Source organism: Puntigrus tetrazona, chromosome 7, assembly GCF_018831695.1.
Source record: "Puntigrus tetrazona isolate hp1 chromosome 7, ASM1883169v1, whole genome shotgun sequence".
Lineage (NCBI taxonomy): Eukaryota > Metazoa > Chordata > Actinopteri > Cypriniformes > Cyprinidae > Puntigrus > Puntigrus tetrazona.
Genome location: NC_056705.1, coordinates 19,349,570 through 19,420,018, shown reverse-complemented (window position 1 = coordinate 19,420,018; position 70,449 = coordinate 19,349,570). Strand labels below are relative to the sequence as shown.

Genomic DNA, 70,449 nt, shown 5'->3' with positions numbered 1-70,449 from the left:
GCGGACTGCTTACTGTGTTTGTTAATGTACTTCAACGAGCTGCATCACCCAGCCAGAGAGCATCAGCACCCCCTTCATAAATATTTACTACGCCTGGCCTCTTCTTCCTTTCGCCTTCCTCTTCTCTGTATTTCTTTGCTTATTGGTGTCACACTGTTCTTGAGATCTCGCCACCATGAGGAGGCCAAAGTGACACTGGCTGACAACACGGCAATCTGAGAGGATGTCATGATGGCAGAATGGAAAAGAATGTTTATTTTTAGTAATGGACGGGTATTTCTTGTAAGTAGTTCAGAGGTATACTGATTCTTTGCAAAGCGTGTACTCTTATTAACACCCCACATGCTAATTTGTCGATACAAATGAATAAGCATAGACATTTGTGCGCTAACACACACAGACAGTTATTTGCAAAAATCGTAAATGAGCAGCGAGCAGGTATAACAGCTGCGAGTCACTGCATGAGACATGATTGCTGAACTTAAACAAAACTGACAACAGCGACGACAGACCAAACTCTTATGCCAGTGTTCTCTTTGCCATCAAACCCATCATCACCCGGTGCTAATAAAACACTTTATCCAGTGTATTCTGAGAGACGTTCAAACCTGTGCACGATATTGTTATAATTTGTCAACTTAATATTCTAAATGAACATATACTCCATTTACAGTTTTATTATCTATAGTGTAAACCCAGACCATTTTAAAGTCATCTTTCTGTAACTAAAGTATTTTTGTTTCTTACTCATTTTGTTTCTGGTTATTTAGCTCATACCTTGTCTTTGTGTGTATGATTATGCTTATAACTTGTAAAATATACAGGTAAAGCTGAATCCCATAAAATGCGATTGTCACTGTATTTTTATGGTGAATTCTTAGCAACCACAGCTGTCAGATTGTTTTACAGCCTGCATTTAACGGGACTGTTTTTTACTGTAAATATAAACATTTTATCAATACAAACCCTTGCTATAAAACAGAAAAGCATCCGAGACTTTGTAGATCTTTTTCTGTTTCTCACCCTATAGAGTCTCTTTCTGAATGTCAGTGCGGTTGTTTATATCTGCTGCATGTTAAGCAGATGTGCATTCCTCTCCTGGGTGACACACAGAAAGACTAAGAGAGAAAAGAGAAAAAGAGAGGTTTGTGAAGACGGTGGCAACGGGACACAACTGCTCATCAAATTTCCATCTTCCTCTCATCCCTCCCCCTACATGCACATACTCATTAAATCCTCTCCTCGGTGTCTATACGTCTGACAGCTCGGCTGTCTATCTATTCTGCTTTCTTACTCTCATCATGAGCTCCCCTCCCAAGCCTTTTCACAAAATCCATCTATTATATCGCTCAGTCTGCCACCAGCTCTCTGTTACTTTCTTCTTTCTGTGTCTTCTAGAGCAGGGTACGATGAGTGACAAATTCTCTGCTTATATATATACAACATGCAAATGCACTCTAGTTTGTCTCTAAAGTGTCACAGAACCTCTAAGGTGGGTGGAACAAACAGCTGTGTATATCTATCTCCAGCCTAAAGAGAAGTGTTCATTACAGACAGGACAAAAGTATTGATTTAAAATATTATATGTGGAATATTGACAGAATGTTAATAACCCAATAATTTGCCCAGTTTCTCTTTTCAAGCTTTGAAATAAAATGCACGGCCATAAGAGGCAGAAGAGCTAATATTTCACACACACATGCACAATATACATAAAGGCTTCCTTCACAATCTGTCACTGTCACACTTGATCACATTTGTGGCTCATTATTTCTTTGTAAACAAGCAAAAGTGAGGTTCGGGCTCATAGCATTATAATAAACAGATTGCTGATACGCCACGCTGAAAACGATGTAAAGAGAATATCAAGTTGTCATGTTCTAATTAACTTTCTTATAGAACAGCACAACGCTTGCTATCAAAAAATACCAGGAATTGGCCAAAGAAAGAGAAGAAAAGCTTATTAATGAAGTTGTTTTACTACATATGGTGAAAAATGTATTCACTTTAAACACAAATGCAATTCCTTTTACTGTAAATTGTTGCGTAAATGAACATTCATATAAAAAAACATGCATTTATACACTTTAATATAGCAAAAAGAAATGTATACTGTATATAGGCAATATGTATGTTTTATTGTAAAATATTGTTGACATTATGGTTTTATTACGACTGTGAATGAAACGAAACATTTTAACCAATTAGTTGCATAGGTTTCTGTGATGCAGAAAAAATTTGTAACTGTAAATATATTTGCAAATTGGACCTCCAAATTAATGTGGAAATACTGAGCCTATATTGCTACTTCCAACATCATTGTTAAACTGAACCAAAAACAAATAGCATCAGCATATAATCAGACATTTACATATTATATGAAGATGTACCAATCTTTACAGCTCGACCACCGGAAAATGCACGAAATGCATTATAGCTTCAGGAAGTGAATATTTTAAAACGCACTGAACTAAACGCAGAAAGCATTTGTTTCTTTATTTTTTAAGCTATGTAAGAGTTTCTAATAATTAATAGAGAAATGGAAGTCATCGGCATTATCATTATCATAATTTTCTGCTTTATATTCTATATATATTTTAATATATATTTTATATTTCCGCTTATTGGAGTGTTGTATTACAATATTTTTACACTGTCCCCAAAATACTATCCCCACGCGGTAAAGATCTGGTAACTGCTTGTAAACTTGACACTATATAGACTACACATATTGTTCTAGACAAATATCTAAAAGTCAGTATACAGCGGTGACCATTTATGCTGGTGTTCTCAGCAGGACAGCGCTCAAGGACACAATGACTGTCGTTGTAAGTAAATCAGTTTGCCTTATCATGAATCTTAAATCACACTTTCATGATAGCGAAGCCGGCCTATAGAGGACAAGGGAGCAGTTGGAGAGAAGCCAGGTTGTAAACCTGGGAGAAAAAAGAGTTTGAGCTCTCTGCGGGGAGAAACTTCAGTACACTTTTAGAGGACAGTGCTGATTTATTACAGTATGGGATGGTTTGTGCTCTTAGTGGTTGAAATAACATTTTGCTTTGTTTTCTAAGATTGTGTTCAGCCTTGGGTTATCATCTTTATAAGCTTTGCTGGCCTCTGTTTAAAAATGAATTGTTAGATTTGAAAAAAAAGGTCCTCCAACAATAAAAATCAGTCCATCAACTTTATCACCTGATAACTGAATAGCAAGAGCCGCATTTACAATATCTCATACTGTCTGGCAGATTTCCATTTATAGAACCCAAAGTTACTGTCTGTCTGGTTCATGTCCTTCTGGCACCAGTGTGGCGTATTGCAGACAGTAAATATACAATTATGAATCCACTGCTGCACTACAATGTGATTATCTACAAGCTGGAGGATGGAGTCATACACATAATACGGATAAAGCGAGAGATATAAGGAAAGAGAAAAGAGTGAGAGAGAGAAAAATCATTACAATACAGAGACAGCTGACTGGGCACTATAAAAACTGAAAGATCGTTAAAAAAAATTAGACAGATAAAGCTTCATCTAATTTTGTGTCCCTGGAAAATAGTAATCTCTGAAATTGCATTATTTAAATTTTTTGTTTTATTTTGAATTAAAATTGAGTTAAATGACTGGGTAAGATATACCCTGGAATTGGCGCAGAAGGCCCAGAATGCCATGTTGGTACTGATGCCTTTGTAAATTTCATCCATCTTTGATTTGCATTAAAACTTGCTGGTTAATTGAGTGAAATAATTCAGTTTGCACTCAAAGTGTTGCTATTATGAGACATATTCGAGCAATTGAATATGTCTGAATGATAGTGTTATATAAGTCTTATATAGTCCTCATAACAAAATAAATACAAAGAATACATTTAAAATATGAAGAATCTGTCTACCTCTCAGGGAATGACTTTTGCTGGGATTCTGTCTGCTGGTTATTCAATTAATCAATAAAATGTCAAAAAACAATTGGAATTAAAATAGTCAATTTAGCATTTTAATAACATGAACCCTGTATGTGGATTTTATTTATTATATATCTGTTAAGTACACACAGGCAAAAAGTAGGTCTGATGCACCACAGCAGTGTTAGAAGACACAGGACACTGGGGGAATCCTGCAAAATGATGTGCAAGCAATCTGAGTGAAAGAGCAGTTGTGTAGATCAGTCTTATATGGTTATTAGACACAGAGAGCCGTCACAGCTCTGTCCTCCGGCTTCTCTCCAGCAGATGAATGACAACGCTCACTAATAGATCACTAGCGGCTTGGTCAAGTGACTCTGAGCGATTGGAAAGCGGATACAGTTCAAGTCTTGAGATCTAAACAAGGAGCACAAAACATTTTAATGCCTTAGAATATGGAATATACAATGCAAACTCATTGCATGCGGTGCGTATTTTATGCATTGTTTAGGAACATCAAAAAATAATAACCAAAAAAAAGCAAGAAGGCAACGGAGCAGTGTGAGATGGTTTCTTTTGCTCATCATTTGGCTACTGCTCATCCTTATTAATTTCTTTTTCTTTCCTATCAATACATTTACCTTACCTTCATTGCTCAACTTTTTTGTCTCATGTTATTTATTTTTTATTTTGGATTAACAAGTACATTTTGTCTTTTGCTAGTTTCCACAACTTACATTGTTTTTGCTAAATTCTTGTTGTTGCTTTCTATGCCACTCCGTAAGGTGCAAAAACTTTGGCAATGCAAATGTGCGATTATGTCAGGCCAATAAAACACATTAAAACTGAACTCAACATTTAAAGAGAGAAAGCAAGAGGTAGCATTTCAAATTTTGTGGGCGAGGAAGACAGAAGAGTTGAAGACAAACAACATTTCCTGATCCTGTTGGACAGTATCTTCATGAATGTTTGAGAAGAGCTCTGCACTGAGCTGCACTGTTAATGACATAAAATATAACCCCGCGGGGCATGCTTTCTTTTTGCATATATCTTGCAGTTTCCTCTCATTCTAGCAATTTATTTTGGCCATCTGTTCTTTTTTTAAATTGTGCACCACATAATCACACAAAAATACATTAAAGAAAATTAACATGGTAAAAAAAAACATATAGGCAAATTTGTTTTATCAATGCTCCAAAAAAGAAAGAAAAAAAAAAAAAGAGGTGTGGGCATGTTCGTGTAGCCCATGTGAATGACTCACGGAAAGTTTCTGAATCATTGCTCTGCATCTTTGTGAAAATGCTGTTGTGTTTGTTCTCTGAAACATGTGGTGTTAAATTCTGTCATTATTTACTCATCCTCAAGTCATTGTAAAGCTGTACAGAAACACCCCCCACCCCTCGTAAAAAGAATATAGAGCAGTTTTGAGTAATGTAGGTTTCAATGCTTGGATTGCATTGAGGTTGTGCATCCGTAAGAGTATCGAATCCAGGCCATTTCGAAGCCATGAAACTATCTCAGCCAATTGTTATGTTACTATGAGATGGCATAATTTGATTCAGCTACATGGTCTAGCATGCTTTTGTGGAGCAGGATATCCATACCCTCTAAGTGGCTATCAAATTACAATCTCTGTCTTAGATCTGATCCTAGAGTCAATTAACATTAATAATGAATGCAGGGGTTTATTTCAGTTTGTTTCATCTGACAAACACCCCGCCTTCCAAAACCAACTCCTCTTGGCCATTACTCCATCTTGATGCTGACGTCAGAGTGTTTGTTCGATGCAGTACACAATCAGTAGACGATTAGCAGTATGCACCCCTATCTAGAAAATGTATATGTATTCTTATCTAATTTAATACACTCTCAGAAAAAAAGGCACAAAAGCAGTCAAAGGGGCAGAACATTTGCAAAAGGTACACCTTTCCACCACTGTCACTCACATTTGTATCTTAAAGTTACATATTACTCAAAAAAAAAAACACGTCAGTACCTAAATGGTACATATTAGTACCCTTTAAGAAGGTTCCGCCACCTCAGTGACAGCTTTTGTGTACATATAGATTTAGGTTAATATTAAAAATGAATAATAATAAAAGTGTTTCGCGTCCTAATGGATAAAATTACTATAATGAATCTCATTTTCTATCGGTAGATTCCTGCGGGACTGTTTAGCGAGAGACAGGCCTCGCCAGCAATATTTTTAACTGTTAACTTGTTTTCTTAGACTGCCATCGTGTGGTCAAAATACATTAATACAACTATGACTCAAAGTACACAGTCGCTTTTAGCCGTAGATGTAACGGCAAATCACGTTTACAGTCATCATGTCGGTGACTAGCTTACATTTGTGTGCTAAAAAAAATAGACATATGGGTCTGTGTTATAAAAAAGGGTATATGAAAACTACACTTAACAGTTTTCAATACGACTAGGGCCACAAAAAGAGTGAAAACAGTGCCGGGCTGTTGTAATTAACTAACGAACCACAAGATGGCAGCAGTGTGCCACCGGTGTGCTTACCAAGACGCGGTAGAGTACGTTTTTTTGTTTATTTGTTATTATTAATAATTTTATGAAAAAATTAAGACAACCTTAAAGCGTATTAATGGCTACAATCTATTGGTCACTGAAAGGAGGTGCTCCATTTGCTCAGACCCAGATACATAATCCTTTTCAGATTAATCCTCATAATAGGCCTAATAATAGTACTGAACAAGTTTCTTTAAGAACGCGGCATCTATACATTTGGTATAAATTAACGAAAATAAGTTATAGAAAAATGAATTCCAAAAAAACCCCCAAAGTTTTCAGCCTTTAAAAGGCTGTCATCTAGTGGTGTTTTAGTAGAACGCAACCTTTACACATGTTGACAAAGATAGTTACACAACCTAAGACATGGGTCAGCATTTAGGTCACTGTCTTTCACCCATATTTATTTGAATAACTGTGTTTAGTGGACCTTCAATTGTGAAAGTGAGCCCTCAACAGCCCAACTCAAAAAACAAATAAGTCAGATAAAATGGGCGGCCTTGTGCGGTAACATTCGTATCTAAAGAACAGCTGTTAAATTGATTTATGCAAATGCATATCTCATCACATTCTAGTAACTTGCGATTGATACATGGAAATATTGTTGGGACAATCAAGTTTCTAAAGGCCAGTGTCGTAACTCCATCGTGAGACCACCTTCACAGAGAGTAAAACAGGATGTTCTCCATGCAAATGTTCCACAAACAGTCCTACTTCAATTTTGCATGCATTTTCACAGCACTGGCTGCAAGCTGCCCTCGATCATGACACAAAAGGGAGATGCTTCAAATCATACAGCAACTTCAGTTGGTACAAAAGGAAGCTTCTCCTGATGTATGCTTAAACAGCACCTTAATTCATACATTTGCACTGTACTGATAAATCTCTCCATTTACACAGATGTTCTTATCCAATGATTTCTTGGCAAAGAGCAAAACATCACAAATTCGCATGCAGCTTAAGGAAGACTTATCAGGTAGCTAAGGCCTCAAGAGCTTGATATCACTAATGAAGTTATACAGGACACAGTCAAGATAACTTAAGAAACATTTTCAGTTAGGATGTCGTTTAGAAAACTAGTCATCTCTTAACTGAAGTTTCTTTATTACAGTCCCGAGTCAGTTGAGAAACACCCTAAAACATTAGTCAAATCAACAAGCATGCTACATAATCAAATATAGTGCAGTTTAGTGAGAAATGCACGGTCATATTGATAAACTGCATTAATTGCGTTAATCAAACTAGGTGTATTTTAGATAGGTCTGTATAATTTTATAAGAATCAACTGCATGATTAGGGGCCTGGTGATTCTTTCTTGCAAAAAAACAAAAAACAAAAAAACGGTAGCATTCAGTGTGGCATAGTTAGAGAAGTCTAGCTATGACTAATTTCTGGACAAAGAGTAGATCATTTTATTGATCTTGCTTTTTATGTCACGCACTATGCATTACTCAAAGTGGCAAGAACTACACACTTGTGACATTACGATTCAAAAACAGAGGTTCTGTTGTATTGATTGCACTTTTGTTTCGCGTGTACAGTGCCGCGGTGACAAATAAAAGTCGACACACGCTACTTCGGTTTTGTAAAAGGCAGCGGACGTCTCTGACGCCGCCTCGCAAAACGACTGATCTCGTGTAACGAATATGGTAACAAAACAAGAAGAGCATTGTTTTAAAGTAACACTGACACGAATTGTCAAGGTTGATGATTAAACGCGTCACGGGCTGATCCCCGCATCGCTCTTTTAGCATAATAGCAGATGGTGCAAATGTTCATCAATCCATCTGTCATTTTAAAATAACCCCGCGTTTTTTTTTTCCTCTCCCCCCCAAATGCCTTTTATTCAAACATCTATCCCTTCTCGTTGGCGGGTCACATGATGCACGCGGTCTTCATTGTCACCGTGAAAACGACAAAGGCTTCCGCGCAAGAAATAGTTTCCTGAATGTGATTTCTGACTGGCATGAGCAAACATGTCGGTGCACGTTCGCTCATTTTCTACGTTTTGTCCTGATGACGTTCCTCGCCTTTCACGCACAAAAGTTAGCCGTCGGTGGTGTGAAAAGGAGCGACTGTGTGCGTGTGTGTGCCACAAAGCGTGCGAATACGATTTGGCTCTGCGCACATCGTGCACGCACTCTGCAATGCAATCCACACACACAGTTGATGCAGTACTGCTAGCAAGGGCGTTCAGACAACGAGTGAGACACACCCAGAGGAAAAATGGTCTCAACTAATGCGCAAGTACAATCAAAAGGGCTTGAGAATAGCCCGCTTGCGCGGGTTGGAGTCAGTGGCCAGATCGAGAGAAGAAGATTTTTTTTCCTGTTTTCTTCAAGGGCAAAATGTCCTGGTATGAAGTGATTTCGAAATAACGTTGTAAAACGACAGAGTCGCCAGTGAAATGCGCTCTCTCAACAAACAACCCAGCCGGTGCACTTGTGAAAACAATCATGCGCCAAGCAGTTGCTCTACAGTTTTTTCTAAGGGGTAGCGGAGCGACACACAGACATGACATCAAATATAGGTAAAGTCTACTGCTTTTTGTTCGTTTTAAGAGTCAATAAATGGTATTATAATTATTTGAATGTGTTGTATTTCGCGAGTCAAGATGGCGCCGGGCACAGTCAGGTGACCTTGTTTTTTTCCCCTCAATACCAACAATAGTCAAAGCGAGAAGCGGAAGTAAATGCTCCCCCTGAAATACGATTGGCTGATTTGAACTGTAGGAAAAAGCGTGGGCCCGTGGTTGGAGTGTGCGATGTGGCAGTCAAGTGCATGTGACAAACTTGTTTTTAATAAGACCAGTGGCTACTGGTAACTTATGGGCTCTGCCGTAGCGGGGCTCGTTTGTGATAATTAAACTACGTCGATGTGTGTCGTATCGCCGCTCTTTCGATTCGTAGACGGCGTGCGTTCGTGTGTTTCTATCTAGTGCGTTTTGTTATGCAACCGTTCCTCGGTTCGCGTTGAAATATTACGCTTCATCTGTTTAAACCATTATGTGCTACTATTTACATATCGGCGTTTATATAAGGGGGGCTGACTTGACTCCCTTTAAAATCAACACTGAAACACCTTTTGTGACGGGCAGTGCGAAAATCCCCAGCGTTCGCTGCGTAAACTAGGAAAGTAATAAAGATATTAGCGCAGATAGTCTCGGTGGTCGCCGCCGTGCATTCCCTCCAAAAGGGGAAGGGGTCGTGTTTTCCTGACGGTCTACCATCCATCAGTCCGAAGTGACTGTACTTACCTGCCAGGAAACTATGTGATTCGAGGCAGAAAACAGTAGTCTGACCAAATATATAATATGTGCACAGCCCTCACTTCTTGTGAGCGTTGCATTGTATTGTAACCAGCACGCGTCAGTCTATTTGTAAACGTCTTTATATTCCCGTAACTCCCATATCCTGCCCTAAGTGTGGACGAACGCACTCAAAACTAAAGAAACAAGCATACCCCTGTTTAGTCTCTGCGCCTTCGACAGTTCGGTTGATTTTATCGCATAGATGTCACCCTAAAACAGATTCGCTGGATCAACCTAACAGTTCCTGTAACCCCACCCAGTTTGTGATCTACCGCTGATTGGCCGTCAGTGTAGTTGTGAGTATTTTCACATTCCATTCGGCGCTTCTAATTGGTCGCCGGTGACGACAATCCCACACCCAACTCCCACCCACTGAGGCATCATGTTTGTGAGACTCGCAATAGCTAGTTTGTTAAGAGGCTATAGCTGAATGTGCAGCAAAGACTCCAAGTCTAACTGCGCTCTTTGGTTTAAATCACTCATTTAGAGTTCAGTAAGATGGATATGAAAAAGAGAATTCACCTGGAGTTGCGGAACCGGACGCCGTCGGACGTAAGCATCTTTATTAATTGCTGAGTGATATGATTTTAATAAAACTGTTGGTTAGAGTAGTTCTGCGTGGATGGACAACGCTAGATGTGCACGCGTCAAGTTGATGTCTTGAATGAAAAGTTTGCGGCGACTTTGTTACAAGCCTAGAGCCTTGGATATTGTTATCGCAGTCTACCTCTACACAGCCCATAAGTTCAGCAGTTTTACTGATTATTTTCCCCCAACTTTCGTGAGACCTTTTGGTGATGCTGTGCTCGGAAACTGCAAGAGCTCCATGCATTCAGTGTATAAACAAGGGAAGCGGCGTGAGAAGCCATATTTGTAACTTTGTAGCCCCTGAACGCGCCCTTTTCCTTTGCATCCTCAGTGCTGCAAAAGTCGCCTGCCGTCAGTTCATGCCTCTCTCACACTTTCGCACATCCATTTTCAATTGAACATTCATACTTGCCAGTCACAGTGGTCGTTGGCCAGTTCGCTAACTTGTTGTGGGACGCATTTTTGCGAATTGCTGTGCAGGCGATTTGACAGATAGCTTGCGATAACCCGATCGGTCAAATATATTTCGTGGCATCTCTCCAGCAAAAGGCTTTTATTGAGGTATTTGAGTCCGATTCCAGCGCATTTGCGTTTCTCAATCAAAGAAAAGTTGTGTAAATACTTAGGCGGGATCTTTTCGATGGCTTCTAGCGCGTTACTAATAGTCGCCTATTTGGTTTGGATGGGAAAACGAGCGCATTTGTTGTTCAATCGCGGTATAGAAAGGAATCGTGTCACGGCGTATCTAGTTGCGTAAAGGTGCCCAAACCTATTTAAAACTGCATTATATGTCGACGACATTGCCGGAATACAAAGACCAAATCGGCACTCTCTCTTTCTTAAATGTCCTCCGTGTTTTTCTTACTATATATCGATTCCCACAAGTGTAACTACCGTCTCTGATCAATTCAGTGCAACGTTATCAAGGTCCCTGTTATTGCCCCTTTACGCATACATAAATACGTCGTAATAGAACTCGTAATTAAAATGTCATAACCGTATTCTGAGCGCTTCTGTGCGTCTCCATCGGCGGGATAAAGAGGTTTTCAGCCGTGTGGCTCTGCTTGTTATTGACACAGACTGGGCGCTTATGTGAGCGCTACGCAACTTGAAGCTGCGCTGCTCTAGTTGCAAGATCTAGGACAAGCCGCCATTTTAACCAGCAACAAAGACGCACGATATTTAATCGAGCAGAGAATCGTAGCCGCCGTCCCTATGCTTCGAACCGACCAGAACCGTTGATTATAGCGAGTCGAGCGTGTACGACGCCGGAAATTTCATTTTTATTCCGTGAAAGTCAATACCTTTCGCTTAAAGAGCGACTCCGTTGCATTATCATGCGCCTCTCCGCCCCTCCTACTCCTGAATTCTTGGGTCCGTCCTCGTGTCTTTGCTCTTCCAAGACAATGTAATGCATTTGTGTAACACCCAGGCTATCGTTTACGCGTCTTTGCTTTGCTGCCCGAGCACGCACCATAGTAAAACATGCTTTACCCACAGAAAAACAATGTACGCCGCTTGTTGCGGAGTCAGCCATTTTGTTGGATAGGGAGTCAAATGTGAGATTTTGTCAAAGCACCGAAACATGCACCCCTATCTGGTACTGTAGACCGCATGCTGAAGTAAACTTTACAACTGAATGGCGCCCGATTCGGTCGTGGCGACGTGTTTATTTGTTATCTTTCCCCCTCATTTTAAACTGATTACCATATTCAAATTTTAAAAATAAAAGCTGGTTTGTTTGTTTTTTTCATTTTTTACAAATATTTGCTGAAAACGTGCGGTCTTTAAATATTTTCCCAAATCGTGAGCTTTATGCTGTTCTGGCGGGTCAACGCGATAAAAGTAAATACAATGTGCTTTTGGCACGCTGCAAAAGTTAAAAAGGCTCTTATGTGACTGAATTGAAGCCTCTCAGGTGGAGGCTCCCACAAATGCTGTATTCATTAATCATAACATTTCGTCTCGTGTGCCCTTTAACAGGTGAAAGAGCTGGTGCTCGACAACTGTCGGTCAAATGAGGGCAAAATTGAGGGCCTCACTGATGAGTTTGAAGAACTGGAATTTTTAAGCACAATCAACGTAGGCTTAACATCAGTCGCCAATTTGCCGAAGCTAAACAAACTCAAAAAGGTAACGGGTGCTTTCTTCACCACCGCTACTACAGGATCAAAAATATTGTCTTTGAATAAAGTCTTTGTCTGTTTTATTAATCTGGCTCTGAATCGTGTTTTCCACAGCTCGAGCTTAGCGATAACAGAATCTCAGGGGGTCTGGAGGTACTGGCAGAGAAGTGTCCCAACCTCACCCATCTCAACCTCAGCGGCAACAAAATTAAAGACCTCAGCACCATCGAACCCCTGGTAAGATGCGGTTATAGTATCATAGGGGTTATAAACAAGTGAACTTTACAAACTTACTGATTTTAATTTTTAATTCATTATATATATATATATATATATATATATATATATATATATATATATATATATATATACACACACACACAGACCAATTACAATTATATCTAAATTATTCTGCTGTTGCTTGGTACAGAAAAGTTGTTTAATTTCGAATGGCTTGAAATAAAACGGCACCAATTTATTATTAATTTGTCCTCCTGTCCTTTTCCCAACAGAAAAAATTGGAAAGCCTCAAAAGTTTAGACTTGTTCAACTGTGAGGTGACAAACCTGAATGACTACAGAGAAAATGTTTTCAAGCTGCTTCCTCAGTTGACATATCTCGACGGCTATGACAAAGAGGATAAAGAAGCACCAGACTCTGACGCCGAAGCTTACGTCGAAGGCCTAGACGACGACGAGGACGATGAAGATGGTATGTTTTGAAGAGACGCCGTGCTTTTAAGATTTATCAGTTTTTAAATCGAGATTAAGGAATTCATTTGTCATCGACCTATATTTTTTTTCTGCAGAGGGAGAAGAGGAGTACGATGAAGACGCGGCTCCAGGAGATGAAGACGAAGAAGAGGGAGAGGAGGATGATGAGGAAGAGGGTGAAGAGGAGGAAGAAGAGGACATCAGCGGAGAGGTTAATGCGGGAAAATGAAGATGATTATTGCTTCATTTACGCATGCACATACAAGTCGTCAATTTCTGCGTTTTTTTCCTTCACGCTTTTAGGAAGAGGAGGAGGAAGAGTTAAATGACGGCGAGGTAGACGATGAGGAAGACTATGGTAAGTGTTTGAGGTTTTAATTGAATGCCGGTATACAGGATGAGAGCGAGAGTAAAATGAAAGTTCTGGTTGTTTACAGAGGAGGACCGGGGTCAGAAGAGGAAAAGAGAGCTGGATGAGGAAGGGGAGGAAGATGATGACTGAACATGCACTCCCCCCATTGTGATCTGACCGTTTAACCCCTGTATATCTGTCCTATTGTCACTCTGCGATGGTTTGGGGAGGTATTCAAATGGTAGGGGGTGGGTTAGTATAAACGAGGACACAGTTTAAATATTTGTTTTTAGCTTTTTTTGTTGTTGTTGATGTTGTTGTTGTTCTTTTGGTTTGGTTTGTACTTTCAGTTTGATTCCCTTCATTTTCTCCAAAAGCTCTTCAAATGGCTGACAACACAGTGTGGAAATTTATTATTGTTGGAAAAAAAAAAAAGACCAGTATGCTCTTGTAATTTTTCCCTGTCTTTACTGTTGATGCCTAAATGCTGGTGATGACTTATGTATTAAAAAAGAAAAAAACAACCAAAAACCTTTTAGAAGTGCATGGCTGACTCTATTTTAAAGTTGACTACTGGATTTCAAGGAAGAACATTTTCTAACCCACTTTTTTATTGCATCTTTTTTTGTGTGTGTGTATTTGTTTCTTTGGTGTTTTCATCATCGTCACCACCAACACCACCATGTGACGTGCTGTTTAGGCATGAAGAGTACATCATAATGTCTGCTTGGACATGCACAGTTCAACCTCTCAATGTGATTTTTATTTTTATTTTTTAATGTTCAGAGCCGAATGTCTGCCCTTGTCAAATGAGCCCTAAACCCCTTCTCCCTTTTGTGTGGATAGTTCAGAGGTTTCGTGTTCTTTGTAAATAATGACCAAATATATTTTTTTTTCTGATTCCCTTTGATAATGGCAGACATTTTCACAAATAATCTCAGTTGTAACCATTAACTGTAATAAAATGAATAAAAACGCAAGAGGCTCTATGGTAATTTGAAGTTCTCTGTTCTGGCAGCCACAGAAAATCCACTTATTGTAATTAGATGTGATTACATACTTGATCAATAGATTATGTATTCGAAGTCTTGTGCAGAGATGATGAGTGTATATCATCTCGTTACTCATATTGCGGGTTAACTGAATATATGACATGAAATTGCATTGTGAAGCTCAGGGAAAATAGCTTGTATATTTTTGATGATACGTGACTGAATATTGTGTAAATATTCAGAAGCAGCATGCCAATTTAAATAGAAAGCATACGCAATTTTAACTGAGCTGTATCCAGTTGTCAGATCATACTGATTGAACTTTTTATTAAAAGAAGACTTAAGATTTCAATGAATAGAAGTCAGCATTTTTGTTCAAATGAATATTTACTGTATAAGCATGTGCTTTTGTTAACATGAGCATGAAAGCATTGCATACAAAGTAACTGAGGTGTCTCTCATGATCTGTGGGAACAGATTGCCTTTGTGTGTGTGTGTGTGTGTGTGTGAGATCGCAGGTCAATTAAGCTAGTCTCAGTCTAGACAGTTAAGATTTGATGTAGCATTTAAGTAAATTCAGCTCAGCACGTTACAGGAAAAGGTTTTTACCTTGCATGGAAGTACCTTTCGTGCAACATGCATTAGCCAGTTAATCATAATGAATGGTGAAATACTGAGTAGTGATTACCAATTAATGTTCTTCATTTTAATCAAAGACAAAGGTTAGCCAAATGTCTTGCCTCATAATTCTTCAGGCATTGTCAGCGCTAAATATTTCTACATTAATTGTGCTTGTGTAGGCAGTGAGCTTCTCGCCTGACGCCGAATGAAAGGGGCCTGAGTTCGGTATAAATATTCTGCCACCTCACGCTGTTAACTAATTTATAACCGTTTCACTAAATCTTATCTAAAATGATGCATACTTTTAAGGCACAAGATTTGAAATGCTCTTCACTGTTTGGCCCATTTAGCTAGTCCAGTGTTATTATCCGGAGTTTTCTATCCTAATGTTTTCTGTGTGTGTGTCTGAACTGCTTTTCGACATGTTAAGAGGATGCTGTGAAGTCTGTTTTATGGCAAGTGAAGGTCTGTTTTGAGATGAACAAGACTGTGGCTTTACCGCCCCCTAATGTCACAATACCTAACATGCGCCTTCTCCTCAAAACGCGTTATTACTATGCAATAACGAAGCAAGAGCTGCTGGAGATTGTGTTACTGTTTTATGAAGCAAAATATTTACAAAGCTTGAGGCTCATATTATTTTCATTAAATAGTGCCAAACACTTACTTGCTAAAGTCACACTTTCCTTTTCGTGCCGGTCGAGCGAGGTTATTTATAACCACTAGTTCATTTAGAGACCTAAATATATACTTTAAAAGGGATAACGTTCGAACACACCAGCACATAGGTCGAGAAAATGCGTCATTGTACTTTTAAAAAAATAGTTGGTCTAGTTTGTCCCTCCAAAATAAGTGTTTTAATCATAATTAACAGGGTAACCTTTAGAGAGCAGCTAGCGCGCACTGAAGAGCGTGACCGCACCTGGATTGTTTCGCGGGGGTGGCGCATATTTTTTGCCCACAAGGAATTTTGTCCACTTTGCAACAAAACACTTGAAAGCTTTTACAACGAAAGTTCAACGCTAAATACAACTCGCTTTATAAGAGTTTACATCCAATCTAAGAAGCAATTCGTTCAAAAGGGGCAATAATTAGAATGTTACAGGACAGAAAGGACACAGTAAATCCGTGGTTACGAGCTACAAACCTAAAAACTCGAAAAATGTCATTTGAAGGTATGAATTTAAAACGGAAACCAATAAATAGGTTTGATTTAAAAGTTAATCAATATGAAAAAGGTAACAATACTTCATTATGCTTTAAAAATCAGTCAGGCTTTAAAATAAAGTACAGCATTAGCATTCATTCAACTTCAGTCAACAATGTAACAATTTCTCTCATTCTTCTCCTGTCTACTTTAAACTTTACTTTCCTATGGAGCTACAGTGTAGGTCTTTAAAACTACATCTATTACTAATACATTTCATAATTGGATTTAACCATTTGTGGCCTTTTTGAATGTTTTCATCTGGTGCAAAGTGTCATTTTTCTTCTATGTATACTTACGTCTAACTTGAAAACCCATTTGATGTTGCCTCTATGAACTGCTTTAAACAAATTTCACATTACACAGCGTGAGAAGCATCTAAATTAGGCTATGTGAAGCTACACATTCCCCAACTTATATGAATACAAACCCAATACTTCTAGATTGAGGAGCATGCCAGATGGATAAGTATCATCTGTCGTGTAAGATTACTGCACTGTGGTGTTTGAGTTTCTACTTTAAAACAGCACTGTGGGTCATATCAAAATGATTCAATAGAACTAGTGTTTATATGAGATAACAGCTTGATGGGTGAAGCAAGTCTTTTTGACCTTATTAAAACACGTTTATTCTCTACATGGAGTTTATTAAGCTGTTTAGAACGAGGCTAAATAGCACAGAGAGAAAAAAAAAACCCAGAAATAAATAATTCTATGAATTAAATTTCGACTACAATTATGAGATGATAATGCGATGAATAGCTTGTACCGGAACCAATCCACAGAGAGAATCAATCCACTGCAGGTGGACGGACAGTGTGACTCAAGGTCACGTGATGGGATAGTTTTCACAGGGTTAGTGAATCATCGCTCCAATAAAGTCGACTTAGCACACAGCAGCTGTGGGGTCAACACTGGGGTCAGAGCGAAACGCTGCTTTATAAAGACAAGCGCTTGCTCTCCTGCGGTCTTAGACGAGGGAGTTTTAGGCAAAAGGAAGCCTGTGTGTTTCAGCAGCGCTCAGGGCTTATAGTGTGTCACTTTAGGAAATCAATAGACACAGCACAATGTCAAATGCTGCTACCGTTGCTGCTGCCGTTGTTATTGTTGTTGATATTTGGGCTGTTCCTTGTGTTATTGAGCTCCAGCTCAAGCTGTCGAATCTTAATGTCCTTCTGCGTAAGTTCGTCCTTCAGTCGCCGCAACTCTTCCTGCTGCTTGAAGAACATCCGCAGGAGCTGCAGAGCAAAACGTACAGGGTTACACACACACACACACACACACACACAGACTATACTGGCTAAATCGGCCTTTCAACAGCCATAATAAATCTAAACAGAATTACAGTAACACCTCATTCTCCGTACGGGGAGGCACGTTTTCTAGCAGGTCAATCCCATTGACCACACCACCCTTCTTCTCCTTCACAGGAGCCTTGAACACCAGCTTGTTTGGTCTGTTGTAGCCCTCTTTTAAGGACATGAGCACCGGACCTAGATGTGCACATATAGACAAGAATTTGATAAATGTTTTGTCTTCCTTTTCAAATATATTTATTCTGAAAATAACTGCAGCTCTTTACCTCGGTTGATTCCACTAAGCCACTCATCAGCAGACAGAGCAGGTTCTGTCCCAGGAGTCATGGGATATATGTCCTCCTGATATGTCTCTGACTGCAGAGAAAGAGGGTTTTCAATTTACTATTATTCGTACAGTAAGATTTTTCATTAGATTTAGTTGATGAGTGGCTCTGGGCAGGTAAATGTTCGGTCTAAACTAATATATGTGGAATCCAAAGGCTCACAGAAAGAGCACGATTATCACTGTGTTCATTGTGCAGAGCACTTAGGGAAGCTTAAGGATATGTAATTAATGTACTGTGAGAAACTTCGGATGAAAAGGTAACTCAGTGTTCATTTGCAAAAAACGATGAACGCAACTTTCAAAAGAATGAGATGATTGCCGCGCACTGTTCTCCACATAAAGCGCCATCTGAACCTATAAACATCTCTTTTAAAAAAAAAAAAAAAAAAAAAGCCTGTATTGTCCATTTCAAGGCGTCGCAAATTGATGTTTTACTGAACAGAAGCCTATAATAGACATGCTAGCTGAGAGACCTGTGATATCTTCTTCAGGGTGTAAAAGGAAAATAAAAACAAACGTTTTCACAGAACCTTGCAAAAGTGGCATGTTCATTTTGTACAATGAATAAGTAAAACTTTCAACTTTTAATTTTGTAAGTTACCTGTATTTGTTAAAGTTATTATCACTTAATCAAAACAACCCAACTGCAATATGATTGACATAACTTGAAATGCGCAGATTTCTGAATAAACAAATGAATAAAACTAAGTTATCCGTTTTTTTGCGAACGAACTGTTAATCGCAGGTATTCAGGCATTTATTCTTACAGGTTTGTGTGGGTTTGCTAATGTTTTGGCTATGAGTAAAACTAGAGGTTTTCAAAATGTTGAATGCTTGTAACCTCCGACTATGATGATCTCCTTCCTAAAATACAAAGGCAGTTAAAAGTACAACTTATATGTATGGATTATAAATGAACAAAATAAAACAAAAAACTTATTATTAAAACTATTAAATATTAATTAGCATTACAAACATGAAACACTCACAATCCTACCAAATATTAGCTTTACAGTTCCTTAAGAATGGCAATTTAAAGGCAGTGAAAAAAACTATTCTTGAATAATATTAATACACATTACAATATTCGTACTGTTTTTCCTCCAAAATTATTATAACACCCTCTTGTTGCATGGGTAAAAGGTTGGCTGATTCTCCCTCTATCATGAATGATAGATATGGATTGATGGGTATAAAGTCATGTTTGTACTGAAACATGTTGTTGGGTGCGTTTTTATAATCGTGTCTGTCCCTCCCACTACTTTGAAAGCCCTCCATTAATGGCCATCCTGCCGCTGTCCATTCTGTACAGAGCACATAACAGACACGCTGCGTCTCACATGGAGGTTATTACATGGCTCGCTACTCTCATCTCACTGAGGCGGCGGTTAAATCAGCAACAGAGAGGTGATGGATTCCTCCATCCTGTCAGACGGTTTGCTTAAAAAAAGAGACGTTTTGGCAGAATACTCAACTATAGACCTCACACAAGGGATATGCCTACCAGAGATTTTTTTTCTTTCTTCAGTGTAAGTCTTAATGATTCATTTAACCGGGTAGTGTGGATTTCATGGTGCTTATGCTCACCCTTCTAGGTACAATCATAGAGATTGGCTCAATCAGGCCCTTTAGAGTCACCAATTTATAAAACCTGAAGACTTCACACGCTCCTACATCCAGCCCATGCTTTGGCATCACTCCTATCAGAATATACACATGAGAGAGTATGAGAAGTTGGCATTGGTAATTGGCATGCTTATTCTTGGTTTTGTCTCGACATTGAAGAGACCATAACATTTTAAGAGAGATAACCTACTGAGAAAATAAAAGCACTAAGGTTATACATACAAAAATCCAGCTTTAACCCTAGACTGCATAAAGAAAGTCAGATTTGTTCATTTAAAAAGGGATTCTGTGATTCCTTATATTCCTCATGAGACTTGTCATTACTGATTCACAAGAAACACTTTGAGCATTCAAAGTGACAGCATTTTTTGACAGCATTGTCAAAGTGAACAAGTGAACATTATCAAAACATTTATTTAATTGCACTGAACATAAAGAAAACAAGGATGCCTTCTATAAAGAGAACCACTGAATCCAATATCAATTTGTGTGAACTGTTTTGTTTCCACTCTGGGTTTTTTGCATTCTAGGGTTAGTCTGAAAAGTTTCCTACACCATTTTAAAGACGTTGCTGGTGTAGTGTGTTCATCACAGGCTGTGGATTCAGCTTTACCGAGCCCTTTCTGTGGTGCAGGGGACCTGAACTCCATGAGATACTGCAGGTAGGGTTTCTCCAGGGTAATCTCATAGTACCGGATGTTCCCATCACCCTGCAATTACACCATCTTAGTCAGTTCAAAGACAATACAGTTTTTTTTGGTGATCATTTGTGATGCCAGTTTAAGTAACTGTTATATCAATGTTTGATGCCCTACTGGTGCATCAAAATGTCTTTTTAGTATATAATTGAAACCAAATATCGATATATCTAATATATTTCTAAATACAAAATACAGCAATTTGGGATTTAGATTTCTCTTATGCTTAAAATACAAACAAAAATTAATACCATCATGATAAACACTACTATATATATATATATATATATATATATATATATATATATATATATATATATATATATATATATATAATTTTTTTTTTCTGTGATGGCAAAGCTGCATTTTCAGCAGCCATTAGTCCAGTATTTTTATAAATAAGGTTTTCATTGATATTGTTAGTTAAAACTTTGTGGACCAGGGTCACAGTACAAGATTTATGAGCATGTAAGAATGCTTAACGGTATCGAGGGCATGTACCTTGCCTGCTAGGTAGAGCATATGTGTATCTGCATCATAGAAAGGGAAAAGCAGCCCTGATAAGCCGTCAATCTCCTCCTCAATGATTGGCATGGAAAGGTCCTCCTGTCATGAAAGACAGTGTGGTGTGAGAGCAGATAACTTTAAACCCAGATTTGCAGAGAGCCATTTTCCCATTTTCCAAAACATTTTTGCGATACAAGGCTTTCTCGGAACCCTGACAAAGTAATAAGAGCAACGCAACCAGCTTCTTTACCCGCATTCTCTCATTACTGCAGTTGAGTGTAGCTGTTTAGCTACACTTACAAAGAACAATGAATGTGATTATCACACAATAATTATAGGGAAGATGCTGAGAAGAAAACATAATGACTTTCAGCACGGTAATCTTTAGGGTAATGCAGACATCAGGGACTATGTGTATTTCTGGATGAGTTTTGGGAATTAATCACACAAAAACACACATGGATTTGTTTAGCTGTCACGGTGAAGTCTTTCCATTGACTTAATTTGTCTTTATACTGAACTAATGATATTGTAACCCCTAAAATGACATAAAATCCTGACCCTCACAGATTTTAGCATTTACATTTTAATTAAGACAATATTTTGTGTTTATTTATTTGTTTTCCTTGCAGGGACCATTGACTGGTCTGAAAAAGTAGGAGATTTCAGGTTGAACTACCCTTGTGGGGATATTTGATCAGGTCAAACCCTGACCCACTCACATACACAGGCTCTTCTCACCTGGTCCCAGAGAGCAATCTGGCGTGTGTTCCAGCGAGACACACCTGTCGTTAGGAGTCGTTTTATGTTTCCTAGGAACACAACACGGTTCACTTTGTGGTTTTTAACATTTGCCTCCTGTTTGACAATATAAAACAAAAAAACAAAAGTGAAAAAAGAAGTGAAAATTTACTCAATAGTTAACATTTTCATGCAAGTGTTTTATTTTCAGTGTATAGTTTAATTTGTTAATGAAATATTTTTCATATTTAAAAAACGAATGTAATACCATTGAAATATTTTTTGTGTGTGTATATATATATATATATATATATATATATATATATATATATATATAAATATTTTTTTTCTCTTATACTCACCAAGGTTGCATTTATATATTTAAACATTTTAATTATAGTAAAGTAGAAAATTGTTTTTGTATAGTACTGTTTTACTTGTACTGTTTTTATTATTATTCTGATGGTAATGCTGATTTTTCAGTAGTAATTACTCCAGAAATCATTCTAATGCGCTGATTTGGTTCTCAAAAAACAGGTTGTATTATTATTAATGTTTTTATTAAGTTTCATTGATGAAGAAAATGTTTAATGCAACACTTATTTAACACTGAAAATTTTGTAACAATATAAATGTATTTTATATATATTTTTATATATTAACTTTTGATCAATTATTTGTATTCCCGCTGAGTATTAGTATTAAGTTAGAAAAATCAGACTCAAGCCAAACAGAAGTGCAGAAATAAGTTTTTTAAATCAACTGTCAATTCAAGATTTAAGAAGGAACATGATTGTGAGTCTTATGAGTGTTTCAGCATCAGTGATTGTATGAATGAATGCACACAATCCACACCTGTAGCACTTTGCCAGAGCGGGGCTCGATGACGCGGAGCTTCTTGTCCTTGCAGCTGGTGGCCAGCAGACTGCCCTCTGTGTTAAATGACATGCAGAGGACCACATCTGTGTGACAGTCAATCATTTTCACTGGCTCTCCAATCTCAAGATTCCAAATAAGGATCTACAAAAAGAGCAAAACACATTAGTCAAACTTCGAGTCCAGTCTTTTGACATTATTATTATTTCTTGTGATCATGTTATTGTATCAAAATAGTGCGCACTGCTATTTTAAGTGATCAAATATCGGATAGACGTTTTAATTGTATAACTTAAAATTGCCAGATTGTGTTACAAAAGGTTTCGTTACCTTGTAGTCATAGCCAGCACTAAAGAGAATCCCACTAGTGGTTGGGTGCCACTCTATGAGCCCCACACGCCTGCTGTGACCATACAGTTCTAACACAGACTCGGTCAAATTCCTCCTCAGTCCACCATCAGGAATCTCCCATATTCGTACCTGACACATACACATGCAGAACACACACAGATATCACCTTTGAATCAATAGAATCACTAAAATGTGGAGTCAGTGTTAAACGTCAGGTTAGTTATTATTCTAAAATGGCATAAATTTCTTAAATGACCAGTACAACATATGTGACCCTGGACTACAAAACCAGTCATAAGTAGCATGTTTGTAACAATAGCCAACAATAGTGTATAGGTAAAAATTATACATTTTTATACAGATTAAGTCTAGATTATGCTCCATGAATATATTTTGTAAATTACCTACTGTAAATATATCAAAACTTATTTTTTGAACATTAATATATTTGCTAAAGACTTCAATTTGACTGTTATGACGGATGTTGTTGTCCAGGGTCACATACTGACACATTACAGTGATAAAGCAGTCCAGAGAGCCATCTAATCATCATGTTATCATCTGCTCTATCCTTAGGCATTTTGAGTGTGTGTGTGTGTGTGTGTGTGTGTTTAAAATGATTTTCATATTTGCTTAGTTATTTAATATGATTCATGTAGAACAGAATTACACACATGAAAATGACATTTAAATATTTATGCTTTTCCTTATACATGTATATCACTGTGATGCACTGGTTTCAGTTTAATAAATAATTCTATTTAAGTGATATTTGTGAAATGCTGGAAATGTAAAAGTAAATGCCGGTTTTCCACTTCTAAATCAAAAACAATTGAAACAAGTTGTCATTGCACAGTAAGAGGTTTCCACTGTTTATTTAAACGATGCTGACTAATTTGATTATTGTGCCGATTTTGAACATTTCGTTTACTCACAGAAGAGTCCTCTGAACAAGAAGCGATTATGTTGTCATGGAAAGGATTCCATTTGATGTCCAGGACATTGCCTTGGTGACCACAGACCTTTGGATAGTGAGGGTCGATACGGCCAAACTGCAGGAGGGAAGTACAGGTTACTGATCTGATGTTGATATATATTTATATATATATATATATGGACAGTTGAAAACATTGCCATTTTTTACGAGCTGTCTTATACACGTCCATACAATTTACCAATATCACACAGGACAAATACAGTGCCATTGTAATAAACATAAACATCCACTGTGTGGCGCTACATAACTACCGTCACACAGAGTAGTAGACAAAACATTAGTCATGATGTCATGAATTTTTGATGTCACTTTAGTCCATTGACCTCCTTCTGAGGTCCTGTGGGATTTGTAGTTCAGGTCACGCATGAGTGCACCCTGAGTGGGCTGCTTATGAAAGACTCTTCATCTATAAGTCAGGCCTTCAGCACAATGCAGAGAGATAGTACTGTTGACTCCAATATCGGAGAAGTCGTTGTTGAAGAAATTATGAATGCTTAAATCTTAGTCAAGAGAGGTGAAAAACCAAAAGCAGCTTGATATTGAGCAGTATTGCTTTTTGGTAGCATAGATTACAGCAATGAACTCCTGACTGCTCCCATGTCTGCTCTCTGTGCTATTCTCCTAGATTAGCATGATTGAAATCATGTCTGTGGTTTGCTCTCTGTTAGATTATTGCATTAAATTAGCACTGAAATTGCTTCAGGGGTGTTCATTTAATAGAATTTGTCCTTGATTTCCCACAGGAGATCAAAACTGAAAATAACACAATTATACTGTATTTTTACTATGGTTGCACAAGTTACACTTGTTCAAATATTTCAGACATACATGTGAGGACTTCTGATTTGTCAAGGTGTTCAAAAATAAAAAGCTAACCAAAACAACTTGTACAAACAGGGCATTATTAAAGGCACAGCAGCCACAAAAAAATATAAATAAAATTATATATTTTATTTTATTACATTATATATAAATAAATAAATAAAAACTACTAATAGTAGTTGACATCAGGGGAATAATAAATAAACTGAAAAATAAATAAATAAAGGTATTCAATGATCTTTTAATTGCATTTGGCAATATTTGGTAAAACATCACGACAACTAACGTACAACTGTGATTATGATTTTCTCTGAGGGACATTTTTATAAGCTAGAGCAAAATGCTGATAGGAGGTGCTTTTTGCTTTTTACCCCAGCTTTCTCTTTGTTTCTCAGCTTCCTCTCTAATCACTTCATTTTGTATTCTTGTTTATTGTTATTCTTTGTGCAAAATACTTATGCATTTGTGTGTAAGAGTGTGTTGGCAGCGTACGGTCGTTGACACAGATGTGTTGGCTGCAGATCAGGCTGTGTAGTCGCTGTCTGAGATCTTACAGTCAGAGACAAAAGAGATAATATATTTAGCCCCACCCTCTATTGTAAGCAGCACAATGATGCGTGAGGAACAGTCATGTGATTACACTAATTATGATGTCAGTGGTCGTGTGTAGTCTAGACTGCCATAACTCTGATAGGACATTCTTGTAAAAAAAACAGTGTATTCATATAGAGGACAAAGTTCTATGGCTTAACCACAGCTGTGCCACACTTGAATATCTACATCTGTATATTAAATCAATATAACACTATTACTGGACAGTCCTTAGAGTATGCTATATCATTGCATATTGTATACAGGTTTATAAAAGTTCAGGTTTGATTCTGATGCTATTATGTTTGTGAGTCCTCACACTAAACACGTTTGTGAATGCACATTTTGGGGATAGAGGTTATCATTTTACTATCAAATAACTGCCAAACACAATGTGAATGAGTAATGACTCACTGGACCTGTACTAGAGCTTAAGAGGCAAGAACAATTTTTTTTCTAAATGTTAAATGCTGCAAATTTTGAATATACATAAAACATTTACTTTCTTCCTTTTTTATCCCAGAGAAACATAAGATAGTTTACGTGCACATTCTGTAGACCCTTTTTCTGTTTGTATTGTTTTTCTGTGGGAGGCAGAAGGATCCTGACTGCTTCACAAATGCAGCTTCGAAGTTTGTGAGCTCGTTTTTTAACAATTACTGGAGAAAGTCTGATATTGCCTGCACAATGTCAGTTTCAGTTTCAGAAAGCAACTATTTTTTACAGCAAAAATTTAAACATTCAATATGATGGATAGGCTAATTATTTGAAGATGTATGTATCATGCAATGGCCAAATAGTTATTTTATAGTATATACATCCTGTAAATGATGTACGGTGCCATTACATTACCCTTACAATACTTTACATATAGGCTACAATTTAAGTAAGTGAATGTTTTCTATTAATAAAAATTCCAGAAACTAATTTTAAACCACCATCTATCACAACACTGTATAAGACAAATAATTAAGAATATAAAGCATCAGTTTGTGGATTTACACGCATGCCTACAGACATTATTTCATACACGACATAGTCATGATATACATAATAAATCTACATAGACATGCAACACAAACCATAATCCATAATAACAAAAGACAAAACTCTATTTAATTTTTTGTGATAAGAAATGTGTTCTGCAAACGCTAACATTTTTGATGAATGAGGAAAATAGAGCGCATGGCTTAGTTTTTCTACTGCGAATTGATTGGATGGAGTAAAGTAGGCGTTTAATTCAGAAATGGACACCGACAGTTGGTTAAGGATTTCATGCTCATGCTCATATCTCATCAGAAAAGGTCTCAGAGGGGAGGAGCATTTTCAGATTGGATTAAAGGTTATTTTGTGCATGTGTGGATTGACTTGCACATATGAACTGGTCACCAAAAAACAGCAATGTGTGCTAACATAATAAATACAGCCAATTTTGATTTGACTTTAAATCTGTGCTAGTTTGAATTGAGTTTGCCTCCAGCAAGCGCTGTGACATAATCGTGACGTTGGCACAAAAAGGGTCTACATGCTAAATTACAGCATGTTATTAAAGGGTAATGTTTTGATAACTTTTTTCAACAGATCTTCTCTTCCATGTCACACATACGCATGCATGTGGTGCTGCTGACATAGAAAGGCTTGTTTGTAATTGTAATACACATGCATACGTTGCAGAACTTTCATGAACATTATATTTTAATAATGTCCTTACTACCTTCCGGTTTCATTTGTAGAGTTAGAAAGCTTTTAGATTTAATCAAAAATACCCTAGTACCTTAATACCTTAGAAGATGAACAAAGGTCTTACAGTTTTGGAACAACATGAGAGGGAGCAATTTATTAATTACAGAATTTTCATTTTTGGGTGACTTTGTAATCAACTTTTTTTTAATTAATCTTCTATTTTAATTAATACCATGCAGTAATAAACAATAGGTGAACACAGCAAAATATTTTTCCACAAACTAACAGGCAAGTATTTACATTAATATAGTCACAAGTAATATAAATAAATAAAAATAATACAAATTTCATTTTAAATGCAGGGTAAGTGATTTTTCAAAAAAGATTGGGCCGAATACCGAAACAAACTTGTAGCCAATCAGAAGCAAGGGACGTGTCTAATTATGATGTGTAGTGATGAGAGCGTTCAGTGAACAGGCGAGTCGAGCAACAGAAACATACATGGTGGATAAAAAAAGATGCAAATGTCTGGGGGAACAATAAGGCAAGAGGTAGGACCCGTGTAAATATCGTATCAGCTTTCCAGTGCCGGAGAGAACTCAAGGAGCAGAAGACCTGTGATTGGACACTGAGGTTGCTTTGTTTCTTTTTGATAGGTGAGTAACACTGTGTCTACACTAGGGTTGTGTACCAAAACCTGGTTCCATTATAGCACCGGTTCCTAAGCAACACAGATTTATACCAAACCAAATGAGAACACAGATTTCGATGCCATGGCTGAACGACAACCCTAACAAATCTTTGTCGTATCACAAGTGTGCGTGTTGTTTTCACATCCCAATTTAAAAACCCAACTTGGAAATTTTGAAAATACACAGATTAGACAGATGGCTTGAATAAATGGTAAACGATGCATTGTTGAAGTGTTGTCTTTGTCTTTGTATTTTATCATTCAAAACTTTATTTTCAGTTACAGCGAATGGTCCGCTATGAGTTTAGCTACTTCTCTAGATATATAGCTTTTTCCGCACGAGGGCGCCCTCTGGCGTCCCGTATAAATGAAACCCACATCGTATGTTTATAGTGCTAATGGCCAATCTGTCCTTTTTGGGGAAATTTTAGTTTATCTATTTATTATTTATTTTATTTTAAGTCTTGTTTGGCTTCAAAAAAAAACCAAACGATAACCAACCCTAGTCTATACCAGATGGCAAGCCGCTACAGCTAAAGTCTGCCTACACTGGACACAATAAAGCGACCACTGAAAACCATTTGGAATTTGTGTCAGCACGTCATAAATAGAACGCGGCAGCAGTTTTCTATCTGAGATTTGTCGCTCGCGTCCAGTGTAGACATAATTACTGATTATAATGACTTCTATAGTATTTTGACACACCGCCGGCATCCCGTGTAGACACGGTATAACATTGGTCCTCCCTCACACTTTATCATACCGCTATCGCAAGGATTTCGCCAAGTTCTTACAAGACCAGTCGCATCTCGCGAGACACATCGGATCTTGTGAGATATCATGCCACAAGGTCTCGTCATACCCCTAGTTGTAGATATTCAGAGACAGCAGTAGAAGGATATTTTACACTACCACATCATCAGAACATGGATGGCTCTTCTAAAGCTTGTTTAAAAGGCTCCAGCATTCTTCTAAGTCCAACATTTTCCAGGGTTTTGGAACAAAATACTAAACAAAGGGCATTTCAGTTTCCAAGCTTACTGTATGCTAACTGGGGCATTATAAAAATGGGTGTGGGTCTAGTAGAAAGCACTTTTGGGCATGTTTAAGTAGTCTGAACTGGTTGGCAGTTTCCTATCAGTGTTGCCAGATGGCCCTACTCCCTTTTATATACAGTATGTGTGTGTATGTGCGTGTAACTGTACGCCTGACTGCTTGAGCCTGCATTACTTTTTTTTAGAATTCTGATATCATCCCAAACCATTACAGCACCACCTCGCACATTATCATTCACAGAAGTTTCTGTCAACAGCCGCTTAGCAGGTCAAGGAAAGGAACGGTCTCATTTGCAAATGGTTAAACGGTTAATGATGACATCATCGCGAATACCACAGCCTTCTATTCATGCTCTTTTTTTCTTTTTCCCTGTGCCATCTCATCATGCTTTCTGAATGCACTTTCCATTCCACAACTGAAGCTCCTTTGTCATATGAGGAATTCCATTTGAAAAGCCAATGTTCTGCCACTATATTTCTCCCATGTGTCTGGATTTTATTATGAGAATTGTTTGTTTTTCATCAGACAGTTTGTCCCTGTAATATAGACTAATGTACTGAACTGAATAAACGCATTATAGAGATTTAATAAACTACATACACACATTACAACAAACACAAAATTGGATTAAACTGCCAAACTTTTGTTTAACTATAAGAATTTCAAAAAATTATATATTGGTTACATATATAATGCAACTATTGTCAATTATTAAATAGCTTTTCAGTGATTTCTATGATCTCTATGGCAGTTTGGTGATGTGACAGAGAATTTCTCAGTATTACAGTAAGTACGCAAACTTCGCAGGGAGCTGTCAGTGCTAGACAGAAAAAGACGGAGACACAAGGGAGAAGGAGGATGAAGAAGCTGGGAAAAAACATCCCCACGTGGTGTCCAGAGACACACATATGCGGAAGTCAGAGGGTCTGAGCTCTTTTCCAAGGCCTGGGAGCCCAGTTGGAGTCACAAACACTTGGAAATGAGCACATTAAGGGCACAAAGCTGGCCTTCTACATCACACATTGACTGGGCGACTTTGAATGTTCATCACAAAAGTGCTATTGATACTTTATCCAAGTTGGCTGAGCCCAGGGTGTGCAGGCCTAATGGGAAGTGTAGCATGACCGGATGCGCTCAAGAGGAGGGACAGAAGAACAGACAGAATAAAGAGCGGAGATGACTGAAGAGAAGAATGGGACATCAGAGGCTGTACGCCAAAATCTCATCGTCATGTCAATGATAAACAGTGTGTGAGTCATTTTTTCTGTCTGTGCTTTTCGTGTAGCCTGGCCACTTGCTGCGGAGGCTGAATTTGGAGTCACATCTACATCGGTAACCTTGCATTATGAATGTTTAGCAGTTAGTAGCGTTGGTATAAAAAGGATTTTTTTTGGAAATGTTTCCCTGAACTGTTATATATATATATATATATATATATATATATATATATATATATATATATATATATATATATATATATATATATATATTATTTTTTTGCTTGAGAAAGAAAGTCGAGGAGGTTTGAAATAACATAAGGGTGTGAGGGTGAGTAAATCATGACAGGATATCCATTAACAGTCACTTCAACCTGCAGAACCAGAACCCCGGTCTTCTATCTTTCCCTATAAAGCAGACATATAAAGCTGTTCTGTTCCAGCCAGAGCATATTGATGTCCACATTGATTAGTCCACACTCCTGTTATATCAGTGTCAGTAACCTGGAGTTTACAGTTTCCAGCGCTTGTCCATTTTACAGCATTAAAGCCAGAGATCAAAGGAAAATTATCTGCTCTCTGCTCACTAGTCAGGCTTTTGGTTGGCCCGTAAAAAGGTTAACAGAAATATTAGAGAAATTTAGAGCATGTGAAGGCGAGGGACTTCATGGTTTAGTTTCAGAACTTGCTAGATGCAAAAACAAACAATTGTGCTTCTCAGCACAATTACAATTGTCAACGGTCCACAACATTTTGCTTATCAATTTTACTTGAATTTGTTGAAAAGGGATCTTTTCATTGTGGGTGTTAATGAAATTACTGTGCGAAAAGAATCTCACCCTTGAATATAAAATGCATATAACTCTCCAACAATCCAACTAAAGCGTTCAACAGAAAAAGAGAGTGAGAGACAGGCCTGTGGGTTTCTTTAAGTGTGCACCACATGTGCATTTATAAGAACAGGGCGAGAGATGACTCATCCATGATTTTCCACTGTTCAGTAACCACTGTTCATGTTCTTTCTACCAATTAATGTAAATGTGAATTTGTGCAAAGCATCCATTAGCACTCCATATATTGCTTTGTTTTAGACAGTTTTACACATATTTGCAGTCAAATTAACAGAAGCTTGTGTGTTTGGTCTACAGTGTGGAAGGGTGGTTGCTTGTTTATATCATACTGTATATGTTGTATAGGTTTCAATGCCTTGTTTGTGCTTCATTTTAAACTTTGATTTAATATTCCCATGTCTGTCTGCTCCAAAAGCCAAGCACAAAGTGCACTGGATTGTAACACTGATTAATAAAACTATTATAATTTATTTATTTTAACATGGTTGATTTTTTTTAATTATCAAAAATATGCATATTAATTCAAATATATAATAAAACGGTGTAGTTATTGCGTGTAGAGAGTCGTTCACTGGGGCAAAATTCTCCTCCAAAGCCTCCATGGTTGAAATCTATAAATATTGGACAAAGGCACTTCACCGATGTAGCGCATTTATAATTAGTTAAAATTAAAGTTTTACCATATGCCACATTTAACACTTACCAGTCTCGACATCAACACGCTATAAACTCCATTTTAAACTCACTGCCTGCATATAAGTCGTCAAAATAATGCTCTTGAAAGGTTCGCATAATTCATTCTAGTTTGACGCCCTACATTGTGGATGTCCGGAATTTAGTGTGAGCCATAAAATAACTGTCCAGAAGACACTGGACCGCGCGCGTGCTCCGTCGTTGTTACCTGAGTGACCGGGATAACGACGAAAGATCCTCCTCCCGCGCTCTCCGTTACTATGGCGAGGAACTTGGCGTTGACGGCGCAGAAGTGGTTGTCATGGACGTTCTTTGTGATCGGGATGCCCTCGAAGCAGTGCTCTCTGTTGGCCACTTTGCCATAGACGTTTCGAAACTTGGAGCTCCGGTAGGTCGGCCGCCATGACATCTATAAAACACAACAATCGAGATTAATAATATGACATAAGTTTGTTTGTTTTTTTAATTTCTAAAAGATTTTACTTTCTTTATATATATATATATATATATATATATATATATATATATATATATATATATATATATATATATATATATATATATATATTTTTTTTTTTTTGGCAGATGGGATTGTCCATACCCTTTATTTCGTAAACAAGAAAGAATTTAAAAGATAATTGTGATACTAGTGATAAACCTGAGTCTGTGTTTTTGCAATGACCAAAAAACTCCCAAAAACCACACACAGATCCGAACTTGTTTTTGTCATAGTCCAACATCACTTGAGTTCGTAGCCTTTAAGCAAACTTTAGATCTGTAACTATAACAGTTAAAATGTACGTCGACACCATGATATGATAAGTGAAGTACAGAGCTGTTAGTGCTGATTTGGCTCCATTTTCCATTATAAAACCCTTTAGAAGACTCTGCCACTCAAACAGGAAGCGGTTGGTGGATGCTTGTAAAATTTCACTCACAACTCAAACCACCATTTGTAGTTTAGCCTAGAGGAATGCACAAGCAACAATTTAGACTCTAATGAATGAGACTCTGCCATTCAAACTAAAATGAGCTATTCGAACAGATAGTAGCCACAAGGAGAACAGGAAGTGTTAAATCACCAGTGTCTGATCTGAATCTTTATGAGAGATTGACATCACTCATGACTAAAGACTGCATTGTGAATGTCCCTCTGCTTTTGCATGAGAACATGTACAACCCTTAGACTTCTAGATTTCTAATAAATCCTATGATGACTTTTTGGGAGCAGTGTTTGTAAAAAAGTTTGGCTAATAATGTTTCTGTTAGCAGTGAGGCTTGAAATTACATCTGGGATCTTTCTGTCCTCATCCCTTTTTTTTTATTCCACATGTGTGATTTTCAGCTCTCCTACTGTGTGAATGTTTACAGCAGTCCGAAAGCATTCAGCAGTTCGTATGCACGTTGTCCTGTCTATTTAACCACAACCGAATCAACCAGAGAGAGGCCTGCAGCTATACAGAGATTTCCATGCATAAATGCTACACGTACATATGGACACATCTCTCACTCCTCTAGAAGACCAGCTGTTCATCTGTATTACAGTATTTCTGTAACCTATATAAATCCACAAAATATATTTTCTTATTCAATATATGCGAAAAATATAATGCATCATTTATTATTAGTTTCGCCTCAATGTCTGACTCCAAATGATTCAAGCTAATTTCTTACCTTTCCTCTGGTTTTGAGCTCAGCACCTTCTGAATTTTGCAGTCATCTACAAAAAGAGCCTGTATCTTCTTCGGCTTCCTGCGTGCATCTAGTTTGCCGGCCTGAGTTACTTGCATCTGTTTCTCTCTTTTCCTTTTTCCTCCAAGCGTTCTCCTCCCACAGCCTCCTTTCATCCCTCCCTCTTCCCAGGCCCAGCCCCACATCAGCTACTGTAATTGCTAGAGGTTGAATATCTTTTTCTCTGTATGCAACACACACACACACGCTCTGTTTCTAGCATATACACATTATCTTCCTCACAGGCGCAAGTTGTTGCTCAATCCTATCTTTACTGTCTGCGTTTGCTTATTAATGTCTTTCTGTTTATTACTGGCACTGACTGAGCATACAGACTGCTCACCATCTCATCCAGTTTATAAAACATATTGATCTAAACTAAAAGACAATGTAAAGTTATATAATATGTATGACACAGCTGCACTCTGTCTACTTATGTCTGGAGGAAGTGTCCTCGTTTCCACTCGAGGATGATTACTGCTGTATGTGCATCCACTATAAAAGGCAGTTATGGTCTTAAAAACACTAGAACAAGATTAGCTTCTTGTTTCTGAGCTCTCTCCCCCATCTATGTTCCTGTTTTTTAATCCCTTCATTCACTGCCAGATAAAATAGTAAATGTTACATGTTATATATTTGAGATATGTAGTCTTACGGTTGCATATACATGACATGATTAGAAGTTTCATCTGTATTCTGAAACTGCATCAGATATGTGCATCAGGGTCAGTATCAGTAAATGACACTCATGTCACTTTATATGGACAAAAACAGTTGTTAAATGTTTTTAAAAAACGTCTTTCATTTGATCAAAATACAGTAAAACGGTAATATTATGAAATATTATTTCAGTTTTAAAAACTGTTTCCTATTTGAATTAATTTTCAAATGTAATTTCTTCCTGGAATTGTAAAACAGAAAATACCTTTAAAAACAAAACTGTTTCCAGTTTGAAGTCGCATTGCCTATTATCATCAATGTTTAAAATACTTGTGGAAACTGTGATTGATCATTTTTTAGTTAGTAGAAAATTTAAAAGGATGCCGTTTAATTTTAATTGAGCTTTATTGTTCCATTGCTATACAGTTCAATAAGTATTTTGTTATTTTTTATGTAAATGTTTAATGCATATTGTCTTGTTTCAGTACTTGCATTCTGTGAAATCTAAATTAGCCTAAGCGTTAATTGTGTAGTAACGTTGACCATGTTTAACCAACTTCAACCATGTTATGTTAAACATAGTAAATACATTTATGCAGTTTGTTTTGGTAGATTGTCCTACATTGACCATATGGAAAATATCAGAGGCTGGTTTGTTTTTTTTTGTGGTTGGTCGATTTACAACTTCTCAGATATAATTAATACATTATAATTAGGCTGTGGATATTTTTAGAACTAAACACAAGAATGTTAATAAGACATTGGACACTGTCTAGAGTTCTCTCAGGCCTATGCTAAAACACATGTCTCTCTCTCTAATTATGTTGAATGATTAAATGGGATATTTGGCTGGCTCTTGACAACCTCTATATGCAGACAGACAAGATTTATTTTACTTTAGTGAGTACTCTATCCTTGGCTTTCCCTTTAGCTCTGCTCTCTGTTCACCATGTGTCTGTCAAATGCAAGTATTTGGTAGTCGGGTCTGTTACAGACATTGATGCAAATACTGTTCAGAGAATATTTCTGACAGTACACTAAGATAATGCCTGTAAGCTGTGAGCATGTTTGTACTGTCAAACAAGAAAAACAAATGCTGAAAACATGATGAATTAGACAATACAACAAAGTCATGTTTGATTAGGTGTACTGGTATAGCTGTTTAACCACAAGATAAGTTAATGTGCTCATTTTGAGGACTTCTCTTTATGTAGGGGATGCAAGGGTGTGTGTGTGTGTGTGTGCATGGTGTGTGCATTAGTCTTAGTCTCAGACGACACACCCAGTGTTTGCCCACAGCTTGTTTAATGACCGTCTGATGCTTATTGCCCCCAAAATGGCAAATGTTAATTTAATTGGATTTTTTTATTTGACGTCTGGGAGTAAGTATTTTCATCTGGAAAATTAACATTTTTAAAATGTTTCCAAAATTGTGTATTTAGGGGTATCACAGCTAATCACAACGACAGCGGCCTTAAAAGGACACCCTTGTAACTTATCTAGCTCTAAAAATAGCATTTTAGTATCATAGTATGTAAGGTATAGTACCTTAAGGTTTTTAGTTTTTAGGAGTAAATAACGCATAAAGATGTCCTTTTGAGAGTACTATCCATAGTGTCAAGCTGAATATAACTCTAAAAGGTACAATCTTTGAGTATTTTTCCTGAAAGTGAACTGAATCAGTGTTTGCAGTAAGCTTTTTCCTAACTGAAAAATGAATGTTATTAAATCTTTGAAATTTACAGTGCTTTACAGTACACAGCAGTGTTTAATGTAATGCACTCAGTATAAAGTTCACATTTGTTTTCTGAGTATCTCTGTGAAATAATTATAATATGAAATAATTAACAATGTTTTGATGGACGGAATTCTGATCCGCTTGTTATTTTATTATTTTTTTCATACTAGTCTATACCTGTAATTTGGTTTGCAGTTTGTCAATTTAATTGTCAGACAGATTTTTTTTCCTGGGTATCTTCAAATTATTGAAGTGATATTCATTATTTTAGGTGCTGTGTGTTGTTCTGCTCTGTGTTTTTTTTTTCATGGACATGCTCTTTTTTTCTGCAGGACAGAGAGACTCCAGAGACTTCACACTTTATTGACTTTTTCCCATTTTGCCTGCAGTTTCTTTTGCTGCTATGTCTTTGGTTTTCTTTCTATGATTATTTCGAATACTTATATCTCCAGTTCACTCATTCTTTTGTCTCATTATTGCCACTGTTGGACTGATGAAAAAGAAAGGCAAAATGCAAGATAAACCATAGGGTGTTATCATTTCATATATTGTTCACTCTGTCCCATTCATCAGTCCATTCCACTACTCAAATATTAGATCTCCCCAACCCAATTTAGCCTCATTCATGTAAAGAATCTGATATTCCAACAGCTTCCAAGTCAGGAAGCAAGCGTCTTATGTCTTTAAAATGGGACACAAAAACTAATGAAAGGCCTCTAGAGGGCCACAGCTGGTGATTGGTTAGACCGCTTTCAGCCCCTCGCCATGCCAGGGAGCCCATCTTTGTTGAGCGTTAGAGCAGCTAACCTCACACTCCCACTTCTTAGTAGCAGGAGTGAGTTCTGATGCCATTCTGTCTCTGTGGGAGTTAAATAACACTGAGCCTGGAGACTCACTGCCTGTTTTGGCAGCTCTGGCTCCAGCTGTGAATGAAATACAGCGGAAAGAGAGCCAGGTCAAGTTGCATGCTGTCCTTTCACACACAGAGAAGTCAGAATGAATGTTGGTGGCTGTAGAGACAGTTTATAGCATAGGCTTCGATAAATCCTGTCCCTAAACCTGTCCAAAGTCTGCCAGTCCTGAACTTTGGGAAAATTGCTGTAGAAAATTCAGCTTTTACTCAGACGAAAATGTAATGAGGACAACATGAGATTTACCCAATATATGGCTGCCAAGCGACGAATGATAACACTGTATTTTCAATATGCATGTTTATTGTTTGTTTTCACTGGATTGACTAAATCCATGCGCACACACATTAATGAAATCATCCTAAGCCGTAAGCTTACCGTGTGTTATTAAGCAATGACAATACCTTGAAGAAAACAGTCACGGGTGTACGTTAAGTTCCAGAACAGAATCATTTTGTCAGAGCTAAAGGGCATTTCAATCCCTTCAATTCTCAGTGAGGACAGAACTCAGGGGAGGGAGGAAAAAGGCTCAGAGATGGGATGGAGACCCTCATTACTACTGTACTGGAGGGGGTTTTGTGTACTGGGGTGCCCTTTGTTTGTTATTGTCTGTCTGCTTGGCTGTTTTTTTGCTCCACCAGACGGTGCAGAAGCAGCTGGAACAAGTAAAGAAAAAAGTGACACCTTCGAGTAATGGAAATAAAAAGACAAGTCCCTTTAAGGTCCTTACTTATAAAAGTTCCTGTATTCCATAAATCTTTTCTTAGTATTTTCATTCACTACCAGTCAGATGTTTTATCACTTACTTTTTTAATACTTTTTTTTTTTTTTTTTAAAATGACACTCAGATTAAATAAATTCCACACACTGCACTTGATCAATGACATACTGAGACATGTTTCTCTTTGTAAATGGCCTACCTGTTTTAGACTAGGGATCTTTGATTGAATAGGAATAGGAAAAGAATAGAATAGGCCTCTACCGAAGTACTGGCAATTATTGTATTATTATTTGTTTGTGAGCTGTATATTTTTGACTGAATATAAAGAATTGTCTCATATGAGTAGTTTAGTCATCAATCAGACACACACAGTCTTATTTGTTGCCTTGAGTACAGACTCGAAACTCGGGTAAATATGAGTTATTTGCCATGATGTTGAACAGCAGGATGTTGATCTAAGAACACTAGGAAATTTATTGAGTGTATCATGACATACTTCCTCAAAAGTATAAGAAACAAGACCACCAGTTTAACCTTTTTTGTCTCTGTATGGGATCAGACAGACAGGATGGGTGTAGTCACTATAAGCTACCTAAAAGACGGTTGGGGGGAGGGGGACAGGGTTGATTACATTTGATGTGATTCCCTTTAAAGGTTATTATTTTGATAATTCATATGTGAAAAAGAAAGTTTGAAAAGTGCCGCAAGTGTCATCTGGGGATATAAACTGCATGTTGTTATTCAATTCACTTAGGATGTCCTTGAGAGGGTTATCAGACGTTGATAAAGAAGTAGCAAATAATGAAATAGGAAGTTGTCTGATGCTGTGCTGTAAGACACAATTTGTCAAGGATAGCCTGTCAAGTCAAGGTCCAGTTAAAGGAATAGTTCAATTTGTTTTCAAAGTTTATCAGGGTATGTGGTCTTTTTTCTTCATTAGTTCCAATTTTGAGATTTTTATGTCAAACCGTTGTATCCTGTCAGTCATCTAATGGTCGGTGCAGGGAACTTTCTCTATGAAAGGGCCAAAAAAAATCATGAAAACAGAAATCCAAATTAAACCATACACTTTCGTAAAGATACATTGATTGCCTAAGACATGAAACGAGCGGTTTGTGTGAGAAAACGTACAGTTGTTTATATTGTTTTTTTACCTCTTGTACACCATCATGTCCAAATGATCTGAGGGCGCTGAGGGTGTGCGCGCTCTGGCATGGTTAAAACTCACCAATCCCGGATGACTTCGAGCATACATTATTCTTTAGTTTGAAGTTGAATTAAACATCCCGGATTAGCGCAAGTTATTAACATTTTTATTAGCTGTTACCTACAAACTCTGTGTTGTGTAAAAAATGACTGACGTATATGCGCGGGAAATCACTCCCGGCGCTTTTCGCCATTTGCGTAGACTATTGGACATGGTGGTGTACAAAAGAAAAAACGACATAACTATGTTCACATATGGCTTCCTTTTGTCTTATTTAGTTAAAATGTAATATTTCTCAGTTTAAACATTTTTTATGTTCTCTATGTTCTATTGTGAATTAAATATTGGCTCATGGGATTTGAAAGTCTAGTTTTCATTTTATTCAAATAAAAAAAAAATGTCTCAACATTTGTTGTTAAAAAAAGGTTGAAAAAATGTCAATGCTTGATCACAGATATTCTTTAGATGTTACAAGTATATCTCTATGCAATTGGATTTTGACTTTTTAATAGTAATACTATGCAGTAAAATGATTATATGCTTAATATTCAAAATCAGTACTAAAAAGGCTTATTCCTCCCATATGACCTCCTGTGTCCTTGTATCTTTAAGCATTGCTACAGTGACTAAAAGAGCAACCCCTAGAGATTGTCATTCCCAGGAGAAGAGCTGTTGTTTTCCTTCCTCTAACCTCCCCGTTGTTAATGGACAGGGTGTGATAAGCAGGACCAACAGATGGATAGATGGGGATAACGCTGGGGAGGTAGAGAGAGATAGGACAAAGGATGGCACACGCTAGGAGGTGGAGGGGGTAGGGCAGCAAGGAGATGATCGTTATGGTCAACATGAGACTAGACCGTGACTCAGCTCTCTGCTGATCTGTCAATCAAATTACACAGGATTCACTAATGACCATTTGCTGCATTAAGACGTGACTAATTCAGCATGAAATGAGGAAATTTCTGAATGAAAGTAGGCATAGAGTGTGACTTTTCAGCAAGCATAAAGAATACAGAGTGACTGCTATGTGTGTGAGCCTTCTGACGCAGCTTGATATGTCCTGATGCCAGCTCTGAACCGCATGCAAAAAAAAAAAAACAAGAGCCCCAGTTGCAATGACGGCCATCTGGCAAGTGCTTGAGAAGAATATTCGGTATTGGCTCTTTGCGTCAAAGAGGCAAACAGAATAGACCAAAGTCACTGCTGTATTTTTAGATGGGTGCACCAGATCTGTTCTCTTGCATCTGGTCTTTTAAGTATCGGGTTATATGGGGTTAAAGCCCATTCTCTGAGCTTGACATTTCTATACCACAGGAGCTGCTCTCTGCTGGCAGAATACTTTGTTATTTAGAGAGCTCCAACACAGATGTAGATGCACTTTGCAAAATTACTTCCATCTCAACCTACATATTTCTCAGTTTGGAATGCCAAGAGTCTAGCAAACTTGCATAAAGACTAACAGCCTGTCATCTCTGATTCAGTAGATATCCACTTCACCTGTCAAGAATAATTCATTGAAGCTGCTCAAGTAGTTTTATAAGCAGCTTGCTGTTTTTTGATTGATAGCGACTAAAACAAACAGTCCTGAGAGATAAATGTGTCAAATGTTTGTCTCGGATTAATTGCGCACAGCATGACAGCACACATAATAATCGTACCTGACAAAAACCTCTGTCAGTGTCATAATATTTTAATACTGAACCTGACTGTGTACAGTCCAACTTTTCTGCTGAGCAGCGTTTTTATAAGAATTAGCAAAAATGGAAATGTATGAGAGTGGGTTATTTATAGTTCCAAATCATAGCTCCATATGTAGACAGCAGTTTAAGCATGCTTCTGACATAAACAGCCTACACTATTCTGTCTTCAATGATGCCTTGTTTTAGCCATATTCTAAGGTAGCATCGCCTGTATCTTTCAATCCCAGACTGCACTAGGTCTGATTCACAATATATATATATATATATATATATATATATATATATATATATATATATATATATATATATATATATATATATTTTTTTTTTTTTTGTTATTGTAAAAGTATTGGTAAAAAGGCAATTTTTTCCAGCCTTTGCCAATAGTGTCTTTTTTTGTATGCACAAAAAAATCTAACCAGAATGATGGCTTTTATGTAAATTAATTAACACATGAAAATGCTAATTTATGTACGCTCACTGGTGTGAAACTATGGATGACTGCTTTCAAACTGTAGAGCTGTAAATGTGCATTTTGACAAGTTGAAGTAAAGTATTTTGTTGATATGGGATCATTTGGTGGTATTCAAATTGTCTCTACCCTTGTGCTGCCCAGTCCATGCTGTGCTTTCTAATCCTATGAAAGCTGTATATAAGTTAGTCCCTCTCCTGCGTTCTCCATCTTGGAGAAAGTCCTTTTATAAATTGGATTAAGGCTTCAGATTTGGCAATGCTTTGCTGACTAGACAGGCTTTCTCTCCAGCGGTCTCTGGCTCCCTGTGCAAGTAACAGTCTGCTCCTGTATGCTACACAGAAGAGGAGCATCATGGCTCAGACATGCCATCTGCCCTGAGTAAATTAGCCAGACACACCACACCACACCCAAACCAAAACAGCCACAGTGCCATAACGTAGGCATTGTGTAAAAGCTATAAGCAGTTTTACGAATAGTGGTCAGTCAACATAGGTTTTTAATCACAGATTTTTACTGTCTGTCAAATTGCTTGATTGTGTAGTTTCACAGAAAAACTATTTCTAATAAATATCTTAAGTTTGTAGAACCCAGTCATACAGAAATCTGGACCTACGTAAAGGCAATGTCTGGATGATTCAGACAAAGCTCTGCCATTTCTGATGGTGCTACATCAGCTGGACCTCAGAAGCTGGTATCCTGTAATAGTGTTACCCAGCTACTGATGAGCACCGTGACCTTCCACAGTGACATGACAATGTCGTATTAGCCTGTTGTCTTCCTGCTTGGCTAATCTCTTCTGACTGTTTCTCATTGCTGGCAGGATTCTGTTTCAGTGTGATCGCCAGCACAGCACTCTGAGCTAAAACTGGATTTTGCAAGGTGTGCTGTGAAATGTGCTTGGGCTAGTGTCAAATATAAAACAGCTGTATGAGAGGCTGAGCGAGGTGAGGAGTACAATTATTAAGCAAAAATATCAGTGAAGACGGCATTATTAAGCTAGCGCTGGGGAGCAAAAGCGATGCACTTGCGAGAAATTTGAATTAGTTTTAAACCTCATTTTAAATTCTGTCCCGCATTTCAGTGTCTATCATCAAGTTCATATGAAACTCCAGGCACATCAGGTCTATGGTACAAGGAGAAAACTATGCATTAATTTTCTTACATTTACATCAATAGTGTCACACTGTGGTTCAAGAGAAGGAGCACTCAATGAGAATATAACAAATAGTCTTTCAAGCTTCTACAGATGAAATAAACAATATAGCTACAGACAGAACAAAACCACATGTTAATGACGAGATCAGACAAACTGAACTGAAACACACAGGGAATAAATACACAAAGTAATTGACTAAATTAATGAGACACACCTGAAGACAATGATGCAATTATCAGAGGAACGGAAAGTAGGGCACACAGAGCACGTGGGACAATCAAAACAACAACAAAAGAGTCCAGATACATGACAAATGGAACAAACAAATAAATGGTTAATTGGTTTTGTGGACTAAAATGGTTAAAAGCCATCAAACAGATAAAATGAAAGTCAATATCCTGTATATCCTGAAGGTTTTTACAGAGAGATTTGTTCATATAAAATTTTCCTGGATAATAAACATTTTATTTCCCCCAAAAACTGTCAAAATGTTTTTGTCTGTTTTAAGTATTTTTTTTGTGTACGAGGGACCAAAGGAGACACTGTCAATTCTGTCTGTAAAAACCTTTGACTGTAATATTCACCCTATTCACCTGTGGTGTTAGCCTTAAATAATAAATTATAATCTTCTGTTTTCAGTGACATCCCAGTGGCTAAAATCTGATATATTTTAACTTAAGATGTTCCACAAGTTTACAAAAATCATTCTTCAGGATATTTGCATAGTTTAATCTATGACGTTTTAAGACCCTTGATCTGTAGTGCTTGTTATGTGTGTCATTGACGTCATTAGCACAAAAAACAATCAATTCTCTTTATTGACACATTTGTTTCTGCACAAATGCATGCATGTACGTGTGTCCCCTATGTGTCCTACATCATGTGACCCATTTTGGATTGATGCATTGATTTGAGCTCTTGAAAAATTCGGCTAGTGTTGTTTGTTCATTTTTGGGTCAACTACTTGTGTTGTGGCATAATAATGGTGGTATTGTTAAAAATTAGCCGTAGTATAATTTCCCAAACAGATGCAATACACGGTTGGAATGGCAGAGCTGAAATCTGTGTCAGTGGGTCTCCACCTGGCGATCTGTCTGTTCAAGCCTCAGGCCTCGTCAAGTGTACCTTTTTGTTTTGCTCTAAAAATGTCCAAAACATTGCCTTCATTTTTTTTCTCAGACATCCTCTCCAGTGTCTTCTTCGTGCTTTTGGTTTCTCACTCTTGCACATTCTCTTTTGTCCTTCTACCTGTATCTTTCTCTGAATCCTCCAGCTCTGTTTTGTTGTGTGGGATTTGTTTTCGTCAGTGAAATTTGATTAATTGGAGCCTGGAAGCAGAGCTAAGCACTCGGAAAACTGCCTGAAGGAAGTCTGGGCTGCCGTAAGTCCAGGATCACATGGGGTTAGATCTGTGCCTCTTTAAATTGCCTTCCACAACACTGACTTTCTACCTGAGGCCTGTAATACATGTAATGCATTTCTCATGCCAAGTTTGCTTTCTATCCAGCCCATATTTTCCACTCGTGATTTCTCCATCTGAGCTGGTTTTTGTTGGCTTTATTGCAATAGAGAGTGTATAGATTTGATATTAGAAATGAATTTGATTTATTTGATCATATGTTATCATGTTCTGGCTTGTGTTTATAATAATATCGATCATTCTTGCTGGAATAGCTAGCCCATGCTGTTTTGAAAGTGCAGTGTCTAACATTGCTCTTAAACACACACACACACACACACACACACACACATACACACACCGTTTTTACTCTTTTGCACTTTCTCACTGATGCGTTTTCTAAGAAAATAAAAGGCTTGAGTTTTTGGCATATCACTTCAAAAAACACTGCTGAGGGCCAGGGAATGCTGGGAAGGAATGTGAACCTTCACAGCGCACAGCTGACCTCTCTCTTTCTTTCTGCTCTCAAAGAAAGCTGCTCTCTTTTTCCTTTTAAGCGGCAATAACCTCAGACAACTTGTAGGTATTGTTTACTTCAGCCTGAAGTATCAAAAACATTTTCATAATGTTCTCATTGTACTTTCTCTCTTATGACCAAGCCCAGATGGAATCCGCTCTCTTTTTTTTCTCACAATTTCTGTGCTAATTTTGTGGAGGAAGGGGAATCTGTGAAATGGATTTTAAAAAGAGAAAATGTGTTAAACAGAGCTGAGAATACTACATCATTATTAATAGCTGAATATTGAATGCAAATAGCTACTGACACCCTCAAGGTGTCTCATAAAGAAACTGAGCATATCAAAACTAATTATGGCAGATCCATGTGAAATTCTTGCCTATCATAAGGCAAGTGTACTATATTGTGTCCATCCTGAAATATGTTGCACTTCATGAACAGACAGTCCTGAGCAAGGGGTGAAACTACAACACATAAGGGATCGGAAACCTGACATTAAGAGAAATAAAGTAATTTTTTTATACACAGAATAAATTTAATATAGCAAGCGAGCACTGCAGCGGTCCCTGACTTCAGTCTAGTGCGAATTATGACAATATTTCATGAAACAAAATGTGAAATTTGCCAGCATTTGAATGCAGCAGAATGCAGTTCACTTCTAAATTTAAAAGAGTCGTTGGTGAGTGGGATCACATGCATTGCTCTGCTGAATTACAGATCATAAGCTCCATTTTCATGAGACTGTATTAGTAAGAGAAGCGTGTTGAAATCCTGAGAGCGGAAGCATATGACCCATCTTCTTCATGCTGTCACGCTTTAGTTCCCACTCCCACACTGTTTGATTTGTGTAGGATGTAGCATTTCCTTCTCTGGTCCCATGTTCCACTGTGGACCTCTCACACACAGGCACAAAAAATGAGATTGCAATTTCAACGACTATTTCCAAAACTCATGCCATTGGTCTAGCTAAAAGTAGGTTGCCGCATTTGTGGATGTTTTTACATTGTTACTACACACTCATCCTGCGAGCGTATGTCTGTGCATATAATATTGCAGTGGCAATAGATAAAGATATCTCAAGGCAAGAATCTTAATATAATATTTTCTCAGTTTCTGTGCCTTAGCGTAGGAGTGAAAAGAGAGAGGAGACAGACAATGGGAATTACAGGACAGTGTGAACTTCACACACTGATGCCCCACAGCTGCTGTTTATCTACACCGAGTCTCGTAAGCCCAGGACCACAGGAAGCACATCCTCTTCCCAGTGTCTCTACCTCATGTTCACTACAGCTCTGCAGGAGCTGAGCAGGATATTTATAAATGACATGATCTCCTTTCCTTTTCTATAGAAAGTCCCACTGAAACTCTCAGTCTCCGTGGAGTTGGTTCTATCGAAAGAGACGTTCTCATATCTTTTACACTTTCTCAGGCTTCATAAAAAAGTTGAAGAGAAATGCTGGGCCTTTTAGTCGTTTTGTTCATTATTGGATGTTTTCTGTATAAGCACACTGGACGGCGGGAGGTTCAGGTTGCTAAGCTAGCTGTTAGGACTTGGATCTAATGTGACTCTTCTCAGCGTGAGTGCACACTGCCTGCATCGGGCATAATAGCCTGCAAATTCGGTCCAGATTATAAGATTCCCTCTGAGGATAAAACACAAACCAGCCTCCAAATCAAGCGTGTATTCAAGTTTGCATAGCAAAGCATAATTAGCTGCAAGGCCCATCAAAAATACGCACCCCATACTTGAAAAAAGTATTTTCTTAGTTTATAGTCACTTTTATATATTCATACTCTTCTTTTTCATGAAGGAGTGATCCTTACCAGTGTCCTTCCCTCACAGCTCATCGTCTAGTTTTATCATTGGTAGAATATGAAATGAGTGAAATATTTTAATACAAGCACTTCAGTCAAAATACATTGTATGCAATGTCAAACCTATCTGGCTATTTTAAAAACAGCTTTAAGCTTGAATGAGACACATTGAGGGGGTAGTTAGTTTTATTTTTATTTATTTTATTTATTTTATTATTTTTGGTTTAGTTATGACGCAGCGATTGACCATGATGTGTTACTTGCTAATTGCTAGCAAGTAACAAATCATCATCATATTAGAAGGGTGGGCTTTTTCCTCCTAGAGAGCGTTTAATTGGACAAAAGTCTTTGTAGAGGAGTAGTTCATATTTTTTGTGCATTTTCTCAGAAGAGAAAGTTTGATCATGTTAATGTTTGTAAATAGTAAAATAATGATGTAATATCAAAGAATGATATAAAGTCTTGAATTTATTTAAAATCATTTCATAGAACTATATAATTGCTGATAAACACTGTTTTAGACAAGGATTTTTCTTCTATGAATGTACAGTGTTACTTCTGTTTGCCGTAGTTGTATTACTTATGTGTTTTTAAACACATTTCCATTTATTTGATTTTTAGTATTAAAGCAATTAGCATCAACATTGTAAAGTTCTTGAATTTGATGAAATACTTTATAATAGTTCACTTTATAAAATATATGTGTTATATGTTAATATTATATAATATATGTATACTGGGTGGGCACCGACATAGCCGTGTGAGTTTTATGAGTGTATGCAACATATAATGCATTTACATCTCTATTCACATCTCTACCACAAAAAAAAAGAAAAAAACACCCACCACTATCTGCATGAGGTCAGTTGTGCATATGGAGTAGTTATAATAATGTGTTTTACACCTGTGAGATTACAGTCCTTCTTCCTACGCAGGGTCTTCTCAGTCGCTCAAACACTCCTGACAAGTGTGTTTCTGTGCATTTTATATGTAAAATTATCTCTTAGCTTTATAAACACACCTGTACGCTTCCTACCTGCCTCTCGACCTACTGACAGGCAGACATGTGCAAACCCACCCACACACACCATAGATGAGAACCCTTCTCACAATCAGCCAATAAATACACTCACAGCACACTCGTGATCAAGAACACATGACGTCTGCCTGACTCTGTTGTTAATGCTGTTGAATAAATTAATCGATGGGTCCATTTTGCAAATTCATTGGAGAATCTGATGCCTGTTGGCAGTTCTGTCAGACGAAATTCTGTCCCAGGGTGAAAGATATGCTAAGCTTTAAACAAAGGCATGAGGGCACATGTGTTGACTTTCGACTCTGGAGACAAAATAATCTTTAACCCCTCCTCCAGCTTTCTATTCATTCATTCTGCTTTCTTTGTCTGTTCATAGGAATTTAATTACAATGTTTTATGTACATTTTTGAAGGATAATTTTTTTTACATTTTCAAGATGTTATTATTTATATAAAGTATTTTTGAGGGCCGATCTGGCAAGGTTTATGCTGCCACTAGTGTATGTGTATATATATATATAAATTACTAAATATGGTAATAATTATTACTACGTAATGGCTTGTATTAAAATAATGGTTATTATTCAGTCTGTGTGCTAATAATTAGATTTGTATTTGTACTATAAATTATTATTATTTTTTAAAGCCCACTAGTGTAAACCAGCTTTAACACCTGTTTTGGCTTCAGTTCATAACTTGTATAAAATTAACATCCACAGTGATTTATTGACTTAAGTGTGACAGGAAGTGACGTGCAGCCAGCTGTTTTATAGCCCTGCAGTGAGAGATGCATCCTGTCCTGTTCATGACAGTCTGGGTGTGTGACCGTTTCAGTCCCAAGAGTCTGTGAGGATATCCTGCCACACACACACACACACACACACAGCTGTGTGGTTAAACACTAGTCTATATGTGCACTCACTCTCACATGAGGAGTGGAATCGCTCTCGTCTCTCTCACAGTCAGACAGAGTGCTGTTCTGCTCGGTCAGCACACATACACAAACACTCCAAGGTCATTTAGCTCTGTACAGTACCCATCACTCGAGCCGCACTCAACATCTCAACCTCCTCCATCAGAGCAAAACACACACAAACACACACACACATCAGTTCTTACACAGTCAGCACCTGCGTCATGCGGGTAATTCAGCCGGGAATAACGGCAACACACATCACTGCATGATCACTGACACTGACTGAGATTTAAGTAAGATATGGATCCCTAAATAATAAAATAGAATAAAATAATATATCCATCAATCTACTTTCCAAACTGCTTCCCAATGTGAACTAGCAGGGATGCTAAACTTAATGTAATGTAACATTTATGTTTATCCATTTTCAAAATCACTTGTCCTGTAGAATTGTGAGGCTTATAGCATGATATAATATCCTATTTCCTATTATGTTTTATAGTTACAAAAGGCATATTATGTGATCGAACCTTGATATTATAGAGATGAACACAAAGAGATGCTGTTTATAAGTATATATGTTTATAAGTATACAAATCTTTAATTAGAGATTAAAACAATATTAGACCAGGTGTGACAGTTTGATAAACATGCAAACAAGCACAATAAAGACATAATTTGCCTGATTTACATTAATACTTTGATGAATTTAGTTGAAAAAGAATTCAACTAAATTGGGAACATTTTGGACCATCATCATAATCCCAATGTCAAAAAGTGGCACGGTGGCCTGCTTCTTCTCTTCTTGTTCCTTTCCTCTTTTCTCTTTTTTATTAGTCAACCATACTACAGTATGTGACATGCTCAAAAAAGCACAGCTCAGGCTTATTGCAGGACAGCACTGGATTAAGAGCTCCACTTCGTAATCAGTCTGCTAAAGCTTGACACACACTCACACACACATAAACATGCCTCTCCCAGCCAAGACCCACTGCCCTACTGCGGGACAGGCACTTGCATATTAAACACACACAGGGAGCCAGCTGGACAAACGCACATAGAAGTTTGTACCGCACAGCAAATCCAGTAGACATAAGATTCACCTGCATAAACACGCACACACACACACACACACACACACACACACTCCACCTGTCCAGCACTGCAGTACACTACAGGCACAGATTCAGCAGAACATCCCACTGCAGTGAAGCCCAAAGCAAGCAGCCCCTCCCAGCCTCACACACTCCAGCACACGCTTACCTTTGTGACAGTCATGCAGAGAACAGTGTAGAAGAGTCCGCTTCCGTTCCTGAAACGCTGAGTGAGACAGCAGGACAGAGATAGAAGGGCTCACTGAGCTCGTGCAGCCTGCAGTCTCTAACACAGCAGAGTGAGACACGAGAGATTGTGAAAGAGGAGGAGAAGAGAGGAGAGAGAGAGAGAGAGAGAGAGAAAGGGAGGGTCTGGTCGCTGTCTCTCTCTAAGTATCCAAGCCTATCAGTGCCGCGGTAGCCGTGGTCCTGTAGTCAGGATACTGCAGTGAAGTCAGCATAGTATGTTACTTCTATTGCTCCTTGTTCTTTCTCTCTCTCTCTCTCTCTCTCTCTCTCTCTCTCTCTCTCTCTCTCTCTCTCTCTCTCTTTCCTCCCATGCTGTCAATCTGATTACTGCATATGCTAATGAAGATTACAGTATACTCTGTTTACAGTGTTATACTCTTTCTCTTTAGCTTTCTGTAAGCAACAAATATGTGACCCTGGACCACGAAACCAGTCATAAAAATTAATGTTTTGAAATTGAGATTTATAAAGAAGAAAATTGCCTTTTAATTTGTAGAAATTAAATTCTTAGTGCATATTGCTAATTAAAATGTATATATTTACAGGAAATCTTTATGGAACATGATCTTAAATTAATATTCTAATGATTTTTGGCATAGAAGAACATATATAATGCTCTATTTACTATCATCATACTACATTAGCTGCTATATTCAAATTCATAATGCAAGATGCAATCTTGAGTGTGTATATATATATATATATATATATATATATATATATATATATATATATATATATATATATATATATATATATATATATTGTTCTTAAAGTAAAGGTAAACATCAAAATATGATGTGATGTAGCATTAGCTGCAGCTTTATTATGTTCTGCTGCCCTCTTGTGGGCTTCAACAATATCACATCTGTTGATCAACACTTAAAGGGATAGTTCACCCATTCATTTTATATACCCATTATTCATTTATAGCCATGTGGTTCCAAACCCATGTGACATACTTTGTTCTGTGGTGCACAAAAAAAGATGCCCTTTTGAAAAAGATGCAATGAAAATGGATGGGGACCGAGGCTGTTATTCTGGCTAATATCTTGTGTTGTATGGTTGAATGCCATATTTAGGCTAACTTTATAAAAAAAAAAACAAACAATAAGTAGCTTACGGCAGAATTTTAAAGCATGTCTTCACTTACTTCTGTGGTAGGAAATTTAAGCCAAATTGTACCAGAAATGGTTGCTGCCATGTTGTCCTGATGAAACAAACCTTGTAGAAAACCAACACCTGAAATTACCATATTAATTCACCAAAACCATTACTACTGGAAAAATATCATCTTTCACTATTAACAGCCATTCAAATTTAGTTGTGTGTTGATACAGTACCGTTCCAAAGTCTTTATGCAAAAACTATATTGTAAAATATTATTAGAATTGAAACTATTTTTGATTTATATAGTGTCATTTATTATGTGATTGCTTTATGTCTTGAGTGTCACATGATCTTTCAGGGGTTGAGTTAGGACGATTATAAGGGCCCTACAATGGAGATTAAATAATAATTTATAACATATAACTCATGTACTTCAAAATTGACTTCCATCTCTGTTGCAACAGTTTTGGAAGTGTCTAAAAAGACAAGTCAATGATGAGTTTTTGGCTCAATGACAGCATTTAAAGTCACCAAAGGTGTTCAGTTGAGAACCCAATCCATAATTTTTTTTTTTTTTAACCTTGACTTATACACAGAGGCATTGTCATGTTAGAATATAAAAGGGTCCTGTCCCAATTGTTGCTATAAAATAAGGATATTACTAAAGTAGTCAAACCTGTTCATTAAAAGAGAGTATATGTGTTTATGTGTGTGTGTGATGACAGAATGTTCATTTTTGTGTAAGCTATACCTTTAAGTTTCTTCAAGACTCCTAACTTGGCTGAAACAGGTCTTAAAGATCAGTTATGGTGATTATGTCAGATGTTTGGAATAATACTGGTAACTGTGTTTAAATACCACATTGTCGTTAAAGTTGCGTTATAGTTCAATTTGTCTGAGCATGCAGATGAAATAATGTCTCATTAAAACAGCCAGGAGATAAGCCATGCTTTTGAACTTCAGTAGCACTAGTTACTGGAATTACTGTATACCTAAAGAAGCAGAGATAAGAGCCCGACATGCAGTAAATATCTTATCTGCTCATGCTTGAAATGCTATATGATTTTGACTAGATCTGGAACTGAAAGTTGAAAGTGTAGTTTTGGAATAGACAGTGATAAGTTTGGTCTTGTGCTGAATTAAATTATTTCTTTTCGTGTTAAGATGTGTTCGGTTGTCCAACAGGGGTCAGGATATTTCCCAGTGCTCTGTTCACTTGCAAAATGCTTACACTAGGGAGCAGTATTATATCCTTCACCTAAGTCCGATACAACAACTCACATACTTATGGGGAGATTCAAGGCAGACCCCCGGTTCTGGCTCGACTGTCCACCAGATCTGTCTGCACAGAAAGTGTTGCTCTAGTGGAACTTTTAATGTGCCCTTCTTTGGTTACAGCTTCCCATGTTCATGACACAATGTTCCAGCTACACGCTGTCTGCACAGAAACCACTTCCTCTGAAGTCAGGGGAGAAGGGAAAAAGTAAGGGCCTCCAGGAAGGAGACAGGAGAGGAACTGATGAACTGATGGCATTATGGAATACAAACAAAGAATAAGGTGTAGAAATACAGAGGATATGGAAAATTATAGCTATACGTTAGTTTATATGTATGTATTACATTTTTTTTTCTATTTTATTTAATATTTTTCCAAAATCTTCATTTGTGTTCTTGCAGGAGAAATAAAGACATACAGGTCTTGAATGACATGAGAGTGATGACAGAAATTTTGGATGAACTAGCTAATGAACTAGATTTGGTGGAAGAAGTGCATATAGTATATTTAAGTATACTTATTTTAAATTTGCAGCCCAAATTCCGGAAATGTTAATACATTTAAATTAATGAAAACTAAAATCACAGGAACCGATATTTTATTCACAGTGGAACATAGATAACATGACAAATGTTTAATCTGAGACATTTTACAATTTTTTGCAGAAAATGAGCTCATTTTAAATTTGATGTGGGTTGTACATTAATGCAGTTAGCTGTACTTTACAGTGCTTTTAACCTGCTTAAGTGGGACTTAAGCATATCGGTATAATTTTATGCTTTAAGGTTTGAAGTACACTGTAAGTGCATGTTCGATACAATTAAAAACCCTTTCTTTCACAAGGAATGCTGTGCACTTTGTGGAACTCTTTAGTGCTAAAGTTTAGTGCTCCTAGAACTATTTTAATCAAACAAAAAAACTGATGTGACTGTTATAAGCACACCTGACCTTGACCAATGTATATGTTGTATTGCCCTTCAGTGGTCTTATTTTTTCTATGTAGTTTTGTATGGAGCTGTTTCCAACTATATAAGTTATATGGATCATATAGATATGCACCTTTAAATCATTACAAGTGGAAGGAAACCATGACTCCACCCCCCACATTCACCATAACTCTTTCCTCAGAGTGATACATTAAGGTTTGCGTTGCACACGTGGCATTTTTTCCCCTCATAAAGACATTAGCCTGTTAACCCCGTCACATCATTACAGGCTTATTCTGGGGAGTTATTGCCGTTACTCCACAGGGTTAACTGGCTGTCTGGAAATAAAGCCATCTCAATAGCTGATAACTTTAAACAAGCTTTAAACATCATGTAATGCTCTCATAAAGAATTTCATGCTTTCGCGTGTCATATTTGAATGATTTGCTGCACATATGTAAAAACGATAGCAAAAGACAGCTTGTAAATTCAGGTTTTAGTTGGTTAAACTTACCAGTTTTTAGATGGTTAACTGCAGTGTAATTATTGAATTAGAAATAAATGTAAGCATCCTTACGGTATCATTAATAATCATAAAACATACCATGATTTCTATGATTTATGTTCTATAGAACAATATTTTGAATTGCTGTAAAAATAACTTCAAAATATAGATGATTTTTGTGCATATGCTGTCCATATTTCTGAGTGTAAATGCTTTTAAATACTTAAATGTGATAGTAAATTGTAATAGTTTAAGGATATCCTGATCTCAGGGGTCACCCGTGCTTTGATGTGGCCAGAGATCCATTTATCTGTGCATTTAATGTTTGGTTAAGCTTTTTGTATGCTGAGCTGATCCAGTGCCAGGTACTGTGTGCATTCAAAGGTCAGCACTTTCATGTGTGTGTGAGACTGACAATCCAAAGAACAATATGGACTGTGTGATTGTGAGGACTTGTGTGTATGTGTGTGTGTGTGGTCTGTCAGCTACCTCAGCTTTGAAGCATAATGACGCTTTAACCGTGAGTCCAGTGGTCTTGCTTCAATTATAGTAGTTTTGTGAGCGCGCTTACACCTCTCGCAGAGGTGCATGGAGCTTTGACTGCAAAGCTTTATTAACAAACCAGAGATTAGAATGAAAGAAGAGGAAATTCTACTGAAGTCTATAAAAAACATGCAGGCGTCATGCTGTCAAAGCATGGTGGTGTTTCCTTCACCATTTATGTGTGTTTGCCTATGGGATAGATCACAGGATTGCACAGTGTCTGGAGTACTTGTGCCAAACATTTATAAAAGCCAGAGAAAAATGGAAACGCTCAAAAAATATATAGTCACCTTATTTTTCTGCAAAAGTGAATTCCATACATTTTAATGGACATTTGTATGGTACATGCAGATTCTGCTTGTGTTCATATTGATTAAATGTATGAGATGTAATATGTAAAAAAAAATTGTATTCTTAATGTATAAAAATTATTGTTTCTAAAAAAATATAAAAATATACTGTAAATACATTGCTACAAAAATAAAATGAATTATCGTTTTTGGCCAATGGGTCCATTAGAGAAAACCCATAGTGTTGTATGTCATAGTGCGGTCATTTTAACTAAGCCTAGCTGATGAAAACCTTTAAGACTATCAGAGAAAGAGAAACTTCACCAAGAACACAGTTTTTTTTTTTTTTTTAATCACATCTATTCTTCATCACATCTGTGGGCCAATTATATATCTATGTAGGGAGAATGCCCATATGTGGACTATCCAAACAGATCCTGTATTCTCTGAATGTTTGAAGTGAAGTTTCTACAGAATTGAAGTTTGTGATGATTCCCTCACTAGGGCAGATGAATTGAAAAGAATCTCTGTGTTCTGCTTGACCTTTGCTCTGCTGAATAATTTATTGAATAATGTTATGTGTGCCCAATATATACTCAGATAATGTGTTTCTACTTTAGCATATAGGTCACCTGTATTCAATACAGGCATTGTGGGATTTTCCCTTCTTTCCATGGAGTGGTGCTTCTACTCCTCTGGAATAATCTTTACCTCTAATTCACCAAACAGTATGTAAAATCAACCGGCTAAAAATCTGAGCTGGTATTTCCAGCTGAGCACTCGCTCCAGGTCCCCAGCTGTTTGGCCAGATCCAAACCCAGCCATCCAGCTATATTTCAGTACTCTTTGTAAAGATGCCCATGCGATATTTCCAGACCTTTTCGAAAGACTTAGGAAGTGAGTCATACCCATTTGTAGAGCAATTATGTGTTTATTTTCACTTCTGTCCATAGCATATTTGCAATTTCTGTGGTGTCTGTGCCTTAGGTCCAGGAAACTGATATTGTTGAGTGCTTAATCCCTGGCTTGTTTATTCCTGACAAATCACTTGCAATGAAACCATAACTTTCTGGGTGTGATTATCATACAAGCTGATGAAGCAGAAAGCACAAATCTATTTTAAGGGATTAAGTCACATAAGGAAAAAATCTGAATTTTTTTATTTTATTTTATTTTATAGTTCCCTTAAAGGGCAATTGTATTCGCAGTTAGAAATGCGACCACGTGACCACGTTATTGATGAAGACTAGTTACTGTAAATGGTCACCACAGGATCAAAAGACGGCTATTTTGTCTGAAGTCTGTCCAACAACCCTTGACCTGGCCAAACATCAGAGAAGCAAACGATAAACAGGGAAGTTCTCACTGTTTACTTCCCATCTTCTCAATTTTTTTTTTTTTGAGATTCTCATGGGAAAAATGCCTTTGTTATATTTTTTTATAGTGCATTTGATTATTTCAGTGGCAGTGCTAGTGAGAATGAGAAGATGAGTTATATGTTCTTAATTCAGGGCTAGTTTGATATTTATCTTTTCTACTATGTGTAAATTTTAAGTTGTAACTTTTAAAGTGAAGACTTCAAGCTTTAAAATACACCATATATCCACAACAAAATTCATTTATGGAATTTTTTTTGTTTGGTTCTTGGGCATTTGTTTATCTTCAGAGCATTAAGATATTTTTGATAAAATCATTGATTTTTTTTTTTGCAACCCTGCAGAGACAGCTACACCAGTGAGATGTTCAATGCCCAAATAGGTAGTAGGGACATTGTTAAAATAGTACATGTGATATCAGTGGTTCAACCTTAACTTTATGAAGCTATGAGTATCCTTTATGTGCACAATGAAAACAAAAATAACATCTTCCTCTATGTCAGTCTCTACTGCACATTTATGAGAGTTATCATGATTTTTTCTTTTCTTTTTTTTTTGCAAAGAAAGCAATGCTCTTGCATGCATCATGGTAGGGTCATGAACATGCAAATTCTGACATGGAAGAGAAGAAATTGCTAAATAAAGTTGTAATTTTTCTTTTCATTGCACACAAAAAGTATTTTTAGAACTTTTTGGGTATTGAATGCATCAGTTGTGTTGATCTCTATGCAGTGTCAGAAAGTTTTTGTATTTTATCAAAAACATGTTCATTTGTGTTCTTAAGATGAATGAAGGTCTTATGGTTTGTAATGGGTGAATAATTTTAATAGCAGAATTTTCGCTATTCCTTTAATAGCGGTGGCTAGAGCGCCAGCGATGATAAGGGTCTCAATGTTTCCACTTGCTACTAAGCGAAATGTCCTTTAAATGACTGTATTGCTAGGAAATAAGAGGAAAACAAAAACATTTACGCAAAAAAAGAAATGACTCTGCGTTATTGCTGCAAAAATCTTCTCAGCCACAAGAAGTATTATGCTTTCTCCTGCTAATATGTCATCATATGGGATGCATTTACAGGGCCTGCTCACAGGGGCTCAGTTCGGCGTTTAAGCGGTCAACCCTGAAATAAATAATTACGTATAAGGCTCCTCAAACCTAATAATTACATGCTGGAAATGACGGAGCTTTGGGTTTTCCATGGTGATGCAGGAGAAAAGAAAGATATGATTTTCCCCCTCTTTTACATTTTTCCATTCCGTTTCATATGAAGTGATGCGGAAGCTCTATGAAACAGGAGCATTTCCTTTTAGCAGGCACGCACAAGGCATTGGGTGATTTTAGACCGCATTACCATAGACCATGAGCTAATTGGTCGATGTTGAAACAACTGCCTGTGTTCGAGCGTCCGCTGAAGGGCTGACTCAAACAAGAACGAATCAAGGCCAGAGCTCAGCCTCAGAAGTCATTACTTCTGCAGCTTTAAGGTTGCAAAGGACAGCTTCTGTCCGCAAATTCCTTGTTTTGCTGCAGATGACAGTGAGGAATTGTGAATTTATGGTGTCAGGGATTTTGTTAGTCCAGCGGTTTAATGTGTACCCTGAGTTTACCTGCGTATATAATTTGTTAGTTGGCGAGGTTATAAATCGCAGGGTTACTCGGAGCTGTGTTGTCCCTACTCGGTTTCTGGTTGTGTGTCTTCTTGCCTGTGCATTTGTTTGCATGTTTGAGCACTATGTGCGTGTGCATGTGTGTGTTAGGTGGTGCAAATCATGTGGCTATTCCTGCTGTGGTGTGCGGTTTCAGTTTCCACATCTCCCCATGTTGCTACTGGCTCTGAGCACCAGTCAGGTCAGATGCCAGATATCTGGAAAAGTAAGAATGACTCACTGCTCAGGCTAGACCATTCGCTCGCTTGCTTTCAGTATTTATATTAAAGGCCTCTGCCATTTTTCACATTATATGAGCACTTCTATTGGTACACTGTTGCCCTGCTTACAATTAAACCGCTCTCTGTTGAATAACCACATCATGTGCAATAATAAAACCAGGGAGGACTGAGGGAGTTAAAGGGCCTTGGCGCATGGCACTAGAAATATGGAGACGTTCCATCAGAAATATCATGATTTTATGACACTTTTGACAGTTTGGTGCTCCAAGAGTAGAGCAGACCTCCATGGTGGCAGGATTGTAGCTAATTATTGTCAGTACTCTGTTAGTTCTTTCAAATTTTGCAATTGATAGACTTAGATTTTGAAAAGACAAAATATAAACAGTGTAAACTTTGGGAATATCATGTTGTGCAGATCAAAGCCATTTCAAAAGCTTAGTGTGAACATAATGAAGCAATTTAATCATGTGGCATGCAGTTTACAGATTTATTTTCTACACATAAGTTTGAATTATTAGATCATTACGAAAAAATGTCTAACATGATTCTTGATAATCTTTCCAATATATTTAAGGAAAGTATGTGAACCAGATTTTTTTTTAAAAAGTTACGAATAAAAAGCTAAAAATCTATTTAAAAATATGTTTTTTTACGAGATATGTATGACCTCATCAATAGAAGTTATTTTTAAAGGTTACATCAGGAATAAATAGCTCATTAAAATAACGATCGTTTTCCCCCCACAGTGTATGTTAATATTCAGGATCCAAAATAATAAGTCAGAACATCACTGGTGAGTTTGTTTAAACCTCTACTCTTAAAAATAATTGCTGTACTCTTCTTAAATGGAAGTGCATGTGGACCCCCCAAAAATATTGAAAAACATTAAATTATTCATTCTTAATCCTGCAGGTGCAATTCAATCACTCACACATCATGACACATGTCAAAGCTGCTATTTTTGACTTCACTGTGGATGACGTCCAGTTCAGCACTACTATTAATGGAACAGTAGCGCAGAACTGAAATGATTGTCTGTGGACGTCATTTTTGTGCCTATGGTTTTCAGAAAAACAAATCAAAGATTAGCGAATGTTTCTGCTCAGTGTAAACTCATTCAAGAACAAAGCCGCAAATCAACCATCAAACCTGACCTTGACTGCTGCGTCCTTAAAGGAACTCTGACACCATTAGAAGTCATGAAAATCTCACATCGTTTTTCATCAATAATATTTGCCTGTTTATTTGTGTAGTTCTGTCATAGTTTGTCTTTGAACTGAACAGCGTAAGCAGCAAAAATATCCCTTTCATGGCAGATCTCACGGAGAGAGAAGAGCAGCTGGAATGCAAATGGCTATGAGATCACGATTTACAGTCCAAACCGCTGGATTTCAACACAGCGAGAGTGTTGATTCGGGTTTTAGCATACCGAGATTACACAAGTTGAGCTCTTGATAAAATATTGTATATTGGGAAAGCAAAGCTTTCATCACAGCTTGCAAGTGAGTGTGAGGACACTGGCGTCTTTGCCCAAACCACTGAATTCCTTCAGTTGAACGTTGCCTGTCAGTCAAATGGCCAAACACATCACACTCTGCATGTCTGATTGGTTGACTCATGCTTCCATGGCCTAACCACAAAATATCTGATTCCTAGGATGATTTCATATGATTCATGAGCACATTTATGTTGGGGCTTAGAGAGTCATGTCATATAGATTAATGGGATATGTACTCATTTAATGAAAGAGTATTCATGTTAAATAAAAGTGAAAAGAACAACCTCCATCATATGCTATTTTTTCAAAACTGATTCTTAAAATCTTTTATGGCAACTGACTAATGTGTCGATTCCCTACTGGCAGTTTCACAGTGCTATTTGCCAGAATCCTGGAAAGTTTACGTTTTAAACTTGGGGTTGTATAGGTCAACCTTCATCTGCTTTCTGACTGTTTCTATTTTAGATTTTGGATATGGAAAGAAACAAAGCAGGAGTTTGGCATTTAGATATGACCACAGTTCGGCATTATTGAGTGTGGTTGCCATGTTTTGAGCAACATCATACAGAAACAGCCGAAGAGTCCAGATTTTTCAGATCTGACTGGCACTTGACACTGTGGTGGCTTCTAGGGTTTGACCACAGCAGGGTTGTCACTGACATTGCTGTATGTCCTTGCCAACACAACCAGGCTAAAAGGAAAGGAAAATGGGATCACCAAAATATGGCCAAGAATGTATTTGTATGTATTGTTAGAAAAAGAACCAATGTATGTACGCAGTTCAAAATAAGGACTTCTGAAATTGAACAAAAATGTATTTAATCACGTTGAATTTCCTTATAATTAGAGCGTTTTGTGAAAAACATTACTATTATTATTATTATTATTATTACTTTTTCAGGTTGTTGAATCCATTCCCTCAAGAGTGCAAGCTCATTATTACTCCATCAGTTGCAACCATGATGATGATGTGGAAGGCCTGATGTTGTCGATTAATGACATTTACATTGTAACCCTTAACTGTGATGAAGTTCAACAATGATTGTTGCAGGCTTTATTTTTTTTCGGCCTGTGTTTCTCTAAATGATCAGTCATACATCATGCAGCAGGTAATGTGGAGGTTATTGGGATAATTGTTTGCAGTTGCTACTGCTGGTGGAAGGTTTGTGGTCATGAGGTAAGTGTTGCTCCTGTAGAGGACATGTATTGATTTCCAACCTCTTCTCAATAAGGGGCTCAGAACCCCCACACGTAGAAATGAATGCATGACTTCCAGTAAAAACAACTTCTCAAATATTTGTTTCTGCAGTCCATTCTATATGTCAGTCCCTCTTTTTCTCAATTCTTCTCTGACTTTAAGTATTGGCATGGCAATTTTGGTCAGTAGCTCAACATCATGAACGAAAGCATTTTCCTTCCATGTGGAAACAGTGAGTGAAGCAACCCAGCTCCCTCTCAGGCCCCTATCCTCTTTTGAAAGAAAGAATTAGACTTTAATTTTAATTGCAGGTTCCTCTTTAATTTATCATTTGTTTGGACTGTTGACATTTTGCAAACTGACAGTGGGGGATTCTTGAGCTATGAGTTACAACCTCACAATACTGGTAAAAGCTGCCTCATGTTGTGTAACCAAATCACCCCTTGTCCATCCGTCTATCCATTTACCCACTTTTTCATTCCTCATTCTGCTTGTGTTAGAACAAAGTTTGCAAGAGGAGTCAGAAGAAACTAAGATGTTCCTCAACTGTTTTGATGAGAAGTTTTAATAAGCTACTTTATATGTTCATCGATATGGCCCTTTTCTTTTTTTTTTAGACTTAGATCCATTAAACTCCCTTTACTTCTGCTCTGTTGTTGCAGTTAGTATATCAGCGGAGGAATCAGTTGATGTATTCATGTTCAGAACAGAGTTCAGTTGTACCCACGATATCTATATTGTTTTTTCTGTGTATGTATTACCTGTTAATCTCCCTGTCTCCATCTTTCTCTTCCTGTGTATCAGCATCTGTCTGTGGAGTAACCAACAAGCTGTCTGGTTTGACTACGCAATCCTCTGCAGAATTTGAAGGAACATAATTCCCAGCTGCCTCATTTGCAAAGAGGGTGAATTATACTGCAAATTATAATGCTTGGCTTTGATAGAAACATCTGATGAAAGGAAAGAAAGATGACGTTTTAAGTACTCTTAATGAAAGCAGAAACCATTTATTTGGTCACATGTTTAAAGTAAAATCAGCTCAATGTTCATCAGATGTTTTACCATCACTTTGGTTTCGGATTAAAGGCTGACTTTTTTATTTTAAAAACTAAACCGTGATCCAATTAATTTAACAAGATGTATTTGCAAAATGCCTTACAATAATTATGTGATTATTTTCGTGGATAGCACAGTGATATGATAGATATTTGCTAATAGGAAACTTGCCATTGTCTTGTAAAGTTAACAAATAGGATATTATGTGTTGGGTAGTTTACTGGTGTTCAAGATTACATTTACACTGCATGTTCATTTTGACCAAAACTTAGTAAATGTGGTTTTGCTATTTTCAAGGTCAAGTTGAAATGGAGGTGGGCCATATTTCACTAATAGAGCAGCCAGAACGTCAGTATTAGTTATTATATAATCTGTAATTATATGCTTGGGTCGTGTGGTTTGGATGGTGTCTGAGGTTCTGCTGAGAGTTTGTCAGTGGGCTTTATATGGTAACATGCAGCTATGTTAACCACAAATCTCTGCATCAATCAAGACGCAGGGCATCTTTTCGAATGTATGCAGTTTAAACTGCTTGTTAAGCAAATTAGAAGATTATAGAAGATCATTTTTTGCAGTAGAGGTGATATACAGTGATCCCTAAAACCTGAATTTCCAGATTCATCGCAAAAAGCATTTTCAGGAGCAATGCATGAGCTCATAACAGGATGACCCAAATCAAAGTATAGATGGACAGACAGATGACGAGACAAAAATAGGGAGGGAGGAAGTGAGAGAGAAAGAAAAAGAGAGAAGTGTGTTGGCTGAATGAGCACCTCCTTTTAGTTTGGCCACAGTCCCCTCCTCCTTGCCTCAGATATAGAGTGTTTTTAGGAGCAGTAGAGTCAATCAGAGCCGGGTGTACAGGAGAGCGCACTGTCAGGATATTTCATCCTTACGCACGTGCACACACGCATACACTAAAACACACTCTCTCACGTCTCCCTCTCACACACGCACATGGAGTACTACTGGACCCACCTACTCTGGATTCTCTGGAGCGTGATGCCAGGTGAGTTTGTTTGCGTGTGTTGACTGTTTTCAATTAAAGTTATTTAAAAGAGGCAGAGTGGCAATGCTCCATTGATGCTACAAAATACTTTGCAACTTGAGCTGAGACTTTAATAAGTACCACGGATGTGATTTGTGTGCATGGGATCGTATCCCAGTACTGTGCATCTCCCACGTCTGCTTTCCAGTGTCAGGCGCTGTTAAACTGGCCTCCCTTGATAGATGGGGATGCTGGATTGGCTGTGGAACGGTTGGAGTTTACCCTTGCTCCAATTTCCATTCTAGGAATTGCATACTTTGAAATTAAAGGCGATGTTATCAGGAATATATTGGGAGTTCATAGTTTCCTGTGTCTGGGAAAAATCTGGTGAGCAGCCAGATGAAAGTTCATTTGTGAAATGACACTCTTGACAGAATATTCAAGGACTTTGACAGTTCAGTGCTGCCATGGGTCAAGAGTTCCTGAGAAAATTTAAATCAAACTTGCATTTCTGTTAAGATTTTAATTTTATCTATCTTTCCATTTTTCCATCCAAATGAATAAGATGATAATTGAGAATATATATAGCTATTGTCTAAGAGATATAAATAGCATTTGTTTTGTTATGTGCAAACATGCTTTTTTGTGGTTAGTGTTATTGCTCATCTTGACCAGCTGCCAGTAAGCCAGCTGTGAACCAGGCCAACTTTAATCAAGTCCAGCAATGTAACCATGATACTAGTACCAGTATATATATAATATATATACACACACACACACTACTGTCTGTTGCACTTCTTTTAACCTTTGTCTGGACACATTAAATGTGGCCCACATCTAGAACTTGCAATGGAATGATACTGAACTGCAGGAAATCCAACCTGCTCATAGAGAAGCATTAAATATACAGCTGTTCACAGTGTCATCCAATTAACAGAGCAATTTCATGTTTGAATAGTCTTCTGACTTTCCCCCAGTCACAATTGAACCGGTTGGTTATTATTAGATATTACTCAGTAATTCTTGAGGTAATTGACTCAAGTTCAAGGTAATTTGATTTGCAGTGAAGTACGTTCACAGGTAAGTAAACATGACAGCAGGGCTTAGCTGTGGCTCTGTCACACACAAGCAGTTGTTAATGACACTGATTTACATTTCACAAACCTTCAGTACACAAAAATGCTGCTCTTTTTCAGTAACTTTTCAGTAAGTGCTGTGATGGATTTAGTGAAGACAGGTTTAAATCGACTCCTGAGTTTTGGAGTCTTTTTAAGGATTCACTCAAAGAACTCACTAACATGAATCAGACTACACAGCTTGTGCTGTCAGATTGTTTTAGTGTGAAGCTTGCAAGGAAAGGACGACTCAGTAGAAATATTCATCACTACATTCAGACTACAAACTCACCTTCACAACTAAATACCTGTTCAAATATCTGTTTTGCATTGGATATAGAGATAACCGTGATACAAGCAATAGGTGAAAATGAAATTGAATACTGGTCCAGTTCTTCAAATAAATGTTCATTGATTTTCTGTTAGAGTAATGATATAACAAACAACAAAATATCAATTAATATGTTTATTTAAGCTTGACATTTTTAAATTGTAGTGTATCTATTTATCTCTTTTATGTAGTTTGCAAGAGAGGTTTTGCTCTGGCACAAACGGTTATTTCATCTGGCCCTAGATCATAATAGCAGCTGACGTGCATTGTGATTAAAATATTGTGATCTCAGATGTTTCTACCTGGAATACTGCTTTGGAAATCATAATTATAGAATAAGCTTATTTTTTGTGGGTGAAGAACTCCAGAGCTAGTGAGTAATGCCTGACTGTGGTGTATATCAGTCTGCCGATGCCACGTGCCTCACGGATAGTTTACTTTGGCCACAAACCCAGTCGCAGGCCACCAGGCTCATCCCCTGCTAGCCATCTCTCAGCAGCCCTTCGATGAGATTTCCAGACCACAGTGCTCACAGTTGGAAAGTCAGCATGAAATGAGCAATGTCTGGTCGTTTTACTCCTGATCTGTGAGTGTAACAGAATGTATATAAGTCCCTGAGGTGCAGCACATACAGTAAAGGCATAAAGCCCACGAGAGCTTAAGCAGAAGAGCATTCAAAGCAATGCATTTCCGGCATGTGGAGTTTATTAAAAGCCAATCTGCTGGCCCATAATCCTCGCCAGTGGGCATCAGTGAGGCTCATTAGCATCAGGGCAGTTCCTCACGTAAATATTTGTGAAGGAGGGGAGAGATGACTGAGGGGTTAGCAGATGTTTAGAGGGGGATTTCTGTCACATGTGGGCTTGTACACAGCTGCATGTTTAACCGAGGCCTTCGTAATGAATTAGTATTGGTAGTTTATTTTGGTGGCATTGATGTGGGTTTTGATTATGAATTAGATTTTGATGGATGGTTTGTGGTGGATGTGCCCCAGATATTTCTTTCAAAATGTTTTGATTTTAATCATGACCTGGGTTAACCTGATCACGATTTCAGAGTATTAGCATGTGGCATGGAGTGTTTTTAAGAGGTTTGTCATAATATATTGCAGCTGCAGGCTGTAGCTGGAATATTGTTTTTGAATGTTATGCCACTGTCAAGTTATACATCCATTTTGACATAAGTAAATTATGCATGTAGCTTAATCAAGGATGTAGCTTTATTAAAATAATTTCCTCAGTAAATCAGCGTGATGTAGCTGCACTTTTTGTGCAGCTATCTCTCAGATGTCATGCATATTTTTAACATCAAAGTTTTTATTACAAGATACTGATAAACTTTACTTTCAGTAAGTGTTTTAGGTTTTCAGTGAAGATGTAAACTTTATTTGTAAAAGATGTTGCCTTTAATGACAAGGCAATGGAGAGAACTACAGTAGGGAAATGAGACCGGAAAATGATGTAGGCCTGCATATCTTTGAACAGCTCCTCATATAGCCAGAAAACATGCATATCTTGACCACTCTGCCATGGTTCTGTCAAGCACTGGCAAATTGTTAGTCTTGGTGTTGCGTGGATTTTCTCATAGACTGGTGCTTCTCTGTCAGTATGACTGTGGTGTGGCTCCTGTAGCTTGACTGTGGTCCAAAAGCAGCGCAGGCCTGGCCTGGACACAGAGCACAACCCTTGCAGCCACTGTACTGAGGTTTATTTATCTGGGCAGAAGAATCCACACACAGGAAACCCACTCTATAGGACCTGCTGATATTACAGTGAATATTAAAGTGTCTGCCACGTTAGGACTTTTAAATGGAAACTAGAACCTTTCTACTCCCCCTTTTTTCTCATTCTTTTTTTCCCTTAGGTTTTTTTCTCTTCTTTTTTAAGGGTAAAGCTGTTCTCAGCTGGTGTCTGGGACAGTTTGGTTTCAGTAACAGACTGGATGCCTTAGATGTGTATTTAAGCTCTTTGGAAAAAGTGATCAATGACTGTGGGAGAGAATTTAGGTTTTAAAACCTTAGAAAAAGGTAACATTATCCAGCATGATCACAGATATTATTCAGCTGTTCTATTGTATGCCCCACTGTCCTTTGCTGGTCAGTTGACTGATCTATTTTTAGATTCATGCATGCAAGGTTCTCATTTTGTTGACTATTCATAAATGAGGACTTCTGGGATAAGATCAAAAGGTGCTGGATGTCCGGACTGTGTAGCAATTAGTGCAACAGTATGTTTGCCATTATAACATTTATTTATAACAATTATAACATTTCATAAGCAACTATATCAGTTTATATGTAATTAAATATGTACAAGTAGTTCATTTGATGCTTTATCTCTCACTTGTCAGGAAAGTTTTTTTTTTCTGATATTCAAGAAAAAAGGATGCTTGGCTTATATAATACTTATACTAATGTTCAAAAGTTTAAATAAGTTCAAACTGAACCACTTCATATGAACCTTCATTGCTGTTCACAGTGTGATACAGTTCTCCTGCTCACAATAGTACTGTACGTCAGTCACTGGCAGTGTCACTCACAGCTCTTCATCACTTTCTGTGAAATGCAGTGACCAAAAATGAGGCTAGGAAAAACATGTGGTCCACATTATTCCTTGTGCATTCTTGTGCTTGAGCAGATTAATGTGCAAAAATGCTTTTACATCATCTCCAACACTACAGTAGCCTGTCATCATTCATTCTTTTGTCTACACACAGAGAACGTGGGAAAAAGAAAAAGTGTGTGTGTGTGTGTGTGTGTGTGTGAGAGAGAGAGAGAACAGACACTAAAACTTTACTTTTCTTCTTTCCCCCTCTACTAAGAGGAAGATCTCTTCATCTCATCCATCAATCATCTGCAAGATATAATACAATGAAAGGAAACTATACATCCTTGCGTGTAGCAGGCATTATACTTATCAGCACTGTCATCATCATCATCTGGTGACAGCTGGAAAATAAATATATTTCTATATATATATTTTATATTTTTAAAGATTTTTCTTTTAATTGAATCCAGAGGAGATGGATGGTTTTCTTGTTTTTTTCCATTGGTATAGAGGCCAAACTGGAAGTAAGGAGACCTAGGGCCAGCAGACACAATCAGGCCTTTCATCAGGTCCCATTGTATGTTTTCTGCATTCTTGCTGTGCCTTTTTTGTTCAGTTTCCAGGTGTGCTCAGATATGACATCCATATGCCGTCATTTAGGGTTCAGAGCATAGATTAACAGAGTAATTCAGTGTAATTCTCTAATAAATTTACCGTTGTGTTTACACTTAGATCAAAGCTTTTTGTGTTTATAGGTTCAGCACCTGCTTTAGATTTATTTTTAAGAGCCATGCTTCTGAATACTGATCTTTATGATATGGGATTACCGTTATGTGATGTTCTAACATGAGAAGACCATCTTTGTAGTGTGCATCTGAACAAAAAAATATTTGCCAATCATTAAAAATACAATTGTTTAATCATAAAAAAATACAATTATGTCTTAAAAGGTCTAGTTCACCAATAACTGAAACATCTGTTAATTATTGCTATGTCATTCCAAACCCGTATGACATTAATTCTGTAGAAAACAAAAGAAGAGATTTTGAAGAATGTTTCAACTGTTTTTATCCATGCAGTAACAGTCAGTGGAGACCAAAACAGAACTAACCTTCACAAAAACAGAAACAAAAATAAAACTTTGAAACACAATTCAGCATTTGCTCTTCTCTCTCGTTCCCTTATTATCCAAAGAAGAAATTAAGTCAAACCGTTTTGGATCAACATGAAGGTAAATATATGATGACAGAATTTCAGTTTTTGGTGAACTATCCCTTTAATTTATAGTCATCTTTCTCAGCCTTTGCTCCATGCTATAATTATGGTGCTGACAGGAAGCAACTTAAAAGACAAAAAAGTCTTATAATTGTGACTGAAACTGGACCTGCTTGTAAGTCAGCATGTAAGCTTTTTAAGTCAGATGTAACTTCCTTACTGTCTTTCTCTGACTGACAGACTGTCAGATTTTGTTTTGATGACTGATAGTTTCGTTGTTTAGTCTCATCAGTAATGAGGTCCGATAGTCCTGTGTCTTTCACACCAGAGTATGTTTACAGAGTTGGAGAGTGTCAGGTCAAGCAGTGAAAATCACGCAGGCTTTCTCCAGGACTATGAGCATTACACTGATTATAAAGGCTTCTAGCAGGAGACCTCCATGAATGTGTTTGTTAATCCAGTGACCAAGATCTTGCGTTCTTTGGGAGTCTGTCAGAACATAAACAGAAGCCATACAGGCATGTGTAAATAGAGCCACCTTTGAACTTTGATGGAGACAAAACAATTAAAATCTATTATCGGAATGAGAAACATCAAAGCACCAAATGTTCATGAATTCATTTCCGTCTAAGGAAAATTCTGAGGACCTGCAAAAAGCTCAGTTATCTATATTGCAGGAAAAACTCACAACTAAGACAAAATTCTGCAAATAATCCAGCTTTCAGTAAAAAGACTTTAATTAACGGATTTAGAGAAAATAAAGTGTAAAACATATAATTATGGACAAATGTTTCTAAATAACTAATTTTTTTCCACAAAAATCAGAAAGTAGAATGTGATATACATTTTCACATTCCATTTTCTGTGAGTTTGTGCAAATTTGGTCAAACTACGATAGGCCATACTCTCTAAAACCAGATTCATTGTAGATTATAACTCGAAAAATGATTGCGTTTGCCTTTTCAAGCAACAATCCACTTTTTAAAGTGCAAAACATTGCGAAAAACAAAAAACAGTCTGTTGTTTGCTTTCTGGTTGTCTGTGAGTTGCTTAACAATACAGATTACATCTAGTGTAGTTTATGAAAGGAAACTACTGTTTAGGACTCTGGCAGAAACTTACTTTAGCCACAATTAAATTTAGCTTAGTTTTGGGTCATTGCTGGAGCTTCTTGGCTCGTCAAATCTTTTGCCAATAAATGTAGTGTTATGTCCAAGCATGCTGTGTATGGTTCATATTTGCATTATCTGTGTCTGTTTACAGGCTTCCATGACTGTTTCAACATTGACACCAGAAATCACAGGATCATAAAGGGCCCCAGGCAGACGCAGTTCGGCTACACTGTCCAACAACACATGGCTGGAGGACAGAAGTGGTAAGAAGCACTTCTTAGGTCTTTTTCTGTACCACTTCACTGCCTAAACTACTCCCCCAAAAGAGATAGTTTACCTCATTAGTGAATGCTGACAGAAGATTTTATTTTTGTTTTTAGAATTTGATCATAAAAAGATGATATTTTGGTAACAAAACCTAAAAAACCTTTATGTGGGCTTATAATGCATTATAAAAGTAGTTTTAATGTATTAATGATGCCTTTTAACCTCATACTGCATTGTACAATCAATAACCACAGGTAATAACACTTATCAATGCAGGTTCAGCTTCATCTAACAACGATATAATGTACTACAATGTTCATTATGGATAACTATAATGTATACTTTTTAATAGCCATTTATAATGCATTATATCTAAAGGCTTTAAGTATAGTTTTAACATATAGTTTAGTTTTTTTTATTAAAAAGTTCTTTAGGGTACTATAAAATAAGAAAAATCTGCATAGTTAGAATGACATTGGCATTGACAAGTATTTCATTGCATCTCCCAAATCAACAGCAGATCTCATTGCCTCTGCGATTTATAAAGTTTTTATCACATGTAAATTTACATGGATTTAAAAAATCCATCAGTGATGCTTTTATGGCATTGGTCTCAAACTCAATTCCTGGAGGGCCACAGCTCTGCACATTTTACCTCCAACCAGTCTACCTCCAAATCACACCTGCTTGGATGTTTCTAGTAAACTTCTATTTTCTAGTAGACTTTGATTAGCTGGATCAGGTGTGTTTGATTAGGGTTGGAGCTGTGGCTCTCCAGGAATTGAGTTTGAGACCAATGCTTTTACGGGGTTATGAGAATTGGAAGGAGTTTAGCATTTGTCATTTATCACTGTGCTATCATCATCTCTCTTTGCTTTGGCAATTTGATTCCAGTCTGGCATCTCAGTGTGGCTGCTTGGCCACGGCTCACCTGAAACCCTGCCCAGAGGTCTATATAGCAGTGTGTGTGAAATAATAAGTATGCCTGCAAACACATTCTTTGTTTATCAATGCAATTCACCTGAACTACGTGTTAATGTACCACTTATGCTGGTTTGATATAAGCATGCAAAAGAGTACAGCCCGATTGCTTCTATTCATAATGATGAGATTTTTTCACCCATTGTACCTGAGTTCTTGAAAATGATATATTCTATCTCACATTCTCTAGATAACGGTCAAAATGGCTCGGTCTGTAGTTTAGCTGTGATTGTGTTGTCAGTTTAGCTGGACTGATGTGGGGTGATATCAACAAAGACTTTCTCAAGTGAGCGGCTGCCAAACAGACCCCCTCTCTGTCTCTGCCCCATTCACACAGCATCTGGAAACCATTAACAGGCCAGAGGAAATTTTCAGTGTGGCATGTGTGTCTGGCTTGGCTCTTGTATTTGTATGTGTGAGTCTGTGTGTCATTTTTATTTCATCATATGCTAGTTTTTTTGGGCAAGATGTGTTGTGAATACACACTTAAACAACATTCACAAAACTACACTCCATTAGAGACATGCACATCAACCAATACTCACAGACTAAAATACACGTAAAGCCAAGAGATACTGTTTGAAAGCCCAATTACAGTAACAGAGTCATATTTCACAATACAGGTATATTTTAAACAGCACTGTGCTGCAGACAGTCGAAAGTGAAATCTGTTTATGTGTATGCAATAGAAAGACAGATCATTAGGGAGAGTGTGTTGTGTTTATGCTGGCATGACTCTAGGCAGTAGGAGAGGGAAAGGTTTTTGAGGGAATTGGCAATAGACAGTAGCTAATCACCATTATGTGGTAAGGCTACCTCAGAGCGTTTGAACAGGGGGAACATTTTGGACACTGCTGGCTATTTACTTATGCGCGTGTGTACTGGTGCTCTTGCTCAGTTTGACTCAGGAAATGTCTTGATTAGTGCAGTCAGATCCTCAGAGGAGAATGTTTAATCCAGGAAAGTAATGGAGTCTAGCTGTGTCTCACCTCTCTCACAACCCCTGAAGCCTTTCAGTATGGATAACACACAATGCATTTACTCTGACAGTTCAAGCTCTTTTTCATGCAGGTTTCAGTGCAGAATATCTACCCTAGTACATTCAGTGAAGTGACTGTTTTGACGGGGGTCTGTAGAGACTTGTTTCTGAAGCTTGAGCCATAGTCACTTGCCCTCAGTTGTTTTGACATTGTACTTGACTGAGGGTCTGTGGAGATTTGTTTTATGCAAGTTCCTCCTTCCTGTATAACTTACTCTTTGGTCTATTATATATATATATATATATATATATTATACACACACACACACACACACACACACACACACACACATACACACACACACATACTGTTTTTATTTCCCTTTTAAACATACACAGTGTAACTGGACTCAAACTGGATAGCTGAACTCAAATGCACCAATAGAGAAGCACTAATTAATGACTTTATTTTTCCCAAAAATGCTAATAATGTTACTGCATTATGCTAAAACATACAGATTTGCGTTCCATTCAAGG

General features: G+C 37.4%; 3 protein-coding genes across 4 annotated transcripts in view; 2 read left to right on the top strand and 1 right to left on the bottom strand.

Moving 5' to 3' along the window:
• Positions 1-10,135: 10,135 nt before the first annotated feature.
• Positions 10,136-14,869, top strand: anp32a (acidic (leucine-rich) nuclear phosphoprotein 32 family, member A). The gene is made up of 7 exons (XM_043243881.1): positions 10,136-10,298; positions 12,318-12,467; positions 12,575-12,697; positions 12,973-13,171; positions 13,269-13,384; positions 13,477-13,531; positions 13,611-14,869. The coding sequence occupies exons 1-7, from the start codon at positions 10,245-10,247 to the stop codon at positions 13,673-13,675; spliced, it is 762 nt and encodes a 253-aa protein (XP_043099816.1). The 5' UTR covers positions 10,136-10,244; the 3' UTR covers positions 13,676-14,869.
• Positions 14,870-15,724: 855 nt separating this feature from the next.
• Positions 15,725-48,920, bottom strand: coro2ba (coronin, actin binding protein, 2Ba). 2 transcript variants are annotated; one of them, XM_043243878.1, is made up of 12 exons: positions 48,633-48,920; positions 31,597-31,797; positions 23,723-23,839; positions 22,767-22,916; positions 22,416-22,580; positions 21,561-21,677; positions 20,814-20,918; positions 20,228-20,324; positions 19,576-19,688; positions 17,927-18,017; positions 17,698-17,837; positions 15,725-17,582 (listed from the first exon to the last, which is right to left on the bottom strand). In XM_043243878.1, the coding sequence occupies exons 1-12, from the start codon at positions 48,645-48,647 to the stop codon at positions 17,415-17,417; spliced, it is 1,479 nt and encodes a 492-aa protein (XP_043099813.1). In that variant the 5' UTR covers positions 48,648-48,920; the 3' UTR covers positions 15,725-17,414. The 2 variants fall into 2 exon arrangements, with proteins under 2 accessions (XP_043099813.1, XP_043099814.1); XM_043243879.1 differs by lacking the exon at positions 48,633-48,920 and adding an exon at positions 33,063-33,201.
• Positions 48,921-61,235: 12,315 nt separating this feature from the next.
• The window catches only part of itga11a (integrin, alpha 11a), a 34,998-nt gene continuing 25,784 nt past the window's right edge, over positions 61,236-70,449 (top strand). Inside the window, exons 1-2 of the mRNA XM_043243355.1 lie at positions 61,236-61,387; positions 67,837-67,948. Coding sequence (XP_043099290.1) covers positions 61,336-61,387; positions 67,837-67,948 — 164 coding nt within the window. The 5' untranslated portion in view covers positions 61,236-61,335. The remainder of the gene's footprint in view (positions 61,388-67,836; positions 67,949-70,449) is intronic.

Excerpts from the sequence above, each read along its gene's own strand:
- anp32a (XM_043243881.1), top strand. The coding sequence starts at position 10,245 with ATGGATATGAAAAAGAGAATTCACCTGGAGTTGCGGAACCGGACGCCG. Across the intron at positions 13,172-13,268 it reads CGACGAGGACGATGAAGATG|AGGGAGAAGAGGAGTACGAT; the intron begins GTATGTTTTGAA and ends TTTTTTCTGCAG. Across the intron at positions 13,532-13,610 it reads AGACGATGAGGAAGACTATG|AGGAGGACCGGGGTCAGAAG; the intron begins GTAAGTGTTTGA and ends GGTTGTTTACAG.
- coro2ba (XM_043243878.1), bottom strand. Across the intron at positions 23,840-31,596 it reads TCGTTATCCCGGTCACTCAG|TTTGGCCGTATCGACCCTCA; the intron begins GTAACAACGACG and ends TCCCTCCTGCAG. Across the intron at positions 22,581-22,766 it reads GTGCTGGCTATGACTACAAG|ATCCTTATTTGGAATCTTGA; the intron begins GTAACGAAACCT and ends CTCTTTTTGTAG.